The sequence below is a fragment of the Lepidochelys kempii genome, chromosome 25 (assembly GCF_965140265.1).
Source record: "Lepidochelys kempii isolate rLepKem1 chromosome 25, rLepKem1.hap2, whole genome shotgun sequence".
NCBI lineage: Eukaryota > Metazoa > Chordata > Testudines > Cheloniidae > Lepidochelys > Lepidochelys kempii.
In genome coordinates, this window is record NC_133280.1 from 7844851 (window position 1) to 7915971 (window position 71121).

At 50.5% G+C, this 71121-nt stretch overlaps 2 protein-coding genes across 3 annotated transcripts in view; both read left to right on the forward strand.

The window, feature by feature from the left end:
• The first annotated feature begins 446 nt into the window (after positions 1-446).
• On the forward strand, positions 447-37444 carry ACER1 (alkaline ceramidase 1). Its single transcript, XM_073324222.1, has 7 exons — positions 447-537; positions 5876-5981; positions 22039-22153; positions 24199-24337; positions 30071-30208; positions 33969-34106; positions 36918-37444. The coding sequence occupies exons 2-7, from the start codon at positions 5889-5891 to the stop codon at positions 37084-37086; spliced, it is 792 nt and encodes a 263-aa protein (XP_073180323.1). The 5' UTR covers positions 447-537; positions 5876-5888; the 3' UTR covers positions 37087-37444.
• Positions 37445-70290: 32846 nt separating this feature from the next.
• MLLT1 (MLLT1 super elongation complex subunit) overlaps positions 70291-71121 on the forward strand; it is a 59146-nt gene continuing 58315 nt past the window's right edge. For both annotated transcript variants that reach the window (XM_073323692.1, XM_073323691.1), the window contains exon 1: positions 70291-70343. In XM_073323692.1, the coding sequence (XP_073179793.1) occupies positions 70332-70343 (12 nt within the window). In that variant the 5' untranslated portion in view covers positions 70291-70331. The remainder of the gene's footprint in view (positions 70344-71121) is intronic.

Here is a 71121-nt window from a genome sequence, read left to right on the forward strand (position 1 = left end):
AACTGCAAAATGGAAACAACTTCAAAGTTTTGGGTTTTGTTTTGGTGAAAAGAGTCATTTTTTTAAAAAAAAGCAGCTGTACCAGCAAATCCGAATAGGACAGCCTCTATCATATCCATGGAAAATAAAAGATTGTAATGTCTGTGTGCATATGTATGCAGGCACAGAGGTTTTGAAATGGTTTCTGATTACAGCTGCATCTACTTTTCCAGCTCACGTTCTCCATCCCTCCCCACAACCTTCCGGCTTAGAGATTTAAACCCTCCAGCCAACCTGTTCTCTTTGGCAAGCACATTGGAAGGTCTGGACAGAGGGTGCTGCCTTCTCCTCTAGTGGCATATCCCAGAGATGGAGCAATAGTGAGTTCATGCTTCCTGGCTGCTGCTCTCGATGACCTCACATAGTGGGTGCTCCTTTAGAACCAGAGGGGCAGGGCAGGTTGTAAGTGACTCCAGCGTTACCAGAAGCACCTTGAGGCTCTCGATGTCTGGCTGCTCGGTGTGACAGCAGGTTTGGGTCGTGTGAGGGGAAATACAGGTAAGCTAGACCCATCTAAGAAGCAAACAGCAGGTGAGCAAGCTACCTAGAGCTTCATTCAGTAGTGTTGCTTAGATTTTCTTTTCCCTTTCACTTTGTTTTATTTTAAGGATTTCTTCACCTGGACTTTCTGTACTTCCCTCATGCTAATAGTTGACAAAGGCTTAGTTTGCTGGGAGATGGATTATCTACACTGTGGGCCTGATTCTCTCTTACCCTGCAGCTGGTGCAGTCATTTACACCACTGCAAAAGTGAGCGCAAACTGCTGCCAGATCAGGAAGGAATTAGTTTACATCCACTTTGCTTTGGCCTGAACGACCACACAAAATGCAGGGCCATGGAGAATGAGACCCACTAATAACTTTAATCTGCTCCTCCAATGTTTGGTTTTATTTCCAGAGTTGCATTCCCACTCTCACTGAGGAACAGCATGAGTTTAATTAAGGTAGAGGTATCTTAAACATAGTCTGCTAACCTGGAGCGAAATAAGGGACAGATGTTTATTCACAGCCCAGTTTGTCTGCTATTACGGTACAATAGATGAAGTGAGAAGTTGTTTGTTTTAATATTACATTCCTATTTTCTCTCCCTTTGAATTTTCCCATGGAGATGCAAATAAATCAAATTCAGGTCTCACTTACACTAGTATGAATCTGAGAAACTGCATGTACTCAGTGAAGTTACTCTGGATTTCACTGGTGTTAGTGGCAGCAGAATTTGGGTCCCTAATTTCAAGGAACATGATCAAGATACAAATTGTACTATTCCCACCCCTCCCTCCCCCCCCGAAACATTCCCTTCACTCTTAGATTATTAAACCTGAAAAAGGCAAAAAGAAAGCAATCAAACGTAATGCCTGCTGGGTGTTTAGAAGATTTAAAGCACGATGTCAATGCCAAGTTTTATTATTCCACATTTTAGACTTTTCAGAGCTAAGGAAGTGTAACTAGAAGCGTTAGTTTCTGTTATGTATCTAGTCAGTTTCAGCCTGGGAGCCTAATGTAAATCTATGGAATTGGCGTTTCCAGTGATTACTGTAGGAGAAGATTTAACTCCTGAAAAACATTTACATAGCACATCTATGAGGGAATTCTGTTTGCACTGGCTGGAGCTTTCAATGGCACCTAAGGCGCCCAACTCATTGATTTTCTGTGGATATTGGGTACCTGCCTCTCAGCCATTAGGTTCTGGGTGCCATTTTCACACGTGCCTATGTGACTTAGGAGCAACGACTAAGGTTTTAAAAATTGACTAGTCATTTTGGGCTATCCCACGCTCTGAAAAATCAGGCCCCTTTATGGCATCTATAGTTGCATTCCCAAAAACCAGTCACTCCTAGATGCTGGAATGAGTGGGTGTTGCCACAACTCCTGGCTTGAAGGAGTAATAACAACTCAAACACATGGTCTCCACCTTCAGCATCTTCTCTATAAAAATTGTTCCCACACCACTGCAGTCACTTTTGAGCATCTTGACCAAAAGTCTCACGCGAGGGAATGGACCAGGTGCTCCTAACACTCAGGCGCTTCTGAAAATCCCATGCTTTGTAACTAATGTTTTACAAAACTCAGAGTGCTGTGTTTAAACTACCCTTTAGGATGCCTTAAAAACAAACAAAATCATAGAATCATAGAATCACAGGGTTGGAAGGGACCTCAGGAGGTCATCTAGTCCAACCCCTGCTCAAAGCAGGACCAAGCCCCAACTAAATCATCCCAGCCAGGGCTTTATCAAGCCGGACCTTAAAAACCTCTAAGGATGGAGATTCCACCACCTCCCTAGGGAACCCATTCCAGGGCTTCACCACTCCCCTAGTGAAAAAGTTTTTCCTAATATCCAACCTAAACCTCCCCCACTGTAACTTGAGACCATTACTCCTTGTTCTGTCATCTGCTACCCCTGAGAACAGTCTAGATCCATCCTCTTTGAAACCCCCTTTCAGGTAGTTGAAAGCAGCTATCAAATCCCCCCTCATTCTTCTCTTCTGTAGACTAAACAATCCCAGTTCCCTCAGCCTTTCCTCATAAGGCATGTGTTCCAGTCCCCTAATCATTTTTGTTGCCCTCCACTGGACTCCAAAACAAGCCAGATTGGACCAGTTCCAAGGAAATCTAAGCAGTTGGATGCACAGAATTTCTAACCTGCCAAAGTCTAAATGTGTCCCTGCATCTCAACTTCTAAGCTGTGAGACAAACAAACAAAAAACACAGAATTGCTTTTAAAAATGAGCAGGAGAGGACTATGAAAGTGATGATGCCCATCTTGGGAGTAGGAGATCCTTTGGCTTTTTGGAAGAGCGGGATAAAAGGGGGTGAATTTTCCACCACCTCCTTTTTCAAAACACAGCATCTGCAGTCATCAGGCTAGTTTGGGGATGCTAGACCTATGAATGGTCAGGTGAAAATCCCTCCTAGATGGTTGAGAGCACAATGTTACTGCCAGGGAAGGTATTTTCCTCAAGATGTGCACTAAGGCAGAGATTCACCCCTGCATAGAGCTGCAGCATGATGCCTCTGTTCCACATAACCAGGACTTAAGTGATGCATTGATCTTCTGCTAGAGGCCTGCGCAGGGGTGAATTTCACCCTTAGTGATGACCCTGATCCCCACTTCAAACTGACCTAGAGCAGTTTGTAGCTTTGCTTAGTAATTGACTGATTTACAAGGATAAACCCAATGAGCAGAACTCATGCAACCCTGAAAAGTAACTAACTCTGCATTTTTCTCCAAACAAGACGCTCCTCTGTCTAACAGCAAAAATGATGTGAACTTGGAAGGGAGAAGGAGCGGAACAATTATGGGGTTGAAACAAGAACAAGTTGAAAATTACTTAGACAAGTTAGATGTCTTCAAGTTACCAGGGCCTGGTGAAATACATCCTCGAATACTCAAGGAGCTGACTGAGGAGATATCTGAGCCATTAGCGATTATCTTTTAAAAGTCATGGAAGACGGGAGAGAATCCAGTGGACAGGAAAAGGGCAAATCTAGTGCCCATCTATAAAAAGGGGAATAAGGACAATCCGGGGAATTACAGACCAGGCATCTTAACTTCTGTACCTGGAAAGATAATGGAGCAAATAATCAATTTGCAAACACGTAGAAGACAATAAGGTGATAAGTAACAGTCAGCATGGATTTGTCAAGAACAAATCTTGTCAAACCAACCTGATAGCTTTCTTTGACAGGGTAACAAGCCTTGTGGATGGGGGAAAGTGGTAGATGTGGTATAACTTGACTTTAGTAAGGCTTCTGATACTGTTTCGCATGACCTTCTCATAAACAAACTAGGGAAATACAGGCTAGATTGTGCTACTATAAGGTGGGTGTATAACTGGTTGGAAAACCATTCTCAGAGAGTAGTTATCAGTGGTTCACAGTCTGGCTGGAAGGGCATAACGAGTGGGGTCCCGCAGGGATTGATTCTGGGTCTGGTTCTGTTCAATATCTTCATCAATGATTTAGATAATGGCACAGAGAGTACACTCAAAAAGTTTGCGGATGATACCAAGCTGGGAGGGGTTGCAAGTACTTTGGAGGATAGGATTAAAATACAAAATGATCTGGACAAATAGGAGAAATGGTCTGAAAGAAACAGGATGAAATTCAAATAAGGAAAATACAAAGTTCTCTACTCAGGAAGGAACAATCAGTTGCACACATAAAAATGGGAAATGACGGCCTAAGAAGGAGTACTGTGGAAAGAGATCTGGGGGTCATAGTAGATCACAGGCTAAATATGAGTATAACACTGTTGCAAAAAAAGCAAATGTCATTGTGGGGTGTATTAGCAGGAGCGTTATAAGTAAGACACGAGAAGTAATTCTTCCGCTCTACTGCATGCTGATAAGGCCTCAACTGGAGTACTGTGTCCACTTCTGTGCACCACATTTCAGGAAAGATGCGGATAAATTGGAGAAAATCTAGAGAAAAGCAACAAAAACGATGAAAGGTCTAGAAAACATGACCTATGAGGGAAGATTGAAAAAAATGGGTTTGTTTAGTCTAGAGAAGAGAAGACTGAGGGGGGACATAACAGTTTTCACGTGCTTAAAAAGTTGTTACAAGGAAGAGGGAGAAAACTTGTTCTCCTTAACCTCTCAGGATAGGGCAAGAAGCAATGGGCTTAAATTGCTGCAAGGGCGGTTTAGGTCGGACACTAGGGAAAACTTCCTGACAGGGTGGTTAAGCACTGGAATAAATTGTGTTGTAGGGGGTTGTGGAATCTCCATCATTGGAGATTTTAACGAGCTGGTTAGACAGACACCTGTCAGGGATGGTCTAAATAATACTTAGTCCTGCCATGCGGGCAGGGGACTGGACCTTTCGAGGTCCCTTCCAGTCCTATGATTCTATGTCTGGTGAGAGAGATGACCAGTGATGCTGGCAGCTGTTTTAGTGCTTATATCTGGGGAGTTTCTAGAATGCCATGCAGCTCCTGAGCTGCAAGGGACAAGGAAGACACATTCTGCAATTTGATGCACGTCGGGAAGAGAAGGAGACTTAAGCCAGGTCTACACTAAACAGTGAGGTTGACTCAGCTACATCTCTCAGGGGTGGAAAAACCAGGAGGAATGCCTGCTCAGCTCCATAGAAACCAGAGACGGGGCCCAGCCACACCCCAGCTCTGCTGAACGTAAATTACACACCTAAAGGGGCCGAACGACTGAAAAACACCTTGACAATTTCAAACCTTTTCTGAAGCAGGAGTAATCTGGCCTCTGGGACACTTAACCATGGCGGTTTTTCACTGGTTGCCAAATTTGGGGTCAGGAAGGAACTTCCCCACAGCCTTGGTGTTTTCCTATCTTTCTTTAGGCTGAGGTGTGTCTGGCTCACATGATCAATTTCCCATAACTGCAACTGGGGAGCAGGGGATGGTAGTGAAGGGGAGAAAAGGGGCCTCGCCTTTTCTCTCCTCTCTGCTGTAATTAGAGATGGGGCTCAAGCCATAAAGTCTGGATCCAGATTTCAAACCCCATCCCCCAAGGGTGGGGGAGTTTGGATCCAGGATTTTGGCTTGCAGCATAAGGAGCACGTCCATTTGCAGATTTTGGATCTGGCCCTGCCCTTGGTTTGAATTAAAAAACAAGCAGGCAGGTGAATGGACCTGGGTTTATCTCTAGTTTAACCCAGTGGCACACCCTAGTTTTACAAGCAGCGTGACTGCCAAGGGCTTGGATGTTGGTTTTTTGCTCAAACTGGCTGATGTAGTGTGTGCTCGTGAATAGAGATACAGGAGGGCAGCCAGGCAGAGCAGGTTTCACCTCTTCCCTAGTGGTGTGCAGTGCACTCTTCCTCTCCGGGAACAACCTAACCAGCTTCTCTCCCTTGGCAGAGGGAGCCCCAAAATGCCGAGCATATTCACCTACCTCACCTCCGAAGTCGACTGGTGCGAAGGCAACTTTGAGCACTCTGAGGTCATCGCGGAGTATTACAACACGGTGAGTGTGAGCAGCCAGGGGGGCAAGGACTCACTGTGGACTGCTGTGCTGTGACTGTGAAACTCACACACATCCCTGGGGCAGCTGAAAACAGCAATTGTGGGGCAAATGCTGTGTATAATCGAGGGAAGAGGCAAGCGGAGATGGGAGAGGCCAGGCAGGTCTGAGAAGTGGGCTTGTGCTTTGTCTGTCTCCAGGCACCCCTCTGCTTTGAATATCAGTGTTTTGGGAGAGTGGGGATGGAAAGAAGGTGCTAAACGCCAGGTAAATCATGGGATATTTATTGCTGATGAAAGTGAGGTTCTGACAGCGTCAGCTGGAGTTGGGGATCCTGGAGGTGGGTACGGTGCAGGGTTCCCACTCTGAGAGCTCTGCGAAAATCCTGCTTTTCAGTCCGGCAGTTCTTCTGCCAATTGCTGTATACACCACAGCCAGATTCATGTAATACAGAGAAAAATACAGGAGGGGCTGAAAGGCACCGCAAGCCAGCTTCTGAACCCACGACTCCAGAAAATGGAATGTTAATGCATTAACAAACCACATCCCCACCGCACTTAAGAACGCAGTCACTGCCAGGCTAGATCAGAGAAGAGGGCCCATCTAATCCAGGGTCCTCTGCCTGACAGTGGCCGGGACCAGCTTTTTCAGGGGAAGGTGCTGCAGTAGGCAGTTAAGGCATAACCTGCCCTGGGAATGTTTCCTCCTACCCCCATCCCCAATAGTTAGGAACTGGCTTAAACCCTGAAGCTTGTGGATTTGTATCCCTCCCCAGGCTCTTGTTTAATAACTGTTCTAATTCTGGACGTTCCCATCATCCATGGAGATGGTTCTTCCTTTTGTGATACCTCCCAGGTTTAACAATTCCCTTAACACAGTACTGCAGCTTCCCCCTACCAACCCACCACCAGCGCCTGCATGGCAGAGTGGATCTTCTAGTCGATCGCGGAACCCATGCAATTCACGCAGTTCTCTATGGGTACAGCTACGCTGCAGCTGGGAGCGAGCCTCCCAGCCCTGGCAGACAGACGGGCGCTAGGTCCGCGCAAGCTGGTGGTGGCTCAGGCTAGCCAGCTGCATCTAAACCTGTCTGATCCCCTGGGTCCCAGCTCGGGTGGCTAGCCACTGCCCATCCCACAATGTCCACACTGCGTTTTAGCCCACTAACATGAGCCTGTCTATCCAGGCTGGGAGGCACAATGCCAGCTGCAGAGTAGACATTACCCTGGAGTCCCCCCAGACAAATTCCCCCTTAGTGCAAGTGAACACACATCCTACAGATTTCATAGAATCATAGAATCTCAGGGTTGGAAGGGACCTCAGGAGGTCATCTGGTCCAACCCCCTGCTCAAAGCAGGACCAATCCCCAATTTTTGCTCCAGATCCCTAAATGGCCCCCTCAAGGATTGAACTCACAACCCTGGGTTTAAAGAGGTATTGCACCTGCTTACACCAGAGCTGAGTTTGGTCCAGATAGACCACCCCCGTGGTATACATTACCCTGGTCTTACACAACCCAGCAAATGTCATCATCCGTGCAAGTCGCCCTACATTGCCACTGGCACCCACGGTCTGACTGACTAAGGCCTACGCTGCATTTAACTTGCCCGGCAAATGGCGGTGCATCGCTGCTGAGTGGGCCTATATCAGACGGGGGAATAGCAAGCAAGGATGCTAACATTTTTTACACTTGGTTTACTCAAGTCAAACACTTAGGCCAGCATTCTCAAATGGGACTAGCAGTTCTCAGTGCCCCAAAGATACCCTACAGTGGCCTGGTATCAGAAAGCGGTGAGCAATCCACACTCTGAAAACGAAGCTCTGTCTCAAACTCACAAAAATCATGAATCTTGGCCCTATGGTTTTTAGCACCTAAATAAGTTCAAAGGAAAAAATGTCACGAGATGTAGGAGCAGAGTCCCGTTTTCAAAAGAGACTTGGGCTCTTCAGGCCAGATTGTTAAAGATACTAACGCACCTAAAGATGCAGATCAGCCCCAATGGGATTCTCAAAAGGACCTAAGGCCCCGACCCTCAAAGGCATTTAGGAGGAAATCAATGGGAGTTAGATGCTGAAATACCTCTGAGACGGTGGGCGCAAATCACTTTTGAAAAGGAGACTTAGGCATTGGAATGCTGAGCCCAGCAATGACTGTAAAAATCCGGGACTGAAGCTCTTAAATCCTATATGTGCGTCTGAAAATGTCACCTTAAGTGTCTAAATATGGGGTTAGGTGCTTAACTTTCAAATCTGGATGCCTAAAGTTCTGACCTAACCAGGTTTGTCTTATTTCATTCCCACTAGCCAGGCCTCACACACGAGCTTGTCTCTCATAGGATGGAGAACGAGATAAAAGTATTTTTATACCCAGGTGCCCAACTTGTGAGACCAAGAACGAAAATAGATTTTGCAGACAGCATGAACCTTACAGGATTTGTTTTGGTGATTAAGTGGCTAGTTGTGTCCCTTCAGTTTGAACACAGAGCAACTGCGCAGAGAGAGAGAGAGATTTTTCTGGTCCTTGGGGGCACCTGATCTCACTCCAGTTGTACACTTATTATGCTCAGAACTTCCAATGAAATCAAGGGACAATAGGAGCCTAAATACTGTGTGGATCTGGGCCTTACTTCTTTGACTGCAGTGGGATCGCACCCCATGAAGGTAATTTTGATCCACACTCAGGCTCAGCTCCCGATTCAAGAAAGCCTCCCTTAAGTGGATGTTGAAGCATGTACTTAAGTCCCAGGGGATGGAAGCAGGTCCTTGGGACTGAAGCATGTTCTGAAGTGCTGTCCTGACTGGGGGGTGGACTTAAGAACATCCATAAGTGCTCTCCTCAATAGGGCTCTTGCCTTCAGGTGTAAGGGCCTGATCCTGCAAGGTGCTGAGCAACCACAGCTATTCTATTACAGTCAGTGGGAGTTAAGAGTACTCAACACCCCTCAGAGCAGGTCCTCAGCAAGAGAAAAATCAGGACCATCGTCCTGTGATCATCGTACAACAGCTGCGACATGCCCGGAAGGAGAACTCTAATAACAAAGGGCAGGCACACCTGCTCACTTAAAGGGGCAGTATAAAAGGGTGCTTTATAGGGTTGCCAGGCATCTGGTTTTCAAACGGGAAGGGACCCTGGTGGCTCCGATCAGCACTGGCTCTGCTCAGCTCCCCGGAAGCGGCCAGCGTGTCTGGTCCCTAGGCGCAGGGGCAATCAGGGAAGTTCCGCATGCTGCCCCGATCCCCAGCGCTGGATCCGCAGCCCCTGACCTCTTCTGGGAGCAGTGCAGAGCCAGGGCAGGCAGGGAGCCTGCCTTAGCCCTGCTGCACTGCTGACCAGGAGCAACCTGAGGTAAGCACCGCCTGGCCAGAGCCCGCACCCCAACCCCTTGCCCCAGGTCAGAATCCCCTCCAGCACCTTAACTTCCTCCCAGACCCCGCATCCCCACTGGTACCCCAACCCCCTGCCCCAGGTCAGAACCCCCACCCGCACCCTAACTCCCTCCCAGACCCTGCACCCTGAACCCCCTACCCTAGGTCAGAATGTCCTCCTGCACCCTAACTCCCTCCCAGACCCCGCACCTCCTCCTGCACCCCAACCCCCTGCCCCAGCCCTGAGCCCCCTCCAACACCCAAACTCCCTCCTGGAAACCGCCCCTGCACTCCAAATCCCTCAGCCCCAGCCCGGAGCACCTTCATGCACCCCAAACCCCTCATCCCCAGCCCCACCCCAGAGCCCAACCCCAGCCAGAGTCTGCACCCCCTCCCGCACTCAACCCTCTGCCCCAGCCAGGAGCCCCCTCCTGCACCCTGAACCCCTCATTTATGGCCCCACCCCAGAGCCTGCACCCCCAGCCGGAGACCTCACCCCCTCCCACACCCCAACCTGCTGCCCCAGCCCAGTGAAAGTGAGTGAGGGTGGGGGAGAGCAAGAGACGGAGGGAGGCAGGCTGGAGTGAGTTGGGGCAGGGCCTTGGAGAAGGGGCGGAGCCTCAGGGAAGGCAGGGCAGGGCCAGCATGTTCAGTTTTGTGCAATTAGAAAGTTGGCAACCCTAGTCTTCTGTGCCAGTCAGCTCTTAACCAAGCAGCCCTTCTCCTCGCCAGCTCAGCCTTCTTCAGCTCTCTCTAATCAGCAGGCGAACCCCATCTTCCACACTCAAGGTCCCTCAGGGTCTCCTACAGGGCCCTTCGGCTGACTCTAAACAGCTTCTTCTAGCAGCATCTTTCTCTTCCTTTCCCTTTATGAGGCCCAGATGCTTTCCCTTAAACCAGGTAATTACTCAGAGGTGCACTGGACCCCCCCCCCCCCCACAAAAAATGACCCGTCACCCTTTGGCAGGCAGAAACAATCCTCACCGCACCTTCCAGTTGCTTTCAGCAGTTTACCAGCATTAGCTTATTAGTCTTTTCCAGGTGCAGCTTTATCTAGCAACTCTCTGCCCCAGTCCCTACCAGACACGAAGGGCTGGGTTGGCACCTAGCAATGTGCACTGAGGATGGGGCCCCAGGAGCAGAGTCAGCTGCTCCCGGCTTGCTCCATGGGGGAAGTCAGCTATCCCAGCTCTTCTTGTGGCACAGCTGACTTCCTCCTCTGTGCTGGCCAGTGCGTTGGGGTTGGGGTTAGATTCAGGGCTCGATCCACTCTTCCTCTATCTGCAAGGGAGCTGACAGTAGCAGCCCCACGGTGGTGGTTCTCCCAGTTGCACTTTGACCTGTAACGGTGAACGGCCCCCGCAGGGGAGAGTAGAGTAGTATCTTATACACCCAACTCCCCTGAGCAGATATGTCAGCCAGCTCACAAGTGCGCCTTAGATAAGATGTTTGACAGCACTGGCTGGGGATCAGATGAGACATTGATCGGCACCTTTGTCCTTCCTCTCCTCCCACCTTTCCCCCTCAGTCTGTTTATACCCCTTACTGGTAGGGCCAAGTTGTAGGCAGATCGTTTCCTCTTTGAGGCAGACCCTCAGCTGGATCGAACTATGATAATTTGCATGAAAATCTGCCCCTTTTGTTTTCACTGTGAGGTGCACAATACAGCAGTGGGTGCTTTCAAATGAATAAATAATACGACGCGTTCTGTATGCATCGGCACTTTATACAAATCTTTTGGGCTTTATCTCTCATGCATGGCCTGGGGCCAGATCCTTGTCTGAATATTTATCAGTGTTGACTTCAGTGGAGCTATGCCCAATTAGTTACACCAGCTGAGGATATGGCCCTCCCTATCGGCGGCTGCAGCTGCAGCATTAAATCAGCAGAACTTTCAATGAAGGCTCCTTCTCAAAACGATCCTGGGTGGCATCTAAAAAGTTATATTCTTACCATCTGCTGTGGTTTGCTGCTACGGAATAACTTCATGCAAGACTGTGTTGTTCCATCCCATGTCTTAGATCAAGTCCTTTTTAAAACGTTATATAAAAATTAGATACAAAAGATAAGGCTACATATAAATTAAATCGACAGTTAAATATGTAATCAATGAATTATAGTTGATGATTGCACTGTAATTCAGTAGCAGAAGTGTAATAATTCATAGTAGCTAAGTGAAAATTCTCCAGCCATTGCTGCCCTATTATTATTTATTATTAGTTATATCTTGTAGCGCCTTGGAGCCCCAACCACGGACCCATAACCCCATTGTGCTAGGCGATGTACAGACACAAAGCTAACAAGCTGCCCCAAACAGCTTGCAGTCTGTACCAGACAAGAGGAACCCGGTGGATACAGACAGATGGAAGAGCGCAAGGAAATAGTGAGCTTAGAGACAGATATTGTTAGGGTGCTAACAATCCCTTGTATATTTCCCTTCACTTCCATCTCAACACCTTTTTGCATGTGTCCCCTTGTGCCTCCTTGGCTCTGGTTCTCATGGAGCCCATCATCTTCCTTCACGCACCTCGTGATCCATGAAACCTAGGAGCACAAGTTTCTCCTCGGGCGTTAACAGAAACGGAACCAGCAAGCTACATAAGGTACAGCGTTCGATCAATTGCATCCTATCCCCATTCCAGCAGTATCAACCCCATCTTTGCTGGAAAGACTTTAGGCTCAGAGAGATCCAGGTCTGGGCCGCACAGTTCTTCTGATACAACTAAAGTGGTGATTCACTGGAGACAAACTGCCAGTTTTCAAGCAGCTTTAATGGGCTCATAAACAGGGAAGCTAGATAAGGAAGCAGGTTTGTCATTTGACTTCATTCATTGTAATAGGACTCTAATGTCCACCTGCACAGGAGCCTAATGGGGTGTTGGAATTTACCACTCTCAGTAACTTCCCTCTCAGGCTTCCACAGGCCAGCTTGAAGGTTTTGGATCTTTTCCTGCTGATCTGGGCCCAAGTCATGTTGTTGGTCAGGGCTGGAGAGATATTGGCCAGATCCTAACTCAATGGGAGTTAGGTGCATAAATACCTATGGGAATCTGGGCCATTGAGAGAATAGAGGGTCAGCAGAGAACTCCCCGTACTCAAAGAAGAAAAACCATGTAAATCTGAAAGGGAAATCACTCAGAGTGGTATATTCCAACACCGCTGTGGTGCAGCTCTCCTTAGGTGAATGGGCTCCTTAGTACAAACGGTTACACCATCAGCATCTAGGAGGAACTTCAAGGATTCTCCCTGACACTGTCAAGCCCTGGGTAGCCTGTCTCCTCTGAGCCTTGGATAATATTCTCCCCTTGTCCCACCAACATACTACCAGTGATAACTAGGATCTAACTTGGTAACTCTACATCCAAGTCATATATAGAGAGGGAAGTTGGAGTATTTTATGGTTTTATCCTTCAAGCAGCTTGCGACGTTACATTACTTTATTTATTAAAATCCAGAACTTGAACACTCAAGAACAAAAAACAGAGAGAGAGAAAGCAAACTGCTCCTCAGACAGAGAGGCAGAAGTCATCCCACCTTGTTCTAGGCTGACTCTTTGCAGACAGATTGCTGAAATCTAGACTGCACACCTCTTTACAGAGCCCTCTGGCCTGCAAGCAGGACCAGGAAACCCTGAGAATGTAAAGTGGTAGCATATAATTTTAACACAGTTTTCAATACATCACAGTAACTAGCTTGGGTACTTCCAGGACTTGTCCCACTGGGGAAAAGCAAAACTCCTAATTTTCCCTAGGGCTAGTTTGCTTTGTCCTTTGTTCAGGTTTGGGTTTGATTCTCCTTTACCCTGCACCTGGTGCTGTCATTTTCACCAGGACAAAATGAATGTAAACTTGCCACCAGATCGGAGTGGTAGCACTTTATACCCACTTTGCAATGGAAACAACTGCGCAAAAAGAAAAGGAGGACTTGTGGCACCTTAGAGACTAACAAATTTATTTGAGCATTAAGCTTTCGTGAGCTACAGCTCAGCATCCGATGAAGTGAGCTGCAGCTCAAGAAAGCTTATGACCAAATAAATTTGTTAGTCTCTAAGGTGCCACAAGGACTCCTCATTGTTTTTGCTGATACAGACTAACAGGGCTACAACTCTGAAACCAGTCTGCTTTGTCTTTCCTATTAAGCTTTCCTCCTGTGACTGGCTTTCTTCCATTGTGGTTTGTTGCTAGTCATTCATTTTCTTTAGAATTTTAGTGGTACTTGCTGTGATCAGCCCCTTAGCTGCGGGCAGGCAATGATTATTTCAGTTACACCAGCTGTCAATTATTCTTCTGTCTGACAAATATCCTAGACCAACGCAAGTGCAATGGTAACTTTTAGATAGCTACAGCTACTTTCCTAAATCCATCTCTAGTCTCTGCTTTGCAAACACATCTATGAAAATAATGTTCCTAACTAGTCTAATGTTGGCCTCCTAGCCAGACACAAAATAAGCCCAAGCCCAGAACGGCCCGCAATCATGATTAAAATTGAACCCAATGGGTACAGTTTTCTCAGGACCCATTTTTGCTTCCTTATCTCATCTTACATTATTTCTATGATTTGTGTGAAGTCACACAGTAAGTCTTTGACAAAGCCAGGAATAGAAGAATCCAAGGTCTCTGTTCTCCCAAGTCTGAGCTCAGATTACATCATCACATATTATTAATAATTATTAATGAAAATCAATCATGGTTGATCATCAATAATGGTAAATTATCATTCTAAATGAGGCTCGTATACCTGCACATCCACCAATGTGATATATGCCATCATGTGCCAGCAATGCCCCTCTGCCATGTACATTGGTCAAACTGGACAGTCTCTACGTAAAAGAATAAATGGACACAAATCAGATGTCAAGAATTATAACATTCATAAACCAGTCGGAGAACACTTCAATCTCTCTGGTCACGCAATCACAGACATGAAGGTCGCTATCTTAAAACAAAAAAACTTCAAATCCAGACTCCAGCGAGAAACTGCTGAATTGGAATTTATTTGCAAATTGGATACTATTAATTTAGGCTTAAATAGAGACTGGGAGTGGCTAAGTCATTATGCAAGGTAGCCTATTTCCTCTTGTTTTTTCCTACCCCCCCCCCCCCGATGTTCTGGTTTAACTTGGATTTAAACTTGGAGAGTGGTCAGTTTGGATGAGCTATTACCAGCAGGAGAGTGAGTTTGTGTGTGTATGGGGGTGGGGGGGATGTGAGAAAACCTGGATTTGTGCTGGAAATGGCCCACCTTAATTATGCACATTGTAGGGAGAATGGTCACTTTGGATGAGCTATTACCAGCAGGATAGTGAGTTTGTGTGTGTGGTTTTTGGGAGGGGGGTGAGGGGGTGAGAGAACCTGGATTTGTGCAGGAAATGGCCCAACTTTATTATCATGCACATTGTGTAAGGAGTTGTCACTTTGGATGGGCTATCACCAGCAGGAGAGTGAATTTGTGGGGGGGGGTGGAGGGTGAGAAAACCTGGATTTGTGCTGGAAATGGCCCACCTGATGATCACTTTAGATAAGCTATTACCAGCTGGACAGTGGGGTGGGAGGAGGTATTTTTTCATATTCTCTGTGTATATATAAAGTCTGCTACAGTTTCCACGGTATGCATCCGATGAAGTGAGCTGTAGCTCACGAAAGCTCATGCTCAAATAAATTGGTTAGTCTCTAAGGTGCCACAAGTACTCCTTTTCTTTTTGCGAATACAGACTAACACGGCTGTTACTCTGAAACCATTCTAAATGCAGTACAAGTACATAGCAGTAAATCAATATTTCCAAGACAACAGGACAGCTGTAAACTCACATAGGCTGGTAACATAAGAACGGCCAGACCAAAGGTCCATCTAGCCCAGTATGGTCAATGCCAGGTGCCCCAGAGGGAATGAACAGAACAGGGAATCACCAAGTGATCCATCCCCTGTCACCTATTCCCAGCTTCTGGCAAATATAAATAAGTGGGAATTAGATACAGATAAATGTATAAATGGAGAAACTCAATAAATCAATTAGAAGTTTGTGACTGACCAGCCCCTCTGGTATCCGCCTGTATTTAGGGCCTAATCCTGCACCCACTGAAGCCAACGAAAGATTTTCAATTGATTTCAATGGGAGCAAGACTGGGCCCAAAGATTGTGGGAAACTCAGGGTAAGGAATTTGGGCCAGATCTTTAAGGGGATTCAGGCACCTAAATCTGAATATAGGCACCTAGTGGGATTTTCAAAAGGCGCACCGCTCCCGTGGCTCCTTGTACAGCACCATGCACATTGTTAAGGCTTAGAGTCTGATTCCACCAAGCACTTAAGCCAATTGTTCCATCAAGTGGGTTTACTCCCCTGAATCTCTAAGAGAAAAGGGTATGGAAAGTTTACGCAGCCAGACGCATTATCAGAGGAATCTCCACCCGGCTGATGGTGGAGAAGAGAAGCCTGTTTTGCTTTTCATGCTTGAAACTGAACTGATCTGGATCAAACTTTTTTGGTTGTTTGTTTTAAATTGCCTCCAGGCTCAGACTCAGCATGGAAAATTTCAGCACAAAAAAGGAACTTGTTTGGGAAGTTATTAGCAGCTAGAAAGAGGGGTTAGAATTGAAGTTGGAATTCAGGCTTAACTAGATAGCATAATGCCTCTCACACTGGCTATTATACCCAGTGCTTTAACCAGCTGGCCCGGCAGTTGTCTGCCAACAAACGGCTGTGGCAGATAACCCATGGCTAGGATACACTGTGCTGAGGGCTACATTCTGCTCCCAGCCCCACTGGGGCTTCTCCAGCAGCAGCAGCTACATGAGCGTGCTGGGCCGCTGGTCAGGGCACTGTCAGGATCGCACGGGTAGAACCAACAGCAGTGGAGTGTGTCCACACTAGTCAGCTTCCTCCAGATGAGCTTCTGCCCCGCACGCGGGATTCTAATCCACCACTGCAGTCCCATTGCACTCTGGGTAGCTGTTTTATTGGTAGATAGCATGGTCTAGTGGGTACAGCATTGGCCTGGGAATCAAGAAACATGGGCTCTATTCCTGGCTCTGCCACGGACTTTATGCAAATCACTTCCCCTTCTGCCTCATGTCCATCTAGGTCAGGGGTCTCAAACTCAAATGACCACGAGGGCCACATGAGGACTAGTACATTGGCCTGAGGGCCGCACCACTGACCACCCCCGCCTCCCCGGCTGCCCTGGCCTCACCCTCACTCCACCCCTTCAGTGACGCCCTGCTCCACCTCTTCCCACCCCTTCCCTGCCCTCATTCCAACCCCTTCCCTGAAATCCCCACCCCCCAACTCCGTGCCCTCCCTGTCCCCAGGGAGTGCAGGAGGGGTGCAGGGTGTGGCAGGGGGCTCAGGGCAGGGGGTTGGGGTGCAGGAGGGGTGTGGGGCACAGCAGGGAGCTGGGGTGCAGGTGGGGTGTGGGGTGTGGCAGGGGGCTCAGGGCAGGGGGTTGGGATGCAGGAGGGGTGTGGGGTGTGGCGGGGGGCTCAGGGCAGGGGGTTGGAGTGCAGGAGAGGTGTGGGGTGTGGCGGGGGGCTCAGGGCAGGGGGTTGGAGTGCAGGAGGGGTGCAGCAGGGGGCTCAGGGCAGGGGGGTTGGGGTGCAGGAGAGGTGTGGGGTGTGGCGGGGGGCTCAGGGCAGGGGGTTGGAGTGCAGGAGGGGTGCAGCAGGGTGCTCAGGGCAGGGGGTTCGGCTGCAGGAGGGGTTCGGGGGTGCCACAAGGAGCTGGCGGGTGGCAGAAAATAACCCCGCGTGCCGTGCGTTTGGGACCCCTGATCTAGGTTGCAAACTGTTTGGGGCAGAGACTGTCTCATGAGGTGTCTGAGCAGTTCCCAGCACAATGGGGCCCTGATCTCCGTTGGAGCCTCTCTCTGCTATTGTGTTTTTATTAATAATGATCCCCCAGTTCTATGAAGCGGCGGCTTGTGGGACACTTCAAAAAGCCTTCTGCAATTCCAAGTGGACTGTGAGTGTCAAACTTCCCTCACTTCTTGGGAACGACCACCGTTTCTGTGGCATTTTCTCAAAATATAGGCACGACTGAGTGGCCCAGTCATCTTTGTCTCTCAGCGGAGGCATTATCTAATGAAGCCATCTGGTGACATCTGAATTACCATAAGTGTCTGCTCAGTACATGCTAAATCTGGTCGGCTTGGTTCTCTGATTCTAAGTCTATGCTGCAGGCTGGCGCGGCATTTTCCAGCTCAGGTGGCCACACACATGCTAACTTTGACCGAGTCGGGACGCTTGAAATAGCCGTGTAGCTGCAGCAGCACAGGCTAGCTGCCTAAGTACTTACCCTGACAACAGTCCCATCGAACTCATGCTGCCTCCCGGGTCGCCGCAAATACAGCGCTATTTTTAGTACGCTGCTTTGATCAGAGCTAGTGCGTGTACATCTACCTGGGCTGGGAATTACACCTCCAGCTCCGCTGTAGCCGTGCCCTCTGATCATGGCTTCTTGTTGCTAATGCAGAGGATCCCGTGGATGGGGAGTGGATGGGTGTCAGGCAGAACCGTCACGCTAGTCCCTCAGCCTACCCTTCATCAGCTTGCTTCATCGGTATTTGCTTCTACTGTTAGTAGCTGAAGCCTTGAAGGCCCTAGGGTGTCAGGTAAATCTAGGTCCTGGAACTTGTGAGCAATAATCATTGATTATGCTCACATAATTATTCTCAACCACTCAGGTACAGCATGGTGAGAAAGTCTCTTTGGCTTCTGGACAAAACCGGTTCTCTACCAATCACAGATGTCGTGGTTTGTTCTCCACCCCCACCTGGCCAAATCCTGCTCCCCGTTATAGAGCTGGGTGAAATATTTTCAGCAAATAGTAAATTTGCAGAAAAGTGCATGGGGGTGTGTGTGTCTAATTTGGGTTGAATTTGGCACAGAGTTTCAGCTGAAAAAAAAATGAGAAAAAATTTGGGGGGAAAATGTCAAAACAATGTTCCTTTTTGACAGTTTCCAAATGAACAGTTTGTGCACTTGGTTTCCCATCAACATTTTAAACACTGCAGTCGACACAAATGAAATTCTTTTTTTCATTTTGTGACTCCAGGAAACCTGAAAACAATCAGTTCTGGTTCCAAGTGAACTCAATCCTGCCCTCGGTTTGGCCACTGAACCAAAAAATCAATTATTCCCTCCACACTCTCAGTTCCACCCGTGTTAATCCAGAGACGAAATGCAGAGCAAGTGAAGATCAGGTTTTTCAGCATCACCCAAGAGAGTTAGATGCTCAACTTTCCACTGGCTTTCAGTGAGAGTCGGGCACCTTCCTCTCTATGGTGCTTTTGAAAATCCCATCCAGCTTGATTAACCCTCGCTGCACTGGGCAGCTGGAAACACATCAATGTTTTACTTTTCCATGTGGGCCATTGCTTGTTTAGCTCCAGGGATATTATACAATCATGAATGGGAGGGGAGGTGTGCCCAGGAGACTGTCTCGCTATTAAAAGGTGGCCTAAAAGTCGAAGAATGCCTGTGCCTGAAGGAAAATTCTTTTGGATCACTGATAATGTCCCTTGAACCTGTTTCTTGAGCTTTTGCCATTTTGCTCTTGCAATGCAAGACAGATTCAGAGTCGGATTATGATATGATACAGTGTCTGAAACGGGCCCAGGCTGATACTACTGGGTGGGTGTGCCTGGCAGTGGGACAAAGGTTGATTGGTATGTACAGTCCCGCTCCGCTGGTGACGGTTAGAGCATGAGATGGATTCCAAAGGAGTGGCTTGGAGATACCATCTGCTGAACGACCGGTTTCAGTCTGATTAGAATCTAGGGCAAAGAACAGCCTGGTAGTTCTTGCTGCCTCTTCTGGTATTTTCTCTAGGGGGAGATCCCCTTTCTGTGGAAATGAATTTAGTGCCAGTGAACAGCACTGACCTAAGCCATGTACAGTGCAGGCAGCTTCTTTGGAAAAATCTTCCACACCTGCACCTCTAGCCTGATCTGCAGCATGCCCCGTTACACCAGTCCAGGGCCACCTCGCACCGCCCTGCTATTGCTCAGTCCTCCCTGGAAGCATCTCTGCTATCCCAGTCCAGGTTTGCTCCTAAACTGAGACCGAGAATCTTGCCAAATGATGTGACCTGGACAAATGGGGACCTATAACTCTGACTCACTCTCCTCAAGAGCTAAACCTGTATGTGAACCCAAGAGATGGAAAGCCAATGAACTGACTCACTCTTAGAGGTGAATTCCTGTTGCCATCCCTTTAGCAGCTTGGAGGAGGTCAGCTGCTACTTTCTAATTTTCCAAGGGTTCACGGCTGAGGGGTATGGGCTGACATTACGGCCAACAATATTATAGTGCCTCAGCATCTAGCTGCCAAGCTTAACTGCCCTGATTTCAGCTAGTCTGATATTTCTTGATTCTCATTTGCACAGTTCCCAGCCTAGCATCCTCCTGTACACTATACCTTTCCACTAATCTCAGCTCTTGCTGTGCTTCACAGACTGTATCTTTTGGGAAATCGTGTTGAGATCAGATATTAAGGACACTGTCGCAATGCACAATGAGGCAATCTGTGTGGGCAACCTTAAACATCTATGTTTCCGGTCTGCTGAGTGTTTGATTGAGCAACCAGCGCTAATTCCTTCCGCTAACTCCTGTAATCTGCACTCTGCCATCCTTTCTGTGCACACTTTCTCTTCACTTGTCCTTTGTAATCCCTGTTTGTTCTCCAGGAGCCTCTTTTACCTGGTTTTCAGGAATGTTTTTACAGCCTGTTTGTGATTTTTACATCTTTGGTATGTTTTCTCTGCCTTTCTTGAACAGTTTGTCACTGATCTCATCAGTGGGACTAGTATTTCCTCTTGCGTCTGTTGTGTCACAACCTGAAGATATGAAGGGTAAGGCTGCGCCGATTCTAGTTTTGGTTATATTGCCCAGTCCAGGGTGCAAAAGCTGCAGGATTTAGTGCTAAATGACAACAACAGGCAGATCTCCTTGGCCTGAAAATTCCAGTAAATAAAAGCATCAACTGGTTTCATGAAAGACTTGATGCAATTCAAGATTAATCCGTAAAAGTTAAAGGAGAGCGTCAACATTTGCATCCCAAGTATGCTAGCCTGTGCACCATACCTCTAACAACTTCATTCTAGCCTACAGCCATGTTACCTTGAGCTGAGATCGCTTTGGGTCTCACAAGATAAGCAAAGCCTGATCTTGCAATCAGATTCATGAGATGAATGAGAGTCCAGTCGGATATGAGGGTCCATCCCTGCAGAACTGACTGCAGGATCAGGGCCCAAGTTCGTACCTAGATGGGAGACAAAAGGAGGACCACCTAGGCGAGGCAGGAAGTCATCTTGGTTGTTCATCATCTGGCTCTCTTCCCTCTGGTTCAGTACTTAACAGATGCATCCCAAAGGTGCTACGTTTCAGATGAGGTTTAACGCCAAGCTCCTGACCCTCGTGGTCTGTAGAGATTTCAGGGTACTTTTCACAAGAATCAGGCTGTTAGTTCTGGTGTCCTTGCTACATTTCACCTCTTTCAATTCCTCTTGCAATTTCAACTGGATAAAAGATTCCTCTTGCCCAAAACCACTGTGGGACATTGCTGCACATTGTTAGACAGCTAAAATGTCTTACCCCAGAATTGAGCCAGACTCTCTCCTTTTATTCCCCCTTCAGGCTTGGCACTGGCTACAGGTATAGTGGGGCAGAGCTAGCTTGGCCTATAGGCTCTCTGCTGGTGTGGGCCTCTTTGCCCCATCACACCATCACTGGAGGTTTTTAAGAACAGGTTAAACAACGCCTGTCGGGGTCAGTGTGAGTATACTTGATCCCACCTCAGAGCAGGGGGCTGGACTAGATGACCTCGCAAAGTGCCTTCCAACCCTACATGTCTGTGATTCTAAACATATTAAAACATGCTAATTACTGTAATAACATGTAATTGTTACAAAGTGCTTTGAAGATGGACTGGGAAGAGTCATCTTGTCACGTTAATTTCACCAGTATGATTAACGGATGCTTATTGCTTCATGGGATCACTGTTGTACTGAATAGCTGCCACCTCTCTCCCTCCCCTCCGCCCTAGAGAGCTTCCCACGTAACACCCCATTACTCTGGCCCCAGTCGAATCCCTACCCCATCTATCTTCCTGCTCTTGCCCCATCCCACCCCACCCACACCCCTTGCGAATGCTAGTTCTGCCCCATCCTGGTTTACTGGCCTCTTTATGCAAAGCTCCTCATTCCCAGTCAATACCACCCGGACTCCCTTGTGTGTTCAGGGCTAGCTGGACAGAGCTGGCGGTACTAGAGGAGTTTGGGGAGGAGAGAGGGACAGGGTGGGCGGGTGAACACTGGCATTTCGGTGGCCATGCTTGAGTAAAGAAGCCAGTTTAACCTCACTGGGCCAGACTCACTCCTGACATGTCTCCATTGACTTGCATGGAATTACCCCAGGAATCTGGCCCGAGGACTGGCTTGCTGACTTCAGTCAGAAAGAATACAGCAGTACCCTCCTCCCCAGGAGTCACCCTACACCCATGTTCACCCCTGCTTTTTGACTGACCCCTTCGCCGCTTGCACCTTTAACAACCCCTCACTCGCATACTGTGCTTTTCACTGGAGGTAGGTATCCATTTTATAGAGGGGGAAACTGAGGCATGGAAAGGTGAAGTGACTTGCCCGAGCTGACACAGGTCCTTTGCCCTTTAAGCTGAATGTGTGTGTTGCTTTGTTGTTTTTCAGATCAGCAATGTGAGTTTCTTCCTCCTTTTCCCCATCTTGCTGTACCTGAACCACCAATATGTCCAACAGCGCCCCCTGTCTGCCTATAGCATCTCCTTCATGTTCCTATTAATAGGTATGTTTCAGGGTTATTAAAAGGCCTAACATAACCCCCACTGCCTTCAGCTTTCCAAAGGACCAGACTGTGGAGCGAGATTCTGTTCTGTGCTACCTCTCCTGAGAGATGCTGAAGAAAGGACACAACCCGGGAGAAGCCAAAGATAGCTTTAGGCCCCTAGGGCATGTTTACACTGCAGCGATAACTCTCAGAGCCTGGGTCGATTGACTCGCCGGGTTTCAGAGCCAGGTTCCTCCTGCCCGAGCGGGAAAGTCTACACACTGCTGTTTTTAGCTCCGCAGCCCACGCCCCACAAGCCTGATCCATTGACTGGGCTCTGAGACTTGGCACCATGGGTTTTTCCTTGCAGCGTAGACGTACCCCCGGATTCTGTGCTGCCTGCAGGATTTAAAATGGCCCCAGGCATAAGACTTAAATGGGCTGGTTTGCAGCCCAGAATCCTTGTAGCGCTGAACCCTTCAGGCATGCCAGGGTCTGCAAGGGGGCGGGGGGTGGCAAAAGGCTGTATATGCAAGCCCTAAGCTGCATTTGGACCAAGGGACTTCTCTCCAGCCCCTTTATGTCACCAAAGCAGGAGCCAGAATGCAGCCCAATTATTTATTCCCTGCGGGTTACATATTTTCTCAGTAAAGCCCTGGGGGCCTGCAGGATAGTTTAGCCCTTTCCCACACCGGGTAGGTCTACCCTGCAGCTGGGAGGTGTACACGTGATAGCTTCTCGAGCTAACACGCCAAAATAGCCGTGTGGCCGCCCAAGCACGCACCTAAGACCTCGGATGGGGCTGCACTTGGGTGGCCAGCCTGAGGGGTCTCCCGCCCTGCTGCAGCCAGATTCCTGTTTTCGGCAGGCTCGCTTGAGCACAGCCAGATCATGTACAACTGCCCGGGCTGGGAACCACCCCTCCCACCTGCAGCGTAGATACACCCACTGACGCTTCGAGGAGAGTCTCAGGTTCGCACTTTTGGAGCTACCCTTTGTTCTCGTATTATGGAAAAGGGTGAAAAGAAGAGGGATTGATTAGCCCCTCCATCATCCCAGGACACTTCCCGCAGGTCCCCTCTGCCTCACTTCCCTACAGGCTAAGACGCTGATTCAGGAAGGTCCTTAAGTACATGGTTAACTTTAAGCTCATACCTGCACGGGGATGTGTGCCACCTTAGACAAGTGCCTTGGGACCTTCCTGAATCAGGGCCTCCGTGGGGAGCGAGTCCTTCACAATGTGTAACAGTGACCCAGCCACCCAACTAGCAGCCCTGACAATATTAACGAATTTTCACTCGCATGGGACGAATTCCCTTTATGTAGACTCTGAGCAGAGTCCCCCTGTGCTCTCCGTGGCTGGCAGGGTGGTGCCTAGGAGCTCCCATAGGAAGAAGGGGTGGTGTGTTTATCTGGAAATTGAAAATAGGAGCATGTGCTGTCTGCCATGGAAACCTCCCCTGCCACCCAGTCCCACTGAACGCCAAGGCTGATTCTCATTTGCACTAAGGCCCGGTCATACTTGAAGGCCCTTTTACCTGGCCAGAAGCAGTGTAAAGGGGCCTTAGGATAAAGAGGAATCAGGCCCAAAGGGTTCAGATCTCCCATTCGCTGACTCCTGGCTGTGCTCTCTTGCGGCCCAGGCTCACCAGAGGCTGCATGTCCTGTGCCACGGATACACCAAGCCCCCAAAGGGGTGCCCAGCGTGACCTCCTCTGCTTAAGCCAGGAGTGCTCTTGCCACCTCCCAAGGGAGTTCCACCCAGTTCTCCCCCACTGGACAGGTGGGGCTGGACCTTAGTCTCCATTATAAACATCCAACCCTGCTGTGTCCATTGGGGTTAGACAGGAACAGCAGCTGAGCTGATCTGGCCTAGCGAAGGCCTGAAAGGCAGGGAGGGTTCCTGCAACACAAGCATCAAGGGGCTGGTGGGACGAAACTGAACTGCGGGATCTTCTGAAGCAGAGAATCTCTCCCAGGAATTGCAGCGGACTGTCTCCTTGAGGGGGGTGCTGAGCTGGAAGGAGGAAGGTTATTAACACAACCCGCCTCACTCATTGCAGGTATTTTCTCTACCTACTATCACGTGACCCTGAGCTATGTGGGACAGCTGCTGGATGAGCTCTCCATCCTCTGGACAGTCGCCTTGACGTACACCTTTTGGATCCCAAAATGTTACTTCCCGGGATTTATCAAGGACAGGTACAACCTGGGCGGGACACGTGGTGCAGATTCCAGGGCTGTGACACTATATTGGATTTGTCTGATCCAGAGAATCCCCCATTCATCAGCCAGCCTTACTGAGAGGAGACACCCTGCAGGGTACCATCGCTTGTACTGGGAACCAGAAACCTCATCGTTCACAGGCAGAAGCTCTGTCAATGGACCCATGAGGGGATCCTCCATTCCAAGAGCTCATCTCAGCTGGAGCTGGCTTTCTTTACAAAGCTTACCAGGGGGCTGAGCATGGAGAATTTCAAATACATAGACTTGGCAAGATCGCTCTTACAGGGCGTGTGGCTGAGTGGAGAAGACTTGGGTTTGCCAAGTTAGAGACCTAAGATCTAGCTCCTGTTTGTATAACCTCTCAGTGGGTAGCAACCACTATAATGAGGTTGCCTAATGCCTCCCATTATATGTATTTTCCCAACCACTTTTATTTTAAGAGCTCTAGCGAATTCATGTTCTGGCAGGGTTGCTGGCTTATTAATAAGGACGAAGTTGCTTATTATATCACCAGCTGCTACAAGAAGTGAATTTAGGACACATGGTCTCCCAGTTCCCACCCACGAGGCCTCAGTCAAAGAGTATTTTGATGGAAGAAAGCATGAGGATGAGGGTGATGTTCCATCTTGTCTGTGTCCTCTCCCATATGGGGGGTTCAGTTCAGGATTTCTGCTTCCGCATGATGCAGGGAGATTCTGGGGAGCATGCTCAGTGCAGATGGAATATCAGTGCTTTTAGCAACAAATCAGAAGCTCCACTGAGCACAAGCAAATGGGAATTTTCAGCAGTTTATAAGTCCACCAAATCTGGCTGGATTTTCGTGGGGACAGCAGAAGGCTGCCCCCAGGTCCATCCCCTGCCCAATTTCAAGTTCCTGCTCCAGAACATGGCGATGCAAGAACTCTTAAAATAAAAACGGTTGGAAAAATATTTATAAGGAACAGCATTGGGCAAAATCAATACACTGGTTGCTACCACTCCTCCTTTAGCACTTCCTGTGTTGCCCTCTGATCACTGAAACCTCTTATTTCCTTGTCCTGGTTAACTTCTGGATGGCCTTTGTCTCCCTGTACCTGACCCTGCAGTACCATCCATGCCCAGATGGTCACTCTGATAGGCTGAGGGACATGGCTGCAGCTTCGTATGCAAGAGGATGCTCTGCCTATCCCTGGGCCCTGTCCCCAAGAGCAGAGACTAGGGCCAAATCTGCTCCAATCTCAGGCTTTTTGTCTGAGCCTCAGGCTTTGGGGGGCTTTCTTGAGACTGCCACCAAAATCTCAGGACTGCTGGTTGGAGCTGGGTCACTGCATATAGGTGCTCCCATTGCAGCAAGTGAGAAAGGGTCCCCGAAGACTACGGTTGCCACCTTTCTAATTCCTGGTAACCGGATCCCTGAGGCCCCATTCCTGCCACGCCTCTTCCCCCAAGGCCCCACCTCTTCCCTCAGGCCCCGCCCCTTCTCTGCCTCTTTCCCCAAGACCCTGCCCCCATCGCTTGCTCCTCTCACCACCCACCCCTGGTCATTCGCTGGATTGTCTCAAGAAGCCTACCTGCAGATAGGAGGCAGTAATGACCCATCACCTCCTCCTGCCCCGCAGTAACCGGGCACTCTAAATGGCACCCAGAAGCCAAAAACCGGACAGGTGGCAAATAGAGCAGTGGGGGAGGAAAGTCCAGACCAGCCACAAAGGAGCCCTGCAATTGTCCTTGTTCACTCACAGGGAGCAATTGTTTTTCTCATGGCTTATTTTATTACTGTTTATTCTGGTTTTGCAGCAGCCCCCCAAGTCCCCAACCAGGACCAGTGGGCCCCATTGTGCTGGGCATTTCCTAGTCCGACTAGCACTATTGCACAATAAAATCCATGAGCGCACCCAGAGGAGTGGCTTAGGGCAGCCTCACAGCGGCAGCTCTGGATTTCTCATTGTGGGGTAAGGGCAGAGTCTGGGGAGACAGTCTGTCTTCCCCCTTCAGGCCGGTGAGACTTTGCTCTCCAAGCTGGGCTTGGTGACACTTGGAGTTTGTCATTTCCAGGCGAAAGAGGAGGTCATCGGGAGTTCACTGCAGAGCCCTGGGCGGGAGGAGCTGTGGAGGGACCTTGCAAGGGATTTGCACGTGAATGCCCCCATGCGAGAGCCCTATTGTTGTTCAGCAATGGGCAAAATCTGAATGGGTTTTCAGGAGAAATGGAGGGTTGTCATTAGTGACAGAACTCCTGCCACTGGGCTCAATCCTGCAGTCCCCTTATGCAAGCAAAACTCCCACTGACTTTGCATCCGTCCTGCCTCTCCGGCAAAGCACAAAGCAGAAGCGGCTCGTGCTTGCAGCTTCTTGTCGCCATTTCCACCTTCTTTTCCTTTGGGAATCCCCAACTCTTCCATGCCCACCCCAAGAGCCAGACAACCCAGCCTTACTCTCAAGGAGCCTTTTGGAAAATCCCCTCTCTCTCCCGCAGAGGTGTGCCTGCTTTCTGGGAAGCTTCCCTTGGAGAACAGACATTCTGGGAGACTCTGTTCTTGGTCTTGTTCTCCTGGGCTCTGCCCTGTTGCTGTCTCAGTCCAACTGTTGCTCAGGTGACCCCTGCCCTCTGCCAGGCACAGCTCTGGGCCTTTCCAGGTGGATAAAGCATACTTGGGCTCCATACTGGGAGACCTCCAGGCAGGAGCTGGATGCAAATTTAGAGTCAGCTGCTGGTTTGGGCTCTGCAAAGGCATGCTGATAGCATGAACCTTCAGGAGCATTTGGTTCTTTGGGACATTTCTAATGGGCCTGTCCTGGACATAAACCTGCCTTGAGTTTCTGAAAGTGAAAAGGCCTGGGGTAGGGGGAGGGCAACAGAGAATGGGACTGCGTGGCAGGGATCATTCACTCAAAGCCTGCTGCAGCAGGCCAACCTTGTCCCGGGGCATCAGGGCAGTGAGCTGGCTATCCTATCGCAGCAGCCTGAAGGGAGGATTTCGGCCGTTTGTCCTCATCTCCCTTCCTGCGGAAGATCCCAGAGATTCAGCTGGGACAGCTACCAGGGAACAAAATGTTGTTTGCCAACATTTAAACACAGGGGTTCCTTCCCAGAGTGATTCAGTTAATAAAACAAACACGGTTTCCTAGCCAAACGGCAGCCTGTGCCGTGTATTAGAGACAGAAAGAAGGAACCACAACGAGACAAGCCGGCAAAAGCATGTGTCCTACGTAAGGGACTAGATCTTGCCTCGTTGTAAACCTGCTTATGCCGTTCTCGCAGTCCAAAGCAGACCTAAAGCTGCCCTAAGCTGACAGCTGAGGATTCCGCCTGAACGGGGGAACTCCCAGGAAGCTGGTGCAGCCAGATCCATGCCGTTTCCTCTTAGCCCTTCTCTGCGGCATGCTGGAGGCAAATGTGCTCCAGCAGTCACAACTGGCATAATGGTCCCTTGGGGACCATTACAAGCTGCTGTCAGAACAGCTTTGAGGGACTGATCCAACACGTCCTGACCCCAGCAGCCTTGGGAATTGGGGCTGATGTATAGTTAACTTGCTCCCACCCACCCTCCCGTTGTGCCCTCCAGGGTGTCTACTTTGGAAGTGTCTGTAGTCCCCATGTAGTGCCAGTCACCTGCCCTTGCTGAGATCCCGTTGCTGTGTAGCCTTCGCCACCCTCCAACCTCCCCACCCCCAAGCTATCACTGGAGAAAGATCTAGGGAGAGACCGCTAAGGAGATGGCAGCCCTGGGCAGACTTGCTAACCAGCTGAGCACTGTCACTGTGAATGTGCACATGGATCACTTTGTGCCTGGGGTGATGGTTAGCCAATCTCAGTTAGGCTCTGCCATGGAGTCCCTCTGAAGCCTTGGGCAAGTCACTTCCTCTCTCTGTACCTCAGTTTCCCCATCTGTACCATAGGAATAACACCACCAACCCCATGGGGAAGGGGTGGGGTGAGGCTGAGCTCATTGTGCAAAACACTGAAAGGTGCTAGAGAAGGGCAACGTTTCATTAATATTAACTAGGGCTGTCAAGCGATGAAAAAAATTAATTGTGATGGTTAAACAAGAATGGAATACCATTTCTTTAAACATTTTTGGACGTTTTCTACATTTTCAAATATATTGATTTCAATTACAACACAGCATGCAAAGTGCACAGGGCTCACTTTGTATTTTTTTTTATTACAAATATTTGCACTGTAAAAAAACAAAAGAAATAGTATTTTTCAATTCACCTCATACAAGTACAGTACTGTTGTGCAATCTCTTTATCATGAAAGTTGAACTTACAAATGTAGAATTATGTACAAAAAAACTGCATTCAAAAATAAAACACAGTAAAACTTTAAAGCCTACAAGTCCACTCAGTCCTACTTCTTGTTCAGCCAATCACTCAGACCAACAAGTTTGGTTGCATTTGCAGGAGATAATGCTGCCTGCTTCTTGTTTACAATGTCACCTGAAAGTGAGAACAGGCGTTCTCATGGCACTGTTGTAGCTGGCATATCAATATATTTACATGCCAGATGTGCTAAAGATTCCTATGTCCCTTCATGCGTCCATGCTGATGATGGGATCAGCGCAGTAATGATCCAAAGCAGTGCGAACCAACGTATTTTCAATTTCATTCTCTGAGTCAGATGCCACCAGCAGAGGGTTGATTTTATTTTCTGATGGTTTGGGTTCTGTAGTTTCCACATCAGAGTGTTGCTCTTTTAAGACTTCTGAAAGCATGCTCCACACCTCCTCCCTCTCAGATTTTTGATGGCACTTCAGATTCTTAAACCTTGGATCGAATGCTGTAGTTATCTTTAGAAATCTCACATTGGTACCTTCTTTGCATTTTGTCAAATCTGCTGTGAAAGTGTTCATAAAATAACCATGTGCTGGGTCATCATGTGAGACTGCTGTAACATGAAATATATGGCAGAATGTGGGTAAAACTGAGCAGGAGACATACAATTCTCCCCCAAGGAGTTCAGTCACAAATTAATTTACACATTTTTTTTTAATGAGCATCATCAGCATGGAAGCCTGTCCTCTGGAATGGTGGCCAAAGCATGAAGAGGCATACGAATGTTTAGCGCATCTGGCATGTAAATACCTTGCAATACCAGCTACAAAAGTGCCATGCGAATGCTTGGTCTCACTTGCAGGTGACATTGTAAATAAGAAGCGGGCAACATTATCTCCCGTCAGTGTAAACAAACTTGTTTGTCTTAGCGATTGGCTGAAGAAGAAGTAGGACTGAGTGGACTTGTAGGCTCTAAATTTTTACATTGTTTTGTTTTTGAGTGCAGCTATGTAACAAAAAAGCCCTACATTTGTAAGCTGCGCTTTCATGATAAAGAGATTGCACTACAGTACTTGTATGAGGTGAATTGAAAAATACTATTTCTTTTATCATTTTTACAGTGCAAATATTTGTAATAAAAAATAATAATATAAAGTGAGCCCTGTACACTTTGTAGACTGTGTTGTAACAGAAATCAATATATTTGAAAATGTAGAAAAACATCCAAAAATATTTAATACATTTCAGTTGGCATTCTATTATTAACAGTGCGATTAATCGTGATTAATTTTTTTAACCACGATTAATTTTTTTGAGTTAACTGTGATTAATCAGCAGCCCTAATATTAACCCTCTCAGCAACTGACAGGGAACTTTCTCCTCCCCGCATTGCTGTGACATGTATAACCCCTAATACTCACTCCCATCTGACTGCCTCCCCTTTCTCATTAGGACTCAGTTTGTCTGGCTGGTTGGCTTCACCACCGTTGTCTGCACCCTGATGTCATTCATCAAACCTACCTTCAACGCTTATCTGCTCAACAGCATTTCCCTCCACCTCCTGTATTTAACACGTCAGGAGCTGAAAAAGTAAGATGTGGGTTTTCTTTGCAGGGCAGTTTGTTTGCACTTTTATTTCATGCTTCTGCAGGCAGGAGTGTAGGGGAAAGCTGACCCACAGACACAAAAAAAGTACACACACACACACACACACACACACACACAAACACACACACACTTGCATACACATAAGCAAAGACGCGAATACATGCACCCAAATGTGCCCACGCAGGCCAAATATGCACACACACAAAGACACACACAAGTGCACCCCCCCCACATGCACTAACGCACAAGCGTGCCAGCACGCACATGCAAAGGTACCTGTGCACGGACAAACATCCTCGCACATGTGTGCACAAACAGACACATACACCGCATCACCAGCACTGCAGTAAATCAAGATTTCCAAAGATGTGCCAAAAGAATACACAAGCACTTTGGATAGACCTACATCTGTCCATTCAGATTTCTTTTGTTTATTTGCCTTGTGCCTCAATCATAGAATCATAGAATATCAGGGTTGGAAGGGACCCCAGAAGGTCATCTAGTCCAACCCCCTGCTCGAAGCAGGACCAATTCCCAGTTAAATCATCCCAGCCAGGGCTTTGTCAAGCCTGACCTTAAAAACCTCTAAGGAAGGAGATTCTACCACCTCCCTAGGTAACGCATTCCAGTGTTTCACCACCCTCTTAGTGAAAAAGTTTTTCCTAATATCCAATCTAAACCTCCCCCACTGCAATCTTTTAACAATCAATAGTACCTGTGGGTAACAGTGGTGAAATTAAACTGAAAATGAAATTGGGGACTTCTCCTACAGTCTGTGAGGACCGTACACCATGGCTGAAATGAACAGAAGTCAAGGTGTACAAGTCTGTACAATGTCTGTGCAAAGGGCTTTGCAAACCTGCAATTTAATTTGTTATTTCAACAGACATAAGCAAATATGTAAGAACCTGGCATGCGACAATTTTCTAGTTTAGAGCCAAATCAGCAGAATTAGCAACCACTCAAAGTGAAGCAAATGCCTTGAATCAATTACAGGATTTAGAAACTGGTATCAGTTTATTTACCAGGTAAGTGTTGTGGGAAGTCAGCCAAGCATCATGTTACAGCGTGATAGTGGACGCTGAATTGCACCCACTGCTGATAAGGTTGCAAAAGGCAACCATTAACACCCCCTCTTTTCACATACTCAGAACTGACCACAGTATCCACCCTTTTGTGTCTGCCTCATGGGGAATTTTTTGGTTAAGCTTGCACTAAACCCCTTCAGCCATTTGGGTGCAACAATTTGCGTGCAAAAATTGTCCTCATCGGACAATTCTAATGACAAAATGAAAGGAAACAAGATACTGAAACCTACTTTAAACAGGAAAACAGTAATGACTGAATCCCAGCCGTAGGGAGACATTCACACAGGCACAAAGGAACCTAGGCGTAACTCAAAGACACGAATCTTGCTTTGGTTCTGTCCATTAGGGCTCTATGAAGAGGAAGGGTGGCCCATTGATGAGAGTGCTAGCCTGCACTTGGGAAGTCTGGGAACGCCCTGCTCTGCCACTGTTACCCTTCTTTAGAAGGGAAATAAATAGCACTCCCCTACCTCACAGTATGTTTGTGAGGATAAATATATTAAAGACTGGAAGCTGCTCAGATGGGGTAATGAGGATTGTATAAACAGCTAAGATAACATCTGCATTAAGTCTATCGCTACCCTAAATGATTGTATCCTAATTCTATTCTCCATGAGCCTAATCTAAAACCTGCTGATGTCAATGGAAAGACTAGTATCAGAGGGGGTAGCCTTGTTAGTCTGGAGCTGTGAAAGCGGCAAAGAGTCCTGTGGCACCTCATAGACTAACAGATATATTGGAGCATAAGCTTTCGTGGGTGAATACCCACTTCGTCGGATGCATTGACTGCAAGGGGCTTTGGAACAGGCCATCAGTTCCAATTCAGGTGGTCCCTAGACAGATACAGGGCCACTGCCTGCATTAAGGCCCCAGTTCAGCAAAGCATTCAGGTACCTGCTTAAGTACATCCCTATTCAGGGAAATAATTGAGCATTTGCTTAAGTGCTTTGGTGAATAGGGATTGGAGTGCTGTGCTGAACTGGGGCTTAAATGACACAAAAAACTCAGGCACAAGGGGGTGAGATAATATCTTTTATTGAACCAGCTTCTGTTGGTTAGAGAGAAAAGCTTTCAAGCTTACACAGAGCTCTTCTTCACGTCTGGGAAACCTACTCAGGCTATGTCTACACTGTAGGGTGACCAGGATGTCCCGATTTTATAGGGACAGTCCCGATTTTGGGGGCTTTCTCGTATATAGATACCTATTACCCCCCACCTCCTGTCCCGATTTTTCACACTTGCTATCTGGTAATCCGACTACACTAGCACTTTGGTTGGTATAACTTGGATGCTGCTCAGGGGTGTGAAAAAAACACCCCGCTGACTGATGTAAGCCACACCGTCAAAAGCGCCGGTGTGGACAGCATTATGGTGGCTGGAGACGCTCGCCCATGGACAAAGCTACCGCTGCTTGTAGGAGGTGGTTTCATTATGTCGACAGGAGAGTTCTCTCCCGCCAGCATGGAGTGGCTACTGGTGAGAGCCTACAGTGGTGCAGCTGAATTGGCACCATTGTGCTGCTATAAACTGGCTAGACATGACCTTAGGGCTGGTCTCCCCTGGCAATTTACAGCCCTGCAACTGTCTCACTCAGGGATGTGAAAAAACACCCCCCTGAGCGCAGCAAGTTTCAGCACTGTAAAGCGCCGGTGTAAACAGCGCACACAAAACTGTGAACAAAGACAACTTGCCTTTCTTTCGAGGATCAGGCTGGCCAGCTGGAACCAACAGACATTTGGGATGGACACTCAGCCTCTCAGAGTGAGCTCATACAGGCTTCGCTGCCCCAAAATCAGAAGGTTCAGGCTCGTCAACCTGAGAAAGAATGGGCAAATTATCGTTTCTCTGAAGATGCTCAGAATCTAGTGAGCTGGGGAAGGGAAGCTCAAATCCAGCTTCTGTCAGTGAAGAGCGATTGGTGTTCCCAATTTGCAGCTGTTTGATGGCTTCTGTGAGGTGGGCTCAGTTCCTAACGGGCAAATGCCCAAGCACATGAAACCACCAGCACAACTGGTATGAATGCACCCTCCTGTTGACAGTCTAAGGAGTATGTCTACATGGTAATCTGTGCAGAAGTTTGCTCTGCCACTCCCTGGGCTGTACTTGTTCTGGGGACAGGGGCTGGTATTTTCAAAAGAGCCTAAGGGAGTTAGGAGCTGAAAATGCTCCAATTGGAGGTAGGTGCCTACCTCCCTCATACTCTTTTGGAAATCCCACCTGAATGTTTCCAGGATTGTCAATCCTGCACGTTTCATCATCACCAAACCAGGGCTTAATTTGTAATGAAAGAGGTGCTGGGGCTCACGCCATTTTTTTACTTTCATAACTGATGCAGCAAGCCCAGAGGTGCCGGGCTATGAATTGCCAGGCCCAGAGGTGCCGGGCTATGAACTGCCAGGCCCAGAGGTGCCAGGGCTCAGCCCTGGCAAAAATTAAGCACTGCACACTGCCATTTACATAAATCAAATTGCTTCTGGAACAGCAGGAAAATGTGGTCTGTCCATTTCCAATGGGAAGCAGCCAAGTCTTGCTCTGATATATCAAGGTTGGCAAATCAAATCTAACTGTTGCTTTTTAAAAATGTATTCTATACTGAAAGGACAATTTTCTCCTAACCTCAAGACACCAATCTTTCCCCCACTCCTCTCTCCCAGGTGCAGTAACCCACGTGTTCACCGCACAGCTGCGTTCATGGTCATGTGGTGGGTGCTAGCCATTAGCTGCTGGTTAAGCGACAAGTGGTTCTGTGGATTTTGGCAGAGGATCAACTTTTGTTACCTTCACAGCTTCTGGTAAGAGTGGCTGTTTCTTCCCCAGTGCTGCTTTGACTCAGTAGGGAAGTTGCTATGGGGAGTTACTCCACAACGGGAAAATCCATCTTGCTGATTTCAGAATGGAATGCCCAGAGACAGCCTGGGAGTTTAGGAGATCAGAAAGCACTTGGGGGGGGGAGAGCATGAGAAGCTCTATGGTGATGTGAAATCAAGATTAGGGTTGATAAATGATCCCTTACTGTTATATACATTTTCATTTTTTAATTCTTTTAGGGTGGGAGTTCCAAAGGAACCTAAGGGAGTCAGGTCCCTAAATCCCATTGGATGGGTGTGCCTAACTCCCTTAGTCTGCTTTGAAAATCCCAGCCTCAATCTTTATTTCTCGAATTGGCTGAAATTTTTCTGAAGGACCAGTTGTCTGTCGGAAAAATGCTGATTCAACAGAGCTGAAGAGTTCCACCGGAACGTGTCGATTCTGTTGAAACTTTCTATGAAAACCAGAGAGACAAAGTGGGTAGGGTAGTATCTTTTATTGGACCAACTTCTGTTGATGAAAGAGACAAGCTTTTGAGCTACACAGAGCTCATCTTCCGGTCTGGGAAAGGTACTTAGGGCTTGTCTACACTTAAAACGCTGCAACGGCACAGCTGTTCAGCCATAGCACTTCAGTGAAGACACCATCTACACCAAGAGGAAGCATTCTCCCACTGGTGTAGGTATTCCTCCTCCCTGAGAGGCAGTGTGGTAGCTAGGTCAATGGGAGAATTCTCCTGTCAGCCTAGCGCTGTCTACACCGGGGTGTCACGGAGTGTGGGGGAGTCCGGGGCCTGCACCCCTCTTCCTGGGATTCACTGAGACTCTCAGCCAGCCAGTAAAACGGAAGGTTTATTGGACAATAGGAACACAGTCTAAAACAGAGCTTGTGGGTACCCCCAGGACCCCTCAGTCAAGTCCTTCTGGGGGAGCAGGGAGCTTAGACCCCAGCCCTGGGGTTCCCTGCGTTCCTCCACCCAGCACCAAACTGAAACTAAACCCCCACAGCAGGTTCCCTCCTGCAGCCTTTGTCCACATTCCTGGGCAGAGGTGTTACCTCCCCCTTCCCCTCCTGGCTCAGGTGACAGGCTCTCAGGTCTCCCATCCGCAGGGCACATTCCCAGGTCAACACTCCCCTCTCCCTGCTGCGTCACATCGTCACACGGGGGCTAGGTTGGTTTAACTGTGTTGCTCAGGGGTGTGGGTTTTTCAGTTATACCGACCTCATTTGCTCATGTAGACCAAGCCTCAAAAGTGTCGCAGCTAAATACAAGGTGGAACAGATTGTTTAGCATTTGTATTTAACACATACTGTAAAAGACCATTCAAAGTGAAGTGGCCAGTAAACACCTCAGGCAGCCTGGATGGCTTTCCTTTCCGGCAGCTCACCCACCTGCCAGTCTCCCCAGACAGCTGACTCCCTGGGTCCCCGGTCTGCCATCTTCCTGGGAAGCTGGATCCCTGGGCTTGGCCCAGGATGTTTTAAAACATTCCCTTACAGTTCTTCCAGAATGGACTTTCTCAACCATTTCTGTTCTGCAGAAACTCTCACACATTTGACTTTTTGTTCCAGTTTGTAACTAAATTTTTGTCTGAAGTGTGAAACTTCCTGCAGGATGGAAATTCCTGTTTCTGCACAGCTCTATTTATTTGACACTTTCTGCAATAAGGACTGCATCCTGAGGTCCTGATTCAGTTTTTACTCACAGTCTGTCTCACTACAGCCTATGTCGGCATAATTTTTGTCACTCAGGGGTGTGAATATTCCAACGCCCATGAGCGACATAAGTTACACTGACATAAACACTCGTGTGCACTGTGCTATGTTGGCAGGACAGCTTCTCCCACTGACATAGCTTCCGCCATTCATGGAGGTGTTTTTTTATGCTGACAGGACAGCTTTCTCCTCTTGTCATAAAGCTTTTTCATCAGACATGCTGCAGCAGTGCTGTGTGTATAGACATGGCCTCAGTCTTTACTTACACAAAACTCAGTGAATGTTTCGCACCACTCAATTGGCCCTAACAATTGATTAAACACCATTTAAGCCCTTGGCACTAGCCAAATACATTCTTACCAACCAGACCTTTTCTTACACTGTTCTGATTAAATAGCAGTCTATGCCTTTTTCTTTCCATATGCTGGATCTCTTCTCAGGGAGCTGTATCAATTGTCATGTTCTCTGAATTCTCTGAATAACCGACAGTGAAGGAGAAGGATAATAATTTGCTTTCACAGGATTTATAGCTGCCTGAGTGGGTCAGCCACTTTGTTCAAAAACTCCATGCTCAGGGAGCATCTCCAAATTCCACCTCACAGCTAAATGTTATGAGACCTGAGATCCAAATGATCAGGCCCTGAAATCCAGAACATACAAGGCCAGACAGCATATGATTTCTTGATAATTTGGTTTTGATCTAACTGTGTAGCTGTAGCCACACTGTGGCTGGAATTGTTCTAGCATCCATCACATTATCAGAGCTCAGTGTAGACTGAGTTTTGGTTTGAGAATTAGGAGAGGGTAATGACTGGGCCAAGACCTCCGATGGGGTTAGTTGGCCACTGACTTCAATGGAGCCACATGGATTTACACCAGAATCTGGCCTGGTTTGTGTCGAGCGACGTGGTCTAATGTGTTCTTCAACAAATCCACACCATACTATCCTGGCAACTACCGTGTGGCTGGAATACTTTCCACCGTCATATGGACAGGGGCTGTGTTGTTGCAGAGAGCAAGATTTACTGGCTTTGGTGTTGCCGCCTGCTTCTCACACCCATTCTTTGTTTCTTTGCCAGGCATGTACTGATATCCATCGCTATCCTCTATTGCTGTCCCTTGTTTATCTACTTCGATTCTCAGTACGAGATACCTTCCTTTGAACCGGAGCTGGAGTACTGGCCTAGTGACTCCTGGCCAATTGCACTGCCCTACCTTGCTCTGAGGACACCTTACAAACGGTGTTAGGGTGAGGTGCTGTCTTTCAGATCCCTGGCATACATTGGGAGGGGGAGGAGTGCCAGAGCACAGCCATTTTCTGCTAAAATACCCAATTCTCTCTGTGCGTTGCTTTGAATGGCTGTTTGGATGCCACCATGGTGACTGGGGTGCAGCGCCTGGTGCTAGAGACTGACTGTGACGTCTGCACAGTTGGAAGAATCCAACGTTGTCCTGAGTTCACACTTTGCACTGATCCCCAGGGAGAGGGGGTGACCCCGGCTGGAGGAATCACACTAATAAAACAGGTTTCAGAGTAGCAGCCATGTTAGTCTGTATCCGCAAAAAGAAAAGGAGGACTTGTGACACCTTAGAGACTAACCAATTTATTTGAGCATAAGCTTTCGTGCATCCGATGAAGTGAGCTGTAGCTCACGAAAGCTTATGCTCAAATAAATTGGTTAGTCTCTGAGGTGCCACAAGTCCTCCTTTTTATTAATAAAACAGAAGCCAAAGTGCTGGCAACTGGCTATGGGTCTGCTATGATTAACATTATTGTTATTTATTGATGTATGTGAGACCTCTCATGAGTGTTGTGTATTATAGCTATAGACAATGATGACTGCCGGAACACATCTCTGTACCTAATTTCACACCCATTGTCTGTGAGTCACTTGGACAAAGATTTCCACCAAAGCATCCGTCTGCCACCTGATCCTGAGAGGGCTAGATTTTCTAAGTGATAGATGATGACTGGGTGTCCAAAGAGGGGCGAGATACAAGGAGCCATTCCCTCTTACAGACCCTGGGTCAGAGCCAGGTGTAATTGCAGTCCTTGCAACTCTCCTGAGCACAGGTGCTGCTCCCTTCTACTGTTACCTGTAGCTCTGCTAACCCTATAGGGGGCATCCTTGGTGAAGCTGCTAACACGAAAGGCCTAACCGGACATGCAATCAAGCTGTGTTCTCTCAGTGCATTCTCCCAGCATGCCTCGTTTCTGCAGAAGGCATGGAGATGCAATCTCTTCTCGAGTCCCTCCTATGAAGGGTGCAGCTGAGCATCACACCCATCACGGGCCCAGATCCTATCAGGCACAATGTGGTCCTAAACCAACAGTACAGCCAGCCATAAAGTGCTCTGTGCTATTACAAACCATATACGCATTTTAGGAAAAATTCCCTTCACTCACTGCAGAAATGCAGCCATCTCTGGGGTGGGATGCCACAGCAACACTGGGACCAGAAGGAAAGATACTGCATCTATGGGCACAGTTCTGAGCTTACTCAGACTAACATTACACTAATGTACCCCCACTGGGGTTACTCTGGCTTTACACTGGTGTAACTGAGATCAGAATTTGACCCAGTAAGTGGGTTGAGAAGGTGATTCTGTCTTCCTCTGTAAACCCTATGGTTCATTGTCCAGTACCAAGTCAGGAATCTGGGAGGGAAGGGATCAGAAACACAGTATCCACCACCCAGCTATACTTAGAGCACTTTGGGTTTATCCTTCTGTAGCTATGTTCACTTGATTTCCCAGACTTAACCTCCCCAGCTCCGCACCCTCACCCCAGCTAAAAAACCATCTCAGATTACACAGAGCTATTTTAAGATCCATTTCTCTGCTCTCCATGGAGCCAACTCTAACCACACAAAATCTACCCAGAGCTATCACCCCAACTTCCAATCAACCCAGCATCCAAGAAGGTTCTGTCCACTTTCGTGAGGTGTTCACAGAACAACGAGGAGCTGATCTAGAAGCACGTATGAACCAACCCAAACCGGAGACTTCCAGGTGAGCAAAAGCTCCACAGATTCCCAAACCAAAGACATTCTCATAAATTCTGAGCTTTGGAATCCCTCCAGCTTCCTGCCCCTCACTCCCTCTCCCTGTGTTGCATGCACACCGGAGCTGATGGTTGGTTTTTGATAAGGCACATCGAAGTTATAGGTGACAAAGGGATCAGTCTCTCTGCCCAGCTGGGAGGTTGGATTAAGTACAGGACTTGGAGCCAGGAATTACTGAGTGACAGTGATTCCATCTATGGCTTTGGGTGAGTTACTTCACCCGTCTCTGTCCCAGCCTCCGTGTAATGGGGGTAACATTGCTGTCTCACCTCCGGGGGATTGTTAAGATTAATTAATGTTTGCACAAGGCTTTGAAGACATACAGCACTGGGTAATTGCTCAGGATGGTAATCATGCCTCAGGGTGTTTGGAAAGTCAGATTCACAAACCAGGATTTGTTTTGATATGATGTGAAGCACCATGTAAGTGCTAGGTATTATTATTATTATTAAATGAAGTGAGTTGGCCCATGCCTGGGAAACTCGAGTGATGACAACATCTTCCTCTATGGCCCTCCCTACCAGAGGGAAAGATTTAGCAACTGTCAAATTCCCTTGCATCCCTAGGGAGAGTGGGGAGTCTGAGCTCAACCATAAGCAGCTACGTGGTTTAAAAAGTGTTAAATCCTGTCTACACTTGGGGTCTACACTTGTGGTCAAGCACATGTTGCCTGACATGTTTTCAAAAGTGAGCTATTTTCCTAGTCTAGACAGGGACCTCGCTAGCTTGCAGGTGTCAGAATTACTGTACATGCTGTGACAGGGTCGGACCAGATGGCTATAGGAGAGTAATTTTTTTTTTAAGCAAAAAAGGTGTTTTTTATTTGCATAACACACTTACAAAACAAAACAACAGCATATGCAATGTGTAACACAGCAACCAATCACAATTGTTTTCTCATTAGCTTCAGGGGAAGGAAGTGTTCAAGCTTGCCTGGGCCCAGCGCGGGGGGCTTCCTCGACTCACATGGTCTTCCACCCTTCCAAGTTACCTGGTGGTCCAGAACGAGGGGGCTTCATCGACTCTCAAGGTCTGCCACCCCCTCGAGTTACCTGGCGCCACACTTGAGTGTCACCAACAATTCCCTCCTCTGAAAGCATCCAACAAAAGGGGCAGGCTGTGGGGTGGACAACCCGGGGAGGGGGCACGTACACCCACGTGTGAAAGGACCCCTCTAAGGTGGTGGTGTCCGCAGCAGCAATGGCTGGGGCTGGGGTCCCTTACTCTCTCCCCCAATCAAAGGGTCAAAAACAAAGGGAGCCGGACGGGGACACAGAGCAGAGAGCCTCGGACAGCGCCCACTGCTCCTCAAAAGCATCAAGGGAGTCAATGGACGCCGCCCAGAGGAACTCCGTTGGATACGTGAACGGACCGAGGATCGGAAAACAGCCCCACAGTCACAGGAAACTCCATCGGCCAACCTCCTCTTTCTGGTTTTATAGATGGCCGTTTTAGCCAGGGCCAGGAGGAGGTTAACTAGGAGATCCCACGACTTTGGGAGGCCATGCATGGGGAGTGCATAAATAAAAAGGTGAGGGGAAAAATGCAACCAAAAACGTAATAAAAGATTTGTGAGGAGCCGGAACAGGGGCTGCAGCCTGGCGCACTCCAACTATACGTGTGCCAGGGTTTCCCTCACACCGCAAAAGGGACAAGTATCTGGGACGGGGGTGAACCGTGCCAAGTACGTGCCCGTGCTCACAGCTCCGTGAAGGAGCCGCCAACTGACGTCCCCGACGGGCCTCGGAACCAAGGTGGAATATAGGCTGGCCCACCGGGGCTGCTCACCCTCCAAAGGTGGCAGAAGGTCTCGCCACTTTGTGTCGGGGTGGGACACTAGGGTGAGGGCGTGAAGGGTGTGGAGCACGAGCGTGTATAGATGTTTTCTTGGTGCAGTTTGGAAGCATACCAGCTGCAGTTCATGCAGCCGGCTCGCCGTAAAGGGGTGAGGGGGTTGATTGGGTCCGGCGGGCCTGGGGTAGAGGGTGGGCAGGGCGTGCCCTCGAGCAGGACCCGATCGAGGTAAATTCTAGCAGCGGGCGGAAAAGCGGCTTTCACCTCCTGAAGTATGCACCGTGGGGTACAAGGTCTGGAGAGCCCCATGCGCCAAGCAAGCGTCAGGGGATCCAGCCAGTCTCCCCAGTCATAGTCCAGGAGGTCTCCAATTCTCGTGACTTCTGCCAGGATCAAGCTCTGGCGCACCGAGCGGGACTCCGCCACCTACACATGGAGCTGGGGGTTGTGTAGCAGGGGCTCCGTGAGGAGATCTGCCCCCTCGGTGGCCGCCACGGACCTGGTCATTAAAAAACATTTCCAAGTCCGGAGGAGGTCCTGGTAGAAGACCGGCAGCCCGAAGAGGTCTCGCGGAAGACCTCCCGGACAGAGATAAAAAAGCTGCTGGTCATATCGGAGCCCTCGGATGCAGCACAGGAAGGCGTGCACCAGTATGCGCCACGACGAACTGCCTGCACTATAGAGGAGCCTCTGTAGGGCCTGGAGGCGGAAGACGCAGACCTGAGTGTGCAGACACTTCAGGCCCTGCCCTCCTTCCTTCAGGGTTAGATGAAGAACCCCTACAGGGGTCCAGTGCATTCCTGACCAAAAGAACCCCAGAATCGATGTCCGGAGGTTGGTCAGGAAACCCGGGGCTAGGACCAGGGTGTTGAGCCGGTACCAGAGCTTGGACAGGACTAGTTGATTAAGCACCAGCGGTCTCCCACGAAGGGAGAGACATCAGAGTAGTCCCGTCCATTTCCGGAGCCACTCTATTACCCCGCCCTCTACATTTTCCCAGTTCTCCGGCGAAGAGGGATGCGTGGCAGAAAGGTAAACACCGAGGTAGAGCAGCGGACCTGCGCTCCACCAGATGGTCTGAAGCGCGGGTGGGAGGGAGCTCGCCTGCCGCCAGTCCCCTACCGCCAAGCCAGAGCGCTTGACCCAGTTGACCCAGGTGGAGGAGGCTGCCGAATAGATGGCCTGGCAAGCCTCCACTCGTGCCAAGTCGCCTGAGTCCTGGACCACGAGGAACACGTCATCAGCGTACAACGACAGGACCAGTCGCAGCTCCGGCTCCCGCAGCACCAACCCTGTCAACCTCCTGCAGAGGAGGCAGAGGAAGGGCTCGATTGCCAGAGCGTACAGCTAGCCCGAGAGGGGGCACCCCTGCCGTACTCCTCACTCGAAGCTGACCGGTTCAGTCAGGGTCCAGTTGAGCTTAACCAGACACTGCGGAGGCGTACAGCACCCGGAGAAAACCCACAAACTGGGGTCCGAAGCCAAACGCTCGCAGAGTGTTCAGGAGGTACCCGTGGTCCACCCTATCGAATGCCTTCTCCTGATCTAGGGACAGGAGGGCGAACAACAGACCGTCTCTACGCCCGAGTTCCAAAAGGTCCCGAACCAGAAATAGGTTATCAAAGATACTGCGGTCCGGGACGGTGTAGGTCTGGTCTGGGTGGATCACGTCCGCCAGCACAGACCCTAGCCGCAGCGAGATTGCTTTCGCTACGATTTTGTAGTCCGTGCTGAGGAGCGAGACGGGACGCCAATTTCGTAAACCGCGGAGGTCCCCCTTCTTCGGCAGTAAGGCGAGCACGGCTCGCCTGCACGAAAGAGGGAGGACCCTGCTCTGCAGAGACTTGGCCCAGACAGTGACTAGGTCTGGGCCGAGGACGTCCCAAAACACGCGGTAGAACTCCACGGTCAGCCCGTCCATGCCTGGAGACTTATTAGTGGGTACGCGACAGAGGGCTTCCGAGAACTCGGCCAGAGTGAGAGGCAACTCTAGCCGGTCTCGGTCGCTCGCGCTGACTGTAGGGAGCTCCTCCCAGAGCACTCTGCAAGCGCCAGGGTCGGTCGGATCCGGGGAGAAAAGACTTGAGTAGAAGGCTCAGGCCCTCCCGCACATCTCCACCGGTTCCGTGAGGGGGGTGCCGTCTTCTGCCAGGAGGCAGGTGACGTGTTTCTTGGCCCCCCTCATTTTCTCCAGGGCATAGAAGAAGCGGGAGCCGCGATCCATCTCCCGAAGGAGGCAGATGCGGGATTGAACAAAGGCGCCCCCGGACCTCCTCCCGCTTCTCCCGGCATGCTCCGCAGAGGAGCGGGTCTTCAGGGATGGCGGCCAGATGCCTCTCCAGCTCTAAAACCTCTCATTCCAACTGCTCTATCGCTGCATTTCTCCGTCAGCTGGTGCCCCGGGTGTAGTCGCGGCAGAAAAGCCTGGCGCACACCTTTCCCAGGTCCCACCATCGCCGCGCCAAGGGAAAGGCACGCTGCTGCCCTCGCCAGGCCAGCCAGAATTCCCAGAAGGACGTCACAAAGCCCTCGTCCTCCAACAGGCTGTTGTTAAAATGCCAGTAGGCTGGCCCCAGCCTCTCCGCACAGAGGGAGGCTGTCACGGTGGCTAGGTGATGCGCTCTGTGGTGGATTTAGTGGCCACAGCATCAGGAGGTGGATTATCTTCCATAGGGCCCCTGCCTGGGAAGGAAGTCGATTGCTCAGCACCAACGGAGGGTGCCCCTGGCGACTCGTGCCCCGGCCGCGTGGCACCAGCTGTCACCTGAGCAGGCTTGGTGGTCGTCAGCGGGGTGCCATCAGCGGCTGGTCGGTGGAGGAGTCCAGGGGCTCCTTGGAGGTGGGAGCGGAAGCAGCAGTTAAGGGGAGGGAGCATGGGGAAAAGAGGGGTGGAGTGAGGTCGCTCAGATCGAGATTTGCTGGCAAAAGGTCATCCTCCCCCTGGGCGACTGAGGTCAGATCTAAGGCCTCGATCTCCTCGAACATGGAGGAGAGGACACTTTCTGTCGCCCTGGGGTTCTCCCCGCTGGCACCCGCCACGACGGTTGCCTCGGGGTTCACGGGGGCTTCGGGTAGTGTCAGGACAGAAGCGGCTTCCTCAAGGGTCTCGGAGGGGAGGGTCTCCCATGGAGGGGAGACACTACCCTCCGGTGCTGCCACGTCTTTCCCGGCTGACACTGGTGGATGGGATGCACTCGTGGGCAAAGCGGAAAGTTCGGCATCGGTGCCCCCCTTCCTGGTCTTCCGGGGGGCCTCCGTCTCGGGTAGATGAGGCGGAGCTCGAGCCTTCCACTTGCCTCACTTCCCCTAGACTAGGGCCCAGCCCTCCTTGGCATCATCTGGGGGCTGGTCAGCAGGGGTCGTGTCAGGGGGTAAAGGCGATGGCTCAGGGACTTGTGGGGGGAACAGTGGGGCAGCATAAGGGAGGGAGGATTCTCCCTGGGGCAGGCTCTCTCCCATGCCTGGTGGTATTTCTGCCACACCCTCCTCCATAGGCCCCGCTAGATTGTCAGCAGCGAGGGCGGGGCTCTCTCGCTCGTCTGGGCATTGTAGGGGAGGTGCCCCTTGGGCCTGAGCGGGAGAAGTGGTGGTCTGAAGAGGAGGGGGGACGGGTTCGGGTACCAGGCGGCCGGGGCGTCGGCAATGACAGGGCCAATGTCCTGCTGGGTCTTGGGGATCCCAGGTGCCCCTCCTTGCCGCGCTAAGGGGCAGTCCCTCCACACATGCCCTGGCGCCTGACAGAGGTAGCACTGGGCTTCCCCCGTGAAAAAGTACACCCGGTAACGGGCCCCCTGGCGGGGGACTAGGAAGGACCCTTCGAGCGCCACTCTGTCACGCGCCGCTGATGGCAGTAAAAGTTGCACTTGCCGGCGGAAGGAAAAAATGTGACGGAGGGTGGGGTCCTTGCAACCCAACGGGAGAGGGCTGATAACAGAAACAGGTTTCCCCAGGGTGGAAAGGGCGGGTAGCAGGGCAGCATTGGGGAGAAAAGGAGGGACAGAAGTCAGGACCAGGCGAACGCCCAGGTCCTCTAGCGGCTCTAGGGGGACAAACACACACACACACCCCCCACCGCCAGGCCCCTCTCCACCGCTTCCTGGGTGGCAGCCTCCGATGCTAAGAAGAAAACGACCTTCCCGTACATTTTGGAGGCAGCCACAATGGCCGAGGGCCCCACCATCCTCGCCAACGCCCGCACGTAGGTCTCCATGTGGGGCAAGGCGAGCACCAGGAGGCATCAGACACCGTGCTTCCTTGTCACGGTGGGAAAGGGGCCCCGGCCGCTATTGATGGTGACTGAGGTGGTGGGCGGGAGAGAGGACGAGGCGGCAGGCGGGGGGGCTACCGCCGCCCAGGCATACATCCTGGGGGCTGAGGGAGGGACATCCGCAGAGCTGGTGGAGGGGACAGTGGGGGAGGACACCGTGGTCGGTGGCGGGGCTGCAGCAGTGGGGGTGGCCCCTGCCATGGAGGGCCTGGTGGTTTTAGCGGGGCCCTTCCCCTTCTTCTTACCCTGGCCTTTCCCGTCGGCTGGGGGGGCTTCCCTAGAGTCTGGGGAGGCGATGGGCATGGCAGCGGCGGAAGTCACCCCGGTGCCCTCCATTGCCGATGCCCCAGCGGGGGCGGTGACAGGTGATACACAGTCAAGGCCTCCCCCCACACAAGAGCACAGTTCAAAAGTTACTCAGTCTTAGGCCCCCTCCACGGCGATTTGTAGATTCCCCGGGCGGTGTTCCTCCGGTGGACGGCTTTTTCTCTGTCTGTTCCGGGCTTTCTTTTTTGCATTCCAGAAATGCCGGAGCAAGTGATAAGAGTCATCTCAACCGGAGATGGGTCAGCAGACAAACAGCAAGCGGCTGGGTCTGGAGTCTGGGTCCTTCCACTCCCCCACTCTGGGGAAGCGGGCCGGCAGGCCCCCCCTCTCTGGGGGGGGGGGTTTCAGCTGGAGCAGCAGCGTCCGAGGGCGGGCGGGGGGGGGGGGGGGGGGGCTAACAGCTGGCCAGCAGCCAGCAGGCACTCTAGCAACAGCAAAGAAAGAAAAAAAAAAAACAAAAAGAAAAGAAAGGGGGGAAGGCGCCTGGCCCAGTCGGGGGGAGAAGCCAACAGCTGGGGCAAAAAGCAAGGAAAGCCCAGGCCAGAGGGCAGCAGCAGGAGAGCAGGCTAAGTAGGTCCCTTTTCCCTGGGTAAGGTAACAGGGAAGGTTTCCGAACAATCAGGAACCTTCTGGAGACAATGATGACAGGCTGATTAGAATACCTGCAGCCAATCAAGAAGCTGCTAGAATCAATTAAGGCAGGCTAATTGGGGCACCTGGGTTTTAAAAAGGAGCTCACTTCAGTTTATGGTGTGCGTGTGAGGAGCTGGGAGCAAGAGGCACTAGGAGCTGAGAGTGAGAACGCGGACTGTTGGAGGACTGAGGTGTACAAGCATTATCAGACACCAGGAGGAAGGTCCTATGGCGAGGATAAAGAAGGGGTTGGGAGGAGGCCGTGGGGAAGTAGCCCAGGGAGTTGTAGCTGTCGCACAGCTGTTCCAGGAGGCACTCGACAGCTGCATGCCACAGGGCCCTGGGCTGGAACCCGGAGTAGACGGCAGGCCCGGGTTCCCCCCAAATCCTCCCAACTCCTGGTCAGACACAGGAGGAGTCGACCTGGACTGTGGGTTCAGAAAAACAGCCAAGCTGAGGGCTGCCGTGAAGCTCCAAGGTGAACAAATCTGCCAATAAGCGCAAGACCCACCAGGGTAGAGCAGAAACTTTGTCACAATGCACAGTCCACCTCATGCACCTCAGCATCCGTTACCACTCCTGAGACAGTTGCCCACTTTGACATAAGGCCTACCCCTCTACCACACCCCTCTGACACAAGCCCTCTCTAGTCCCCTCCGATACAAGCTCCTCCAGACACACAATACAAGCCCCCAACCCATCTCTGGCAGAAACCTTACCAAATGTGAATTGAGCCTCGTGACCCCGACCCCGCGAGAGGAGTCAGTGTCACTCTCTTTGTTTCACAGATGGTGAAACTGAGGCACAGAGCAGCCCTGCCCCAAGTCAAGCAGCGAGTCTGTGACAGTTGGCTCTCCTGACACCAGTCCACTGCTGGAACCCCTAGGCCGCATTCCCCCCCGCACTCCCCAGCATGCATATACTCTCCCACCCGCTCTGACAGCTCCTGTGCTCCAACCCCCAGTCTGCAGGGAAGGGCCAGCTCTCCTGGATCTCCAGGGATATGGAAAAATTGTAAAGATGATTAGGGGGCTGGAGCACATGACTTACGAGGAGAGGCTGAGGGAACTGGGGTTATTTAGTCTGCAGAAGAGAAGAGTGAGGGGGGATTTGATAGCTGCTTTCAACTACCTGAAGGGGGGTTCCAAAGAGGATGGAGCTCGGCTGTTCTCAGGGGTAGCAGATGACAGAACCAGGAGCAATGGTCTCAAGTTGCAATGGGGGAGGTCTAGGTTGGATATTAGGAAAAACTTTTTCACTAGGAGGGTGGTGAAGCACTGGAAATGGTTCCCTAGGGAGGTGGTGGAATCTCCTTCCTTAGAGGTTTTTAAAGCCCAGCTTGACAAAGCCCTGGCTGGGATGATTTAGTTGGGGATGGGTCCTGCTTTGAGCAGGGGGTTGGACTAGATGACCTCCTGAGGTCCCTTCCAACCCTAATCTTCTATGATTGTACGATCAGATTTCACAAGGGGACAGCCCCCTGTTTCTTTGCCTTTCCTTGGAGGCAAGGAGCAGCCTGGCTTTGACTGGGATCTTCACGCCAGTGTGCAGCACTGCAGAATCCTCTTCTCTAGCAGGATGCTTACAGTGAGGAGCGGGAGGCAGAGCACAAGCAGCCAGCCCCCCCCGCCCAAGGCCTGCTCATCCTCCACTTACCCAGCACCACTGAAAAGACGAGGAAGAGCATGAGGAAGAGAAGCATGATGGGGCGGAGAAACGTGAGAAGAGAGAGCACAAGAGCCTTGGAGCCGGCAGCCTGGGAAAGAGAAACCCTCTTAGTGCTCGGAGAACACGTCACAGCCAAAACAGGGACTATGCTAGCCCTGGGAGCTAGGTCGGGGTGCTCTAACCTACCCTCGGGGTCATATAAGCCCCAGGAGCAGCCCAGAATCAGGGAGGGGCAAAGGTGGCTCAGAGCCATCCCCTTTCTCTCCCCACACTCTCTGTCTGCATCTCCTGAGGACTGCAGCTCGGTACCTGGATTTATACCTCTCCAGCTCTCTTGCTACACTTCCCCCTTGCCTTCCCTTTACTCCTCTCCCTTTCTGTCTCCCTCTATCCCTTTCCCTCACGACTGCCAATCTCCACCTGGCCCTGCCTCTCCCATCTGGAGACCAGCCCTTACTCCGACACTCTCTGGCCACGGCCCAGCAGAAGATATGGCAGCCACATGCTAGCCATTGCTATCTGGGAGGGACGGGGGATGCTGAGTTGCAGCACTGGTGTAAAGCACTTTGGGCCCCTTGGATGGCAGGAGCCAGAGCGGATTTAAAGCCCCAGCAGAGGGAACTGCGTTGCGCCAGGCCACAGCCACTCTGCAGCCTTTTCTGGCTGCCTACACAACCATGGTGTCGAAGATGGAGCTGGGCACGGCCGTGTCCCCGGACCTTTCTGAGTGATGACCATGCTGTTGATGAAGTCGGGCAGAGATGTGTCGGCCACCAGGATCGTCAGCCCCATGACCTTACTGATGCCAAAGGCTTCACCCGACTGCAGCAAAACAGACACACACTGAGGACTCAGTGGGGTTGTTCAGGCTGAGAAGAGGACACAGTTATTGGCCCCATCTCTCCGTGTCCTCTCTGTGGGCTGTGAGCTGCCTTGCCTCCCAGGGGCCACACTGCCTGGGGAGTCTGTGTCCCCGCACAAGCAGTAGGAGAAGATCTCTGCACACAGCTTAAAGGGTGGCTCCGAATGGGGACCAGCTGCTGCAGGGGCTCACTCCCCACAATGTTACATGCCTCCCGGAGTCAGGTAACTGTGGGTACACTTGCATTGGGAATGGTCAGCCCTTTCCTCACAGCTGAACCAACAGCAGAAACACTACGCGGCAGACAGTGCTTCAGTGTGTTCACCCTGGCACTGTGTCATCTCAATGTGCTTTGAATGGAGTTCGACAACAAAGCCCTAAGAACACCAGTGCCCTGGTGATGCGAGCTCCAGGGGAGCTGCATCGGTGCCAGAGACACTGTGCAAAAGCGCCAGGAGAGCTCCCATGGACACCAGACCTTTCAGCCCAACCCTGCCGGTTCCCTTTCCTACCCCCTCTGCAGCCACTAGATGTCAGCACTGCATGTAAAATTAGGTAAACATTTATGGTTCCAGAGAGAGACAAAGGTGAAGAAATGAAACAGTGGGCAGACATGTACACCAGTACAAAGGGGAATGCTGTGGTGGAATTTTACACCCACTGTGCGCTCACTTTACCCTAGTCAAATGACTGCACAAGCTGGACAACGGAGAATCAGATCCCCTGTCTTTGTCCACCTGCCTCGCTGCTTTCTTCCTCGTCCAGTGTGTCTGTCTCTCCCTCTCTTTGTCTCTCATATTCCATCACTGTCTGTCTCTCTCTCTCTCTGTCACACTCTCTCCCTTTCACTTTTCCTCCCCATTTAATTCTCTCTCGCTCACCCGCTCGCTCCCTCCCTCCCCCCCCATTGCATTCTTCTTCTGCCTATTAATAACTTCTGGTCAATTTCACAGGTTGACTGCTGGGTGCCCTCCCCACCAATGGAGCTATCCAGCCCCAGCCACTCAGCATTCTGGCACCAAGTTCAAAAGTGCAGTGGGGTTTTTCTTCCCCTCCCTCCTGCTCAAAGAAATGACTCCGTTGCCAGGTAACTTGGCACAGGAAGAGCTGGTCACCCATGCTCCCCCAGCCTCCTCCAGGGGCTGCCTGGAAGGGCTGTGGTGGTGGGCATTTCCCAAGGCCCTAGATAATCAGACACATAGATGCCATACAGGGAAGCAACAATCCCCAGACTCAGCGAGTCACTGTGGGGGCAGTTTCCGCTGCAGACAAACCCAGAGGCAAAAGCCCCTGCATCTGACTGTAACAAGGGATCTGTTCTAAGCGCATCTACATTAAAAATGAGGTTACTGCACTTGAGTGGGTGCCCCAGGCCTCAGTCACACCTAGGTGTGTAACTGAAACGCCCAGTCAAGTGGATCGATACCCGGAGAGGCCTCGTGGCATCTGAAACCTTCATGGGGTTTTGGATGAAGCCAAACGTTATTGCCAAGGCTGGGCGCTGAGTCCCTGACCCTAGACACCTGTAAAAAAACACGAGGCTGCTTTAAAGGGGCTGCAGGGTGTGCCCCCACCAGCATCCTCCTGCCTGCTAGCTTGGGGAGAGCAGTGAACGTGGGCTAAGCAAAGGAGTGGGATCTGCAGGATGCACGTGGCACAGGCGGGGTGAGATCAAACTGTCGTGCTTATGAACACATTATTAGAAAACGGATGGGATCATCAAAGGAACAGTTCGGGACATCGTTCTCTGAATTTGAATGGATTCGTGTTTTGCACCATGCATGGGGAGCAGCATGAATGGAGTGGGGATTGTCTCAGCTACATTGCCCTAGTTTGTTTCTGAAAAGGTCATGTGAGACAGCATCAAAAGCCTTACTAAAGTCAAGATATATCACATCTACTGCTTCCCCCCATCGAGCTTGTTACCCTGTCAAATAAGGATATTAGGTTGGTTTGCCATGATCTGTTCTTGACAAATCCATATTGACTGTTACTTATCACCACATTTTCCTCCAGGTGCTTACAAACTGATTATTTGATTATTTCCTCCGTTATCTTTCTGGGTACCGGAGTTAGGTTGACTGGTCTATTATTCCCCTTTTTATAGATCGGTACAATAGTTGCCCTTTTCCAGTCCTTTTCCCATCCTCCAAAAGTCCTCAAAGATAATCGCTAATGGCTCAGAGATCTCTTCAGCCAGTTGCTTAGGTATTCTAGGATGTACTGCATCAGGCTCTGCCAACATGAAGACATCTAACTTGTCAAGTAATTCTTAACTTGTTCTTTCCCTATTTTAGTCTCAGCTCTTACCCCGTTTTCACAGATGTTCACTACATTAGTCCTCCAATCACTGCTAAGGTTTGTGGTGAAAACTGAAACAAACATATGGGCCCCTGGTCACTCTAACCCTACCCCATCTCAGTCCCGCCCATGGGATTTCCTTCCCCTTGCTCCCTGACTCCTCCTCCTAGGGCTAGAGTCACACTGCATGAAGATGACAGGCAGGAACATTTGATGGTATCTGGAAGAGAATTTCAGACTCCAGAACCCAGCATCCCAGTGAGGGGCAGGACACAGGGAGAAAAATAATTTAGGAACAAGGGATGATGCAGAGGCAGACAGTTAATTAAAATTCTCCCCCATCCACCCGGGGCCCTTCAGCACAGAAGGGAAGCTCTAGCGTCAGATCCGCCCTGGTGAGATGGGGGGCAGGTTTGCACTCACTGACTGGCCAAACGTCAGGAAGAGAGGTGCAGTATCATTTCAAATGTACACTGGTCTAAACAAGAGCAAAAACTGGCCCTTAAAATTCATTTTCCCAGACTTTACACCACTAGAAATAAGGGCCTCCTTTTTCGACTAGGTTCACTTCTCATGATCAATATTTTATATCGACCCAAAAGCAACATGCCATAAGAAGAATTCTCATCCCTGGCTTTTCTGTTGCTCATTTTCAGGCAGTGATTTGTATGGACCCCAGGAGCTGTAGCCTAATGAGGAACCAAAGCAAAAAAAGAGGGTAGATCATAATCTGCAAACACTAAATAATCTAGCTGTCGTTAGTTGCTAAAATCACTTTGTTTATTGCTGACCAATAGATACTGTGGCTTTTTGTGGCCAGGTTAGTGATGTGCACCTTAATGACCCTATTATGGCATCATTATATTGCAGCATACACACAATTATATGCAAATGCTCACCACTTTTGAGCTGTTGACAAGTGATCTAGTGTGTACTGCCTATACAGTACAGTCATACATTTTCCATCTACATCAGATGTTTCATGACACATTTCGCACGTATATTTAAATGATATGTGACTGCATATAAAAATAAACGGGCAACAGAATGACTCTGGCCAGCATTGGTGATGTTTACAGAATGCATTTTAAAGGCATGAAATGTGGCCAAATTGATCCTATCCTCCATCTATATAAAATATTTATGATGTATAAGAAATATACACAACCCACTGGTAAGTGTGTTTTACAGTGGACATGGGTGTTATAGCTCTAAGCAGGGAGATCTGGCTCAGTAGTTCAAATAACAGCAGCTCATGTTTATAGCTCTAGAGGCCCCGGGTTCAGCTCCTGGTATGGCAGCCATCACATATGTCCTACACCTTATGGCCCAGCATGGGCCACTAAAACTGAGAGAGCTGTGGTTCTGTGCTGCTGCACTGGATTCCAAGGCACCAGAGACAGCAGTCGCTGTTAGAGACACAAGCTCTCAGATGCCGCATTGGGGTCTGTAACATTGGAAGCACCAGGTACAGTCAGAGCTACCAGCACCTAGCTGCCATATTGGGATTCAGGCACCTTAGAAATTCCAGTAATTCTGAGGTCTGTGGTCACTGAAATGCTGCACGGACACCTGGGAACCTCATAAGTTCAGTCCTCTGTGAGGGCTGAGAGAATCAAATTGCCATGTTGGAACTTCAAAGGTATCAGAAGTGACAGTCACTATGGGGGCTGTGGGCACCGAACTCGGACACTTAGGGCGTGGGGCATCAGAAACATCAGCCAGCGTGAGGACCACCAACACCAAGCTGTCTGAGATCTTCTGAAACACCAGCAAGCGTGTATGCCATGGCAAGCTATAATCCAGGGTACGGGGAAACACCAGCCACCGTGACCATGGAGCTGTTACACTCCAGGGCAGTATATTTTTGTAGGGGCTTTTTTCAGAGGCTGATTCTCAAGTGGTGAAACAAACCGCCCCTTTTGGACACTGAACCTCTTTGATCCATGTGAGCAGTTCCACATGGGCTGAGTTCTCAGCACCGGTCTGATTCCCCTGCCCGCCACTGCCGGTCACTGCCTTTAGGAGGCAGGGTAATATGCTCTCCATAGAAAATAATATCCTACTCTTTGTGACCTTGTTTTTCTGTTAGGATGTTTGATCGGCTTATAAGTTACCAGGGAAATCCTTTCTTAGGTGGATTGTCAGCAGCAAACATTACGCTTAAAGGCTGCATCAGTCTGACATTGCAATTGAGCAGCTTCCAGTGAAACCATCATCAGTGCAAGCCCATGTGTCAGCCAGGAGGCGGCACCTTGAGAGCAGATGGTGGTTTCTTCAGTGCGCTGTCACCCTCCAATTGCATCAGAAATGCATAAGCTGCCAAGGGCAAGTCATGTGATTAGGCGTTTCCGTGGCAGGGATTTGCTGTCCATCATGCACTACTGCCAAGATCTCATATTCGGTATTGGACACGTATGCCAAGTAAAGTGTTCATTGCGGAGGATCTGGCTGGCTCAAGGGACTGATAATAGAAGGAGCCTTTCCATCACTAGTTCAAATCCAGCATAAGTCTGTAGAGTGTGACAGAAAGCGATTCAATAGTCTGTGCAACAGGAGTTGGTGGGTCTCGGTTTAGATCCCAATGGACAAATGGCCACATTGTAAAACCAGCCTCACCTTTGGTGTTAATTGGATCTCTCACGAGCAGTCTCAAGCAGAGAGGTGAAGGACTGAATAGAAGTGGAAACGGATGGTATGCCTTTCCTACCCATAAAGCTGGTCCCTCTAATTCAGAATTGAAGCACGTTAGCAGGGCAGCCTGAGGACACTTGCATGGCCTGTGCAGCATCTGCTAGGGACATGCTGTATTCATGACTGTTCATCTGGTTCTTTTCATCAGCACTAAATACACTGAAAGAAGAAAATAAATTCCATTGTGTTCCTGCTTACTAAGAAAAATGTCTCTCCTCCTTCTGGCAAGGAGGGTGATTGTGCTTTTAACGTCTTTTGCATTTTTCGGTTGATATACACTATAATTTAGATTTTTCTCTACCACAAAAGAACTTAGTTAAGCTAACTATCTGACAGTGTTGTTGGTTTTTTTCCCCTACTGAGTCCCTCACTAATCAGGAGACTAGAAGAATGTTCAAGCTGTCAGTAATTTTTCCCAGATGCAGCTCATAGTTGCTAAGAGTATCTTTTTGGCAATCCAATTTCTTGGCTATTAACAATCTGGGCCTTCACTATCCTGTGTGCTGGAGTTAAATATGTGCTGTGAATAGTGGGGGTGAAGGAGAGGCCTTGCACCTCATTTTAAACAGCAGTTCCCGAGAGAAGAAAAAATACATCACTGGGGATAAGCATCTGATTTGTTTTTAAGACCTAACGTGCTCATAAGATCTCATGCGTTGTCAGGGTCACCATACACAGAAACATGCTGGGAGTCCCTGAGTATCAGTACTATAACCAGGGCATGGATCAGCATTCACGTCACACTCCCCGGGCCAGGGAAGCTAATGATCAAATCAGTGGACCAAATTCAGTGATGACTCCCGGTCACATGCCACCCGAGGCACGCTGCTCATACACTGGTAGTACTAGAATATCAGAAGGATCTATGGCCGCAGAACCAAAATTTCTTCATCCTGCCAGCTGTTTTCTCCCTCTGTTACTACCCTTTGTTCTATCTTCTCTCTGGCAACCAACAGGGAAGTGTTCCTTGGAGAGAGTGTCCTTCATTGAACTCTGTGGCATGAACCAAAACAGCACACGGCCCCTCACTCCGCCCAAAGTAACTGAATAATTTCGCTACCTTGGATTCAAAATATTTGCTAAGTGCGTAAGTGGGGGGATGTGATATCATTACTAGCAATGCCACCCAGCAATTCTAATTGCCAAGAGAAGAATGTTGAGTCTTTGTGAGGCATCTGAAGAAGTGGGTTTTTTTACCCACGAAAGCTTATGCCCAAATAAATCTGTTAGTCTTTAAGATGCCACTGGACTCCTCATTGTTTTTGTGTCCTTGTTAGTTACTGTGTTTGGGAAACTGATATCTATATCCATAAATATACAAACCAGAGTCTCTCTGGTTCAGATGCAGTTCTGCTATTTTTGAAGTTCTTTATCAATAATACCTAGCTCTTATATAGCACTTTCCAACAGTAGAGTTCAAAGTGCTGTAAAAAGGAGGTAAGCATCATTATACCCATTTTATAGATGGGAAACTGAAGTACAAAGAGGTGAAGTGACTTCCCTAAGGTGACCCATCAGACCAGTGGCAGAGCCAGGAACAAAATCCAGATCTTCTGAGCCTCAGATCAGTGCTCTATCCACTAGGCTGCACTGCATAAGGAACAAAAGAGGAACAAAACGGCTCCCCAGTGAATACCAAGGTAGATGCAAGGTCTGTGTCTGAATCTTCAAAACTCTTACAGGGGACTGGTTCAAGCTATTAAAGAGTGTCCGTGGTCACTACTTTCCACATCAGCCATGTTCTGCAGAAACTGCAAACATGTTATCTAACAATCGTCAGTACAGGAGATAGTGTTTTTTCTTAGAGACCGGACCACGACGACAAAACTCTCACCCACCAAAGCACAGAATGACTACAAAGTCAGGCACCTTCAGCTCAGAGTGCAAAACACACTCCTCTTAGCTTTTCACGCACATCCTCAAAGAATCAAATGAAGTAATAATAAAACAGTAATACAGATAATGATCAGTATATCTCCATGGGTGTGACAAAGAGAACAGGAATTAGACAGATGGCTGGATTTTATAAAGGTTTCAAAATCAATCACGCCAAAGTTTGGAAATAATAGAATTAAGGTTTCCCACGTTGGGGCCTGAAGGTACTATGGTAATGGGGGCGTGGGGGTTGGAGTGTGGGGAGTGGAAAGAACCTCCTGGACTCAGCTTTGGCATCTGCTCTCCTGTTTCCTCTTTTCAAACAGATCCAGTCAAACGCTCTCAAAGGGCCCAGGTAAGGAAGCCTGAGAGTTGAGTGAGGGGGTGACAGAAGTGAGGAGTTCAGTGCCTGATGGTCAGCTGGCTCCCCAGAAGTGTGCCTTGTGGGGTAACTGAGAACAGCTTGCACTCTGCTAGCTTGATACTGCCAGACTCTCCACCAATGCATCTGGACTCACTTCTCCTGTCAACACAGAAGAGTTTCCCCCTCCCTGGTATCAGACACAAGCTTGTATGCTCCCCAGATAGCAAGACTTAGCTGATGCAATGGGGATATATCTGGTCCAGGCTTGTGTACCTGTAGGGGTCAGAGAGGGTTTGTTTGATATTCCTTTTGCACCCTCCCAAGAAGGGCTGGAGATTAGTCTGTCCTTGGTATCTCTCCACCTACGTTGAACAAAATGATCCAGTTGGTCTTCTCCATCCTTGGACTCTATGATTCCCTTTTCCTCTTACACATAAACATTGAGGCAGAGTTTACATGAGAGATTTTTCCAAAAAATATCCCTCCTGGTCCTAACACCAGTTTATCTGATGGTAGCACCAATGAGAGCCATAGTGACCTGCTTGGCTACATAATCACCCACCAGTTTTAACCCTGCTTGTAGAACCAGTGGCAATTATTTTGTAAAATTCTCTGTTGTGGGCAAGGCCCAAGTCAAGGATTTCAGAAGCAGAGCCTCTGAAAGAAAAAACCTAAACAAGAATAAAGGAGATCTACCACACTGAATCTGCATATATGAATATGCAAATTAGGCCAGTTTCTTATCCATGAGCACTGGATCTGCTGTAAATGACAGCAAAATAGCAACTCTCTGCCAGAATACAGCCCCCGAAAGAAGGAAGCTAATTGGATTTGCATCACCCACTGCAAAACCCAGAAGTTGCTGGAATGAATATAAAGAAACAGGAGCTCAGCCCATGGTTGTCTTGGATGCTGAGACATTCAGCTGACAGCTCATTAATGTGGGACATCCCCATACATTTAGAACCATTGAGAGGGCTGATTTGTCTACTAGCTATGCCTTCCCCAGTGCTTTGTGCACATTAAATTCCTTATGCACTCCCATTTACTTATGCAACCATTCCACCTTGGGGATCTTTTCAAATCTCATAAAGCACGAAGGGATAAGCACATCAATGGAGACCCCCAAAGAACAGGCAGGTCTCAGAGGAACTAATGTTGGTAACACTGTTTTCTCTGAGGGTGTAGTTACACTACAGATACTACAAACTCCCCTGAGCGATGTAGCTAGGTGGAGCTAAACATTTTAGGTACAGACCCAGCCTGAGTCAGGGCTGATCAATTGCCTCAGGAACAGTGCTAAGGGATGTTAGGTAAAGTCTGTCAGGTAAAGTACAAAGTATGTTTTTAACAATATAGGTCTTGTCTCTATTACAAAAATCATCTGGTTTAATCTCATGAGCAGAGAACAAACAACATTTAGCAGATGTTAGTTGTGTTGCTTAATGCACTGCTGGAAGGCACTCAGGGTATGTCTTCACTGCAATAGCTAGCTCGAGTTAGGCCAGGTCTACACTACAGACCTATATTGGTCTGTAGTGTTGAGAAATCCACACCCCTGAGCGATGTAGCTATACCAGCCGAACCTCCCTCGTACGCAGCCCTGTTGACAGGAGAGCTTCTCCCATTCACATAGCTACTGCCTCTCGGGGAGGTGCCTTAATTATGCCAACAAAAGAGGCTCTCCTATCGGTGTAGTAGCACTGTACACGAAGACAAGTCCTTAGTGTTCAAAACAACACTGGATTTACACAGGGTGATTTGATGAGCAGCACAGATTTGATGAGCAGCCAACAAATGAGGCGCTGATAAGGTGCTGCATCTCCACAGCACTACTACCTTACTCATTTCAGCTTCGACCCCCTCCCCGACCCCTGCCCTCAACAGGGTACGTAGCTCAGGCTTAAAGCGCCACTTAACTTGAATAAAAATTTTGTGTGTGTAGGTGGGAGCTGAATTGGGGTAACACTCGAGTTACAACTTGAGCTAACTATGCTGTGAAGACACACCCTCAGATATTATGGTGACAAGTGGGGTATAAATCCTATACAGAATACTTAAATGCTTAAATTCCAGTTGAGTGTATTTACATTCTTAGTGATGTACTGATGCAAGTAAACATGTACAGCTTTGTCCTGCATCCACACTAGTATTGGGCTATCCTGATTGTAGTACGTTGCATTCTGGGTATGTATCCCAGAATTCCTGGCACTGCTCACTAGCATGGTGCTATGCCTTCTAACTTCTGGGCAATTTGTGCTCAGTAGTGTGAGATAGAACCAGCGCTACTCAAAGGAACTGTGGGAGGAGGAGTTAGGGAATTTCCATAAATTCTTGTTGCAAAAAACAGCTCTGTATCCAGAAGCTGCTCACTATGATATGGCTCACAAATGAACATCACACAGTGCCCAGCACTGCTGGTATGGTAGATGACTTCCAGCCAAACTGATCCCTGGACAGCAGAGTGCAGAAAAGAGACCAACCAGACAAGCCATTTTTACAGTCACTGGGGTACTGTGGGACAGCAGAAGGGAGGACTATTTGTATTTTATTGTGTTAGCACAGTAGTGAGATGGGTTCACACAAGCAAACAGTTGATTGAGCTAATTCCAATTAAGGTTCTCAAGAAATTGGGATAACTTGAACAGACTTGATAACAAGTGAAAAGTCAATTGTAGCAAACTTGTATGTGTGAAGGGCACAGCCTACCGAATGAAGAACAATTCAATTGATCTCTCCAGTCGGGAATCATAGAATATCTGAGTTGGAAAGGACCTCAGGAGGTCATCTAGTCCCACCCCCTGCTCCAAGCAGGACCAATCTCCAATTTTTGCCCCAGATCCCTAAATGGCCCCCTCAAGGATTGAACTCACAACCCTGGGTTTAGCAGGCCAATGCTCAAACCGCTGAGCTATCCCTCCCCCCCCGAAGAGGGACAGACAAGGCCTCAGAGTTCACATTGCTCTATATTATGAATATGTAATGAGCTGGCATATTATGTAGATTAGTTACGGGTTTCAGATGTCATTACATGTAAGTGGTAGAGCAAGTTTTGCAATAAGAACTACAATGAATAACAAAAACATTTTGACAGCTCAATTTAGTATAAACTTTGGGCTAAATTCTGCCCCCTTCCACCATGTAATTCTGTGATAAGCCTGGGATTAGTCCAGATTTACAACAGTTTAACTGAGGGCAGAATTTGTCCCTTTTCCATACACACATACTTAGTCTGTGATACTAATTTATAAGTGATGAATATTATACAGTGAGCCAACAGATACATTCTATAGTACATTTGGTGTACCTGCCTCTATCTACAGTATGGCCACAGTGGAAAGTCCCAAAGTACACCTGCTGATCAGCATTAAGATATCATTTCAGCTGATGCCAGTTCAAGGCCTTAGTCCTAATATTCAACTTGATTTTTGGATCAAGCACCAGCTACATTATAGATCGAATTTTGATCTTTGGACTACTGAGACAGTTGCACTCTCCTGGGACAATGGGGATCCCAAACCCAAGGATGAAGTACATGAGAGCAGGGGACAGTCAAGGGGATAAGGCTGTGGAACAAACTTCCAGAAATCAAGCGAATACTGAGGTTAACCATTGTTAGGAAATGCCATAAAACCTTCCTTCTGAAAAACGCATTTCTACCATAGCAAAATTGTCACTCACAATGCTGACGTCGCACAACACCCACTCCCCAGAAAAACCCTATAACAACCAAACAAAAAACCAAAACAAAATAAAACAAAAACACCGGTCACAAACCACTTCAAGCAGAGTTTTTACTTCAAAAAGGCAGGAGGAGCTACAGAGTCCATGAAGTCCACTAGGAACTTTTCTATTGCTATTGATTTTACATGGAAGGTGCTCAGATACTATGATGATAGGAGGCAGTATAAAACTCTAAGATAGAGAGAGAGAAAATGTGGTCAGTTCATTTGTGAGGCCGTAACTGTAGCACACAATCATTTAGAGTCCTGCTTCCTTTTTGTAACTAAATAATGAAGATGTATTCAAAGGATAGCTTCCCTTGTGGACATTTAACATCCTCAGATATTTTTCACAAGAGTAACAGGGGTTAATCATAGTGTCCTGGCCAAATTCTAATTTGGGTAACTGCTTTCAACCTCCTAAACTCCCTCTAAAGTGTCAACAAAATGATGTATTCTCTTTCTCTTCATAAATGAAACTGCTGTATAATTGTGTATCTCAAGCTGACTGTGAAACCTCTGCAAAGAGTCCAGCTGATACAAATGCAGTTACCCACCTTCTTTGTGGTTTAGGCTGAACACATTGAGCCTTTGCTCCAGCTCCATGAACACATTTAGTCTTTGCTCCAGTCCTACCACCGACTCCTTCTGCTGCCAGTTTAAATCCTAATCTCCAAAACATTTAATGGATCAGGTTCTAGCTACATTAGAGACCACATTTCAATCTATGAATCACCAAGGCAGTTATGCTTTTCTGAGACAATGCAGAACAAAACACAGAAGACTTGAGCTGGTCAGGAATGTCCTGATGAAATGGTTTTACATCAGAAAACGTTGATTTGTTGGAACCAAAACTGTTTACGAGAAAGGGCCAGTTTTGATGAATCTCTCAAATAGAACAGTTTTTGAAGAAAAAAAAAAGTCAAGATTGTTGAAACATCCCACTCTGACATTTTAGGGGGAGGGGAAATCATTTTTTTATTTTTGTTTTGAAATCTAAATTAATTTATATTTTAAAAGGTACAAACAAAATGTTTCAAAAATTTACCAAAAGAAACATTTTGATTGATTGATTCCAACATTTTTCAAATGATTGATTCATTAATATTTTCGAGATTGGGACATTTTGTCCTATTTTGGGACAGGAAACATTTCAAAATATTGAAAACTCTCACAAGTTGGAAAATTGTTTTCCACCCAACTCTACAAAGTATTCTTGGTTGACGGAATCCAGCTACAGAATGAACTTCCAGAGGAGATCAGATGAAAACAGAGTCTGACCACCTGAAGGAAATGCTGGACAATCTTCCTTTTTGATAACGTTTTTCCATCAAAACCAGAACAGTATTTACAACATCAGCCACCCCACTTTCCCCACCAGAAATGTCCACCCTTCCCTCCCCATGCAGAAAGAGTTCTATAATACAAAACTGGTGTGCCAGAGACTCCAAGGCGGCCACACTGGATTTTGCTATTGCCAATCTATTTTATGTGAGAGGGGCTCATAAACTACAGTGGTAGGTAGATGTACAGAATCTTAAAACAGATAGATTGATAGATTCTCTACTAGTCCTAGCTACATGCTTTACCATTAGACTGCAGCATAAGGGTGAATGTACCTCAGAAAGGTAGATAATTCCTCCTAATCAGGAGAAACATCAGCAAAAACTGAGGAAAATCTCTGCAAAATCCCCACAATTTTCTCCGTATTATCCATTCTCTCCCACTTCTGCAATGTACTCCTGTCCCTTGTGACAAATCATTGTGCTGCTGTAACCATGGGTATATCTACATTGCGACTGAAGGTGTGATTGGCTTGAGTAGGCACACTCAGGCTAGCTTCCATCTAGCTAGCGCGGCTAAAAATAACAGTGAAGACGTGGCGACACAGTTAGCAGCCTAGTAATGCAAATAAGTAGCCAGGGTCCTGGATAGGCTTGTACAGCCCATGGTGAAGCCTGAGCTGTTGCATCTTCATGGTACTTTTAGCACGGCTAGCTAGATTAAAGCTAGCCTGAGTATGGCAAGCTGCAGTCACACTTCTGACTGTAGTGAAAACTTACCCCAGGTTGTTGCAGTGGAAGCATGGCAAACCTCATGCTCTGCAGCTTCTGTTGAGGGAGAGGGGAGATTATCCACTTTAGTTACACCGAAGGAGTAATGTTAGATTTTTGCAGGTATATTTTGGAACCTAAACATGTTGACAGTGCTCCTTTAAATAAACAGCTGCAGAGAAGATGATGTGTTCCCACTGTCATACTGGGAATATTCTAGAGACTGTAGGTAAATGATGAGGATTGCTAGTTCCTTTTCTTTCATACTCAGCTATGGTATTTATTTGTCTTTTCCTGCCCACTGGTCCATTTTGTCATTCCCACAGCATGAGCATTATGTGACTGTTACTTGACGTCAGATCACTCTAGCTATTCTCAAACAATGTGTATTTTCCTTCCTCAGCACGCAGTTTCTGGACTTGATCCCACATTAAGGATTGGTTGGTCTTGGCAAGGATCCTTTCCTCTCTTATATTCCTCCCAAAGGGACTGAGCCAAGTCCCACGGAAGTTAAGGGAAAGACTGTCAAATTACCTTTCTTAGCGCTATCCTATCAAAATACTCATGCATTTTCCAATCTACAAAGATTCTAGAAAGTGTAATTAATTTGAATTTGTGTAGCAAATTGTTCTGCCCATTTCCCTTGTTGAATGATGTAGAATGTAATTCTAAATGCACCATAACATTTTCCCAAAGGGAATTTTTAAAGTTTTCCCTTGAAATGTTCTTCTACTCAGAAAAGCTACACAGCGTATGGCTTCACTGGGTTCTGTAACTCCAGATCACAAGAAAGTCAGTTCACAAGAAATCTACACAAGGAAAAAAGGTGTATTATTAATGTGTCGGCTAACACAAGTTAGCCAACTGGTTTTACATTCCTAGTGTAGACAAGAGAGACAAGGTAGGCGAGGTAATATTTTTTATTGGACCAACTGCTGGCGGTGAGAGAGACAAGTTTTCAAGCTTACACAGAGCTCTTCTTCAGGCTACAGAACTAACTCAGGGGAAGTCTACACAACAAAATTAAGTTGACCGAAGTTACATTGACATATAGCCACCATAGTAATTACATCACTTTTGCATGTCCATACTACGCTCCTTGTGTCAGCGGTGCATGTCCTCACCAGGGGCACTTGCACCGATTTAACTGACAGTGAGGGGCAGATTCTGAAAGGCAGTAATAGTTGATGGTGCAAGTGCTGGAGGAACCAACTAGGGACAGAGGGCCCTAGACAAATTGGAGGATTGGGCCAAAAGAAATCTGATGAGGCTCAACAAGGACAAGTGCAGAGTCCTGCACTTAGGACAGAAGAATCCCATGCACCGCCACAGGCTGGGGACCGAATGGCTCGGCAGCAGTTCTGCAGAAAAGGACCTAGGGGTTTCAGTGGATGAGAAGTTGGATATGAGTCAGCAGTGTGCCCTTGTTGCCAAGAAGGCCAATGGCATTTTGGGATGTATAAGTAGGGGCATTGCCAGCAGATCGAGGGACGTGATCGTTCCCCTCTATTCGACATTGGTGAGGCCTCCTCTGGAGTACTGTGTCCAGTTTTGGGCCCCACACTACAAGAAGGATGTGGAAAAATTGGAAAGAGTCCAGGGGAGGGCAACAAAAATGATTAGGGGACTGGAACACATGACTTATGAGGAGAGGCTGAGGGAACTGGGATTGTTTAGTCTGCAGAAGAGAAGAATGAGGGGGGATTTGATAGCTGCTTTCAACTACCTGAAAGGGGGTTCCAAAGAGGATGGATCTAGACTGTTCTCAGGGGTAGCAGATGACAGAACAAGGAGTAATGGTCTCAAGTTGCAGTGGGGGAGGTTTAGGTTGGATATTAGGAAAAACTTTTTCACTAGGAATGGTGGTGAAACGCTGGAATGCACTACCTAGGGAGGTGGTGGAATCTCCTTCCTTAGAAGTTTTTAAGGTCAGGCTTGACAGACCCCTGGCTGGGATGATTTAGTTGGGGATTGGTCCTGCTTTGAGCAGGGGGTTGGACTAGATGACCTCCTGAGGTCCCTACCAACACTGATATTCTATGATTCTATGATGTAAACAACGCAATGTCTACATCAACCTAAGCGCTATGCCTCTCGCGGAGGCGGAGTTATTAAGTTGGCGTAGTGGGCAAGTTACATCAGTGGGAGCTACATTTTTGTGTAGACACAGAGTTAGGTCAATGTAAGCTGCCTTATGTTGACCTAACTCTGTAGTGTAGACCAGCCTTCAGTGTCACAGCTAAAGACAAGGTAGAGCAGATTGTTTAGCATAAGTAGTTATCATATATTTCAAGGGACCATTCAAGGTGAAGTGGCCCATTAATACACCCCAGTCACAGGGAGGAAAGGAAGGAAGGGAAAAGCAGGGTTTGGAGTGGGTTAAGAGATTGTTGCAATAAGCCATAAAATTGGTGTCTTTATTCAGTTCATAATTTTGAGTATCTAGCAAAGTCATTAATGTTAGCTCACAGGTTCATCTTTTGAAAGTGTGGTGCAAGTTTTCTTTGAGGGTGAGGACTGATTGGTCAGCTAGAGAGTGATTGCTTTGCCAAAAGTGTTCACCCTCAGGTGATGCACAGGTTTTGTCTTTTATCACTTTCCTACGCAAGTTCATTCTAGAGCATGGTGATTGTCTCGTTTCACCCAGACAGTTGCTATCAGGGCTTTTAGTGCACGGGATGAGGTACACAACATGTTGTGATAGGCAAGAGTAGGACCCATGGATCTTCAAAAGTGTGTTGTGGAGGAGCTGATCACTGTAGCAGTGGAGATATGTCTGCAGGAACCTAGAGTTTACCTTGACCAGCTAAGACATATTAAAACTACAACTTGTTTTCCATACACAAGGATTTTAATGTGCGAGTTAATACATGTTAGCCTCTCCATGTTAAAAGAATATAAGACCCTAGCAACGCTGATTGTGTAGGGCTATCCGGAGTAAAAAATCAATAAAACCCTATTTTAATCACTAAAGCCACAAATATGAATCAGAAGTACAAGATATATGGCATAACACAGTGCCATTTTTAAATAGATTAGAACCATACTTTAAGAAGAAATTTTCTCTCTCAAAAGTTGACTATTCTAACCCAACCTGTGCATCTCTCTAACATTAGATTTCATGTTCTGGTATGAATTTACTTCAAAACGTCATCATTTTGCACACAGACTTTACCAGGGAGAAGACCGGATGCAATTTATTACCCCCAGACCTGGCTTTGAAGCATATATATTCCTGACTAGTATGAGAGCAGAGCATCGGAGAACGTAAAAAATCCAAAATTTTCCTGAGACCCACCCCTCTCATTAATTTATCACCTCCTTAGAACGCACTTCAGATGTGGGAATGTTCATGTTGTATGTGCTACATACATTTGCACTGTGGAAATCTTCCTCATTCTCCAGTCATTTCAGATGGCAATAGTTTTAGCTGTGCTAGTTAGATTGGCTCTGTACCGAGTCCTTGATGCATGTTTTTTGAAAATTCACAATGGCCTGGGGCAGAGTACAGAGAGGTCTTTAATAAAATGAGAGCCAGAGAAGTCACGGGCAAAAGGCCAGAAGAGAAAATGGCTGAGTTGCAGTAAGCGCGGAGTCCAGGAACAACTGAAAGCCAGAAGGGAAACTTGTACTCAAAGACAGGAGAGATACAGTCCCACATTCTGAAGCGAGCGAATAGTCTGGTCATTGCATTGTGGAATCCCTGGAGTTTAGAGGATGGTAATTTAGGGAAAGTGTTAAAGAAAGAATGGTAATATTTGAGATAAAGGAAGATTAAGGAATTAAAATATTTTTGACGGGGGCAGGCTCAAAGAAAAGAAGTATCCTGATAATATTCACGTACAATTAAACTGAATAGAGAGAAGTTTACAATTTACAGAGAAGGAAGACGAAGGATGAAAAGTTCAAGGGGAAGAATGACACAAATGACTAGTTTTAGGAGCAAAGTTTAAGAGATCAATAGCGGAGCCTGAGACAAGGGGAAAAGAAGATTCTTCTCCAAAACGGACTTCAGTCTTTGCAGCATGCAGACACTAAGGACCATATGATGATACTAGGAACTAACAGTCAGGACAGTGAGCTAGAGGAAAAAGAGGCGTGTAGAGCTGGGAGTTATCTGCATGGAAGTGATGTTCACAATCAAAGCTATCAAGGAGACCTCCCATAAAGAGAAGCTCTAAGGAGAAGAACAGAGAGACAGTTTTCAGACCCTGTTTCTAGCAGAGGGGAACATGGAAAACTAAAAGAGTAGCAGTTAGCAGTGGCATTCAAACCAGGAGACAGTGATGGAGTCATTGCTGTTAGACAACTGAGATTCAACACTTCTAGTCCATTGTGCTTTGCAAACATCTGACATCAGGCTAATAAAACTGTTTCTGTGTCTAGAATAATTTAGGATCTTGGTTAATTTTTTTCAGATGTCACTAACTTACCCTCATTTTCATCCCTGCCTCTTCCCTATGAGTTGGCTACACATACTATGTTAATGGATGACATGTATTTTTGTATGTACCCCTACAGATTTCAACAAACTTTCAAAATGTGATGATAGCCAGGGGCTTATTTGGAGCCTTACATAACTGAGGAAAATAACTTGCCTTCCAGGCTCAAAAAAATTAAAACCTTTTGTTTTTTTGGTTGTAAATATGACACACAAACTCACCAGCAGCACTGAGAACCACATCTGAGGATCTTTTCTCAGTGAACTGCATGCCACAGACAACAGTTCCTTTCAGGCGCCTCATCCACAGCTGGGCTTGTGGTAGTAACTGCTGCATCTCATAGCACAGCTGGGCCTGTGGCTAATAACCACTCATTTTGCAGGAGTTACTTCATATGATGTTGCATTGCCAAGGCTTCTTGATGTACAACTGAAAACGTGCTATCAACTTTTCTGTGCCATTTTTCTCATGCAAGATAATCAGCAGCGCATTGCACTTTCCCATACTGGAATCATCTGTCTCCATGGAACATGAAGGACAGTTTAGATCAAGATGACACACTCCATGCTAGGAGACCAGCGTGCACATAGGGAGCTGTACTGTTTCTGCTGCACTGTGTTCTGGAGATTCTCCGCCTCCAGCTGGCTGAAGGGGTGATTCATGTCAGGAGCTGTAGCTCTTGCCCTGGTGTGATGGGACCACGGGCCCTGCAGGGCTGGTGCAGGCAGGGGTGCTGGAACAATTTGTACAGTGGGGGTGCTGAGAGCCATTAAATCAAACTGCAAACCTGGCGTAGGATAGAAACCACTTCAAGCCAGGGCATGCAACAGCACCCACAGTTCCAGCACCTATGGTGTGATGGGGCCCACTGGGAGCCAGGGGCCCTGCAGGACTGGTGCAGGGGGTGTGATGGGGCCTGCTGGGAGACAGGGGCCCGGCAGGGGTGGTGCAGGGGGTGCGATGGGAGACAGGGGCCCCGCGGGGCTGGGGCGGGGGGGGCGATCGGAGCCAGGGCCCCGCGGGACGGGCGGGAGGGGGGGGCGATGTGGGAGCCAGGGGCCCGCGGGGCTGGGGCGGGGGCGGCGATGGGAGCCAGGGGCCCCGCGGGGCTGGGGCGGGGAGGGGGGGGGCGATGGGAGCCAGGGGCCCCGCGGGGCTGGGGCGGGGAGGGGGGGGCGATGGGAGCCAGGGGCCCCGCGGGGCTGGGCGGGGAGGGCGATGGGAGCCAGGGGCCCCGCGGGGCTGGGGCGGGGAGGGGGGCCATGGGAGCCAGGGGCCCCGCGGGGCTGGGGCGGGGAGGGGGGCCATGGGAGCCAGGGGCCCCGCGGGGCTGGGCGGGGAAGGGGGGCCATGGGAGCCAGGGGCCCCGCGGGGCTGGGGCGGGGAGGGGGGGCCATGGGAGCCAGGGGCCCCGCGGGGCTGGGGCGGGGAGGGGGGGGCCATGGGAGCCAGGGGCCGCGGGGCTGGGGCGGGGAGGGGGGGGCCATGGGAGCCAGGGGCCCGCGGGGCTGGGGCGGGGAGGGGGGGGGCGATGGGAGCCAGGGGCCCCGCGGGGCTGGGGCGGGGAGGGGGGGGGCGATGGGAGCCAGGGGCCCCGCGGGGCCTGGGCGGGGAGGGGGGGGCGATGGGAGCCAGGGGCCCCGCGGGGCTGGGGCGGGGAGGGGGGGGGCCATGGGAGCCAGGGGCCCCGCGGGGCTGGGGCGGGGAGGGCGATGGGAGCCAGGGGCCCCGCGGGGCTGGGGCGGGGAGGGCGATGGGAGCCAGGGGCCCCGCGGGGCTGGGGCGGGGAGGGCGATGGGAGCCAGGGGCCCCGCGGGCTGGGGCGGGGAGGGGGGGCGATGGGAGCCAGGGGCCCCGCGGGGCTGGGGCGGGGAGGGGGGGCCATGGGAGCCAGGGGCCCCGCGGGGCTTGGGGCGGGGAGGGGGGGCCATGGGAGCCAGGGGCCCCGCGGGGCTGGGGCGGGGAGGGGGGGCCATGGGAGCCAGGGGCCCCGCGGGGCTGGGGCGGGGAGGGGGGGCCATGGGAGCCAGGGGCCCCGCGGGGCTGGGGCGGGGAGGGGGGGCCATGGGAGCCAGGGGCCCCGCGGGGCTGGGGCGGGGAGGGGGGCCATGGAGCCAGGGGCCCCGCGGGGCTGGGGCGGGGAGGGGGGGCCATGGGAGCCAGGGGCCCCGCGGGGCTGGGGCGGGGAGGGGGGGCCATGGGAGCCAGGGGCCCCGCGGGGCTGGGGCGGGGAGGGGGGGCCATGGGAGCCAGGGGCCCCGCGGGGCTGGGGCGGGGAGGGGGGGCCATGGGAGCCAGGGGCCCCGCGGGGCTGGGGCGGGGAGGGGGGGGCCATGGGAGCCAGGGGCCCCGCGGGGCTGGGGCGGGGAGGGGGGGCCATGGGAGCCAGGGGCCCCGCGGGGCTGGGGCGGGGAGGGGGGGCCATGGGAGCCAGGGGCCCCGCGGGGCTGGGGCGGGGAGGGGGGGGCGATGGGAGCCAGGGGCCCCGCGGGGCTGGGGCGGGGAGGGGGGGGCGATGGGAGCCAGGGGCCCCGCGGGGCTGGGGCGGGGAGGGGGGGGGCGATGGGAGCCAGGGGCCCCGCGGGGCTTGGGGCGGGGAGGGGGGGGGCGATGGGAGCCAGGGGCCCCGCGGGGCTGGGGCGGGGAGGGGGGGGGCGATGGGAGCCAGGGGCCCCGCGGGGCTGGGGCGGGGAGGGGGGGGGCGATGGGAGCCAGGGGCCCCGCGGGGGCTGGGGCGGGGAGGGGGGGAGCCATGGGAGCCAGGGGCCCCGCGGGGCTGGGGCGGGGAGGGGGGGGGGGCGATGGGAGCCAGGGGCCCCGCGGGGCTGGGGCGGGGAGGGGGGGGGCGATGGGAGCCAGGGGCACCCGCGGGGCTGGGGCGGGGAGGGGGGGGCCATGGGAGCCAGGGGCCCCGCGGGGCTGGGGAGGGGGGGGCGATGGGAGCCAGGGGGCCCCGCGGGGCTGGGGCGGGGAGGGGGGGCCATGGGAGCCAGGGGCCCGCGGGGCGGGGAGGGGGGGGGCCATGGGAGCCAGGGGCCCCGCGGGGCGGGAGGGGGGGGCCATGGGAGCCAGGGGCCCCGCGGGGCGGGGAGGGGGGGGCGATGGAGCCAGGGGCCCCGCGGGGCGGGGAGGGGGGGGCGATGGGAGCCAGGGGCCCCGCGGGGCTGGGGAGGGGGGGGCCATGGGAGCAGGGGCCCCGCGGGGGCGGGGAGGGGGGGGCGATGGGAGCCAGGGGCCCCGCGGGGCTGGGGAGGGGGGGGGGCCATGGGAGCCAGGGGCCCGCGGGGCTGGGCAGGGAGGGGGGGGCGATGGGAGCCAGGGGCCCCGCGGGGCTGGGGCGGGGAGGGGGGGGGCGATGGGAGCCAGGGGCCCCGCGGGGCTGGGGCGGGGAGGGGGGGGGCGATGGGAGCCAGGGGCCCCGCGGGGCTGGGGCGGGGAGGGGGGAGCCATGGGAGCCCAGGGGCCCCGCGGGCTGGGGCGGGGAGGGGGGGGGGCGATGGGAGCCAGGGGCCCCGCGGGGCTGGGGCGGGGAGGGGGGGGGCGATGGGAGCCAGGGGCCCCGCGGGGCTGGGGCGGGGAGGGGGGGGCCATGGGAGCCAGGGGCCCCGCGGGGGCTGGGGAGGGGGGGGCGATGGGAGCCAGGGGCCCCGCGGGCTGGGGCGGGGAGGGGGGGGCCATGGGAGCCAGGGCCCGCGGGGCGGGGAGGGGGGGGCCATGGGAGCCAGGGGCCCGCGGCGGGCGGGGAGGGGGGGGGCGATGGGAGCCAGGGGCCCCGCGGGGCGGGGAGGGGGGGGCGATGGGAGCCAGGGGCCCCGCGGGCTGGGGAGGGGGGGGCGATGGGAGCCAGGGCCCTGCAGGTCGCCCAGGAGCCGGGGCCCGCGGGGCGGGGCAGCATTGTGCACTGGGGCAGCGCCCCGGGGGCTTGGCGTGGGGCGACTTCTGGGAGTCAGGCGCCAGCCGCTGGCGGGACCCCTTTCTGTGGGTGGCCCCCAGGGCCGGGGGTGAACAGCGCGGGCCGGGCCGGGCCGGGCCGGATCCTCCCGGGGCCCGCGGAAGGCGGGGGGGGGCGGGGGCTCGGCTCAGGGCCCAGCCCCCTCAGCTCCACGCTGCCGCCTGACCCCAGCAATGCGCCGGCTGGCCACGCCCCCACCCGCCTCCCAGTTGGCCGCAGCGCGGCCACTCAGCTGGCGGCGGCGGGGGGCTCGCGGTTCCCGACGGATGCCCCGCCTCCTGGATGCGGGCTGAGCTCCCATTGGCGGCGGAGGCTGCCCGTCCGGGCGCGTCTAGTTCCGGTTCCGTGGGGCGGGCTGAGGGGGGGGAGGAGAGGCAGGGACTGTGCCTGTGAGTGACACACAATGAGGCGAGAGGGCCGCGGCGCGGGCCGTGAGGGGCCGGGACCGAGCGGGGGGAAGCAGCGGCCCAGCCATGGACAATCAGGTGAGGAGAGGAAGTCCGGCCTCCCACACACGGGGAGAGGCCAGGGGTGATAGGCCCCTCGCCCCCTCAGCGCCATGGGGGAGGGGCAGCAGCGGGACTGTTGCTCCCCCTCCCCTCCGAGTCATAATTCAGGGGAGGGGCAGCAGCGGGGCTATTGCTCCCCCCCCGTCTCCTCAGAGTCGTCATGGGGGGGGGAGGGGCAGCAGCGGGGCTGTTGCTCCCCCCCCCGTCCCTCAGAGTCGTATTGGGGAGGGAGGGGCAGCAGCGGGGCTGTTTGCTCCCCCCCCCGTACCCTCAGAGTCGTATGGGGGGGGGAGGGGCAGCAGCGGGGCTGTTGCTCCCCCCCCGTCTCCTCAGAGTCGTATGGGGGGGGAGGGGCAGCAGCGGGGCTGTTGCTCCCCCCCCCGTCTCCTCAGAGTCGTATGGGGGGGGAGGGGCAGCAAGCGGGGCTGTTTGCTCCCGCCCCCCCGTCCCCTCAGAGTCGTTTGGGGGGGGAGGGGCAGCAGCGGGGCTGTTGCTCCCGCCCCCCCCCGTCCCCTCAGAGTCGTATTGGGGGGGAGGGCAGCAGCGGGGCTGTTGCTCCCGCCCCCCGTCCCCTCAGAGTCGTATGGGGGGGGAGGGGCAGCAGCGGGGCTGTTGCTCCCGCCCCCCCCCGTCCCCTCAGAGTCGTATGCGGGGGGAGGGGCAGCAGCGGGCGGTTGCTCCCGCCCCCCCCCCCTCAGAGTCGTATGGGGGGGGAGGGGCAGCAGCGGGGCTGTTGCTACTCTGAGATAGCGCG

Excerpts from the sequence above, each read along its gene's own strand:
- ACER1 (XM_073324222.1), top strand. The coding sequence starts at position 5,889 with ATGCCGAGCATATTCACCTACCTCACCTCCGAAGTCGACTGGTGCGAA. Across the intron at positions 5,982-22,038 it reads TCGCGGAGTATTACAACACG|ATCAGCAATGTGAGTTTCTT; the intron begins GTGAGTGTGAGC and ends GTTGTTTTTCAG. Across the intron at positions 22,154-24,198 it reads CTTCATGTTCCTATTAATAG|GTATTTTCTCTACCTACTAT; the intron begins GTATGTTTCAGG and ends CACTCATTGCAG.